The 72089-nt window shown below is 32.9% G+C and overlaps 5 protein-coding genes across 10 annotated transcripts; 3 read left to right on the top strand and 2 right to left on the bottom strand.

Moving 5' to 3' along the window:
- The first annotated feature begins 15272 nt into the window (after window positions 1-15272).
- On the top strand, window positions 15273-20485 carry LOC106765449. 4 transcript variants are annotated; one of them, XM_014650076.2, is made up of 9 exons: window positions 15273-15678; window positions 15947-16423; window positions 16548-16706; window positions 17324-17679; window positions 18343-18554; window positions 18641-18897; window positions 18991-19169; window positions 19492-19582; window positions 20075-20485. In XM_014650076.2, the coding sequence occupies exons 2-8, from the start codon at window positions 16201-16203 to the stop codon at window positions 19561-19563; spliced, it is 1458 nt and encodes a 485-aa protein (XP_014505562.1). In that variant the 5' UTR covers window positions 15273-15678; window positions 15947-16200; the 3' UTR covers window positions 19564-19582; window positions 20075-20485. The 4 variants fall into 4 exon arrangements, with proteins under 4 accessions (XP_014505562.1, XP_022638864.1, XP_022638863.1 ...); XM_022783143.1 differs by having other exon boundaries at window positions 19795-20485; XM_022783142.1 differs by having other exon boundaries at window positions 19492-19607; window positions 19795-20485.
- Window positions 20486-33086: 12601 nt separating this feature from the next.
- LOC106766088 lies at window positions 33087-37794 on the top strand. The gene is made up of 7 exons (XM_014650846.1): window positions 33087-33300; window positions 34945-35093; window positions 35244-35417; window positions 35495-35935; window positions 36081-36326; window positions 36408-37325; window positions 37573-37794. Exons 1-7 carry the CDS (start codon window positions 33087-33089, stop codon window positions 37792-37794), a joined length of 2364 nt encoding a protein of 787 aa, XP_014506332.1.
- A 44-nt stretch (window positions 37795-37838) lies between these two features.
- LOC106766087 (uncharacterized mitochondrial protein AtMg00810-like) lies at window positions 37839-38894 on the top strand. Its single transcript, XM_014650845.1, has one exon. The coding sequence runs from the start codon at window positions 37839-37841 to the stop codon at window positions 38892-38894; it is 1056 nt and encodes a 351-aa protein (XP_014506331.1).
- Window positions 38895-42845: 3951 nt separating this feature from the next.
- LOC106768653 (hevamine-A-like) lies at window positions 42846-43807 on the bottom strand. The gene has a single exon (XM_014653906.2). The coding sequence runs from the start codon at window positions 43771-43773 to the stop codon at window positions 42868-42870; it is 906 nt and encodes a 301-aa protein (XP_014509392.1). The 5' UTR covers window positions 43774-43807; the 3' UTR covers window positions 42846-42867.
- A 1201-nt stretch (window positions 43808-45008) lies between these two features.
- On the bottom strand, window positions 45009-52020 carry LOC106768652 (cullin-3A). Of its 3 annotated transcripts, XM_022783140.1 has the most exons (4): window positions 51462-51587; window positions 50848-50902; window positions 50507-50753; window positions 45009-47375 (listed from the first exon to the last, which is right to left on the bottom strand). In XM_022783140.1, exon 4 carries the CDS (start codon window positions 47360-47362, stop codon window positions 45338-45340), a length of 2025 nt encoding a protein of 674 aa, XP_022638861.1. In that variant the 5' UTR covers window positions 47363-47375; window positions 50507-50753; window positions 50848-50902; window positions 51462-51587; the 3' UTR covers window positions 45009-45337. The 3 variants fall into 3 exon arrangements, with proteins under 3 accessions (XP_022638861.1, XP_022638862.1, XP_014509391.1); XM_022783141.1 differs by lacking the exon at window positions 50848-50902; XM_014653905.2 differs by lacking the exons at window positions 50507-50753; window positions 50848-50902 and having other exon boundaries at window positions 51462-52020.
- Between the last annotated feature and the right edge of the window lie 20069 nt (window positions 52021-72089).

Genomic DNA, 72089 nt, shown 5'->3' with positions numbered 1-72089 from the left:
ATTATAAACATCAAAATTTATATGGGAAATGATTAGGTAGTTAAATATTTCTTGTTAAAAACATATGTATAATCCTAATTATTTTTCTTAAGGATATAAGTCATTTATATACCCATAAAAGAAATATATATGTTGAAAGGGAGAGAATACTAATTAAGTTTTTTATGATGTTCGAGCTCAACTAACCATACTAATAGAGTTTCTTATGATGTTTGAACTTAGCTAAACAACTTGACAATTCAGAAACTAGACAAGTCAGAAACCCGACAGGTCAACAACTTGACAAGTTCGCAACCTGGCAAGTTTACAACCCGACAAGTCCACAACCCAGAAGGTTGGCAGCCTAAAAGGTTAGTAGGCTAACCTTAGCCTGACACTTGGAAGACCTAAATTAGTAAAGTAAGGTTGTAAGTCAAACCTGAAATCTTAGAATCAAATTAATCAAAGTACAATTAATTAAGAGCATCTTTGGTGTAAAAAAATATGTTTTAAAATGCATAATGGACATCTAAATTGTTTTAATTGATTAACAATGTATTGAGCTTCATGTTATCCACTTTCAATTTTGAAGAACCTGAAAAAGGAAAATAAATTCATTTGTCATAGCCAATCATTTGAATGAATATAAATATGTAATTTGAATTGTTCATTTAATTACCTTGTATGTCACTCCATAGTCAATCTTGAACACACATCAATGCCTCTAAAGTGTCTGGGTGTAATTTACTTCGATGTGGAGTAAGAAATCGACCACCATACTAAAAGAAGACTCAGAAGCAACTGTTGAGATAGGAATGGATAGAAAATCTCTTGCAATCATTTGTAAGACTAGATATTTTAATCCATTAGTCTTCCATCAAATTAAAATGTCAAATCCTTCATCTGAATCTGGTAGTGTCGGTTCCTCCAAGTAATAATCAAGTTCTAACTTATAATTTGTTGGTTCATTATTCTTTGCAATCTGATGTTTTGCAAAATCTCTCCTCCAAGCATCTTTTCTTCCATCAACAATTTGGCCTACATTTATGTTCATATTTTGACATGAAAAAACTGACTTCTTACCTTTCAAGTAATAATCAAGTTCTAACTTATAACTTCTAACTTATAACCATTCTTCACCAACCTCACATTAAACAAAATGCAAGTGCATGGTCCCTTTAGTTTGATCTATTGTCATAAGTTACAGGTCAAACAGAAGAACTAATGAAAAGTACTACCAGAAAAGTAACCAATATATTATGTGAGGAATAGATAAAGAGTTTTGAAATTATTGTAGGAATTTATAATTTCTAATATGCATGACATGACTGATTGATTGGTCCTTTTTCCTTTCCTATAATCTTAGACCATGACCACATCCAAAGTAATAAAGAAAACACAGAAGTCAAATGTAGTTAGCTCTCAATTAGTCTCAATCTAGCTCTTCTTCAGTCTCAAATCAACTAACGACCAACCAACCCCTCCCCTTATTTACCAATCTCTATGTATATATGCATGTCATATTCACACACATATCTCAATATCATCTACAAGATAAACATATCAAACTTTATTTGAAGAAGAATAGCTTCACCTAAAAGGTGTACGTAGATATACAAACACAAATGTTTGAATGTTTGACCAACACATAAACACACACACGAGTACAAACTTTTAACATAGTGAATCCAAGTGACAACAATCATGCATATATATATATATATATATATATATATATATATATATATATATATATATATATATATATATATATATATGATTCTGATGGATATGTCATACATTACAGTGACAACTATTCTACTCTATTCTTCGACATTTTTGGCCTCACACATAACTCGGAAACAGGGAAGAAGAGCCACTATGTTGATTGCAGGGAAGAAAATCATGCCTCCACGTTTTTAGTTTCGCAACTCTGACATATCCATCACTATAACAGGCACCACTAAAGAAAAAGAAAAATGTTTTCACACATATTTCCCTCAACTCTCCCCTTCCTTTTCATCACTCCCTCACACAAATGAAAATGAGAAATCTTCTGAGGAGTTTCATGCGAATCATGGCCTTCGCCCTTCAAGCATTCTTGGAGTAAGGATCATGTTTTTATAAAAAGGTTTGGCATTAACTTTTATGCAACAGTAGGGGTTTGCTTAATAGGAGAAAACAGGTGTGGAGTTTTTGCATATGGAAATATTGACATACAAAACAAATTCAGTTGTTATCTATCTGAAACACCAAATCCACATACCTAAATATGAACTTCGAGAGGTATAGGCCTCACACTTGGCTTGAAATTGAACAATCCAATTTCCTCAACGCCTCAGCTGGATCTAGTTCCTATTCGCACAAGATAACCAACAGCAAGTAACAACGTATAAGAAATGCAAAATCAGAGAAGAGAAGAGAAAATGGTTAATTTTGTTTTTGGATTCTAGCTTTTAGAGAAGAGGTTTTGGAGAACTTGACGGTAGTAGAGGATTTGCAAAATTAGCAGTTAGGATTTCAGAGGTTAGGGTTTGAAGAACTTTGACGGCAGAGAGAAAGTATACGAAAGTAAAAAAAAACTAACGGGGATAAAATTGTAATTTCATCTCTCAAACGTGTAGCGGGTACCTACGGGTACAGATAAGGTGATACCTGAACCGACCCATTAATAAGCGGGCATTAAAAAACCTGCTATCCGCTACCCACGAGTACTAAATACCCGTAGTGGATTTTACCAGCGGGTACTCGCGGGTACGGATTTTTCTGCCATCCCTAATTAACATACTTACACAATCAATTAAAACATAACAAAATTTCTAAAATTTAAATATGAATTATATTAACCGATTAGGATATTTTCATAATTGATTAATAATATCAAAAATATGTTTTCACTATGCCAAAAAAGGTTTTTTATGCCGATTAAAAAAAGCTTTTTATACCAATTTTCGAGCAGGTATAGGATATTTTACACCGGTTCTAGAACAAGTATAAAACACTTAACTTTTTATACCAGTTCTGTCTATAACAGGTATAGAAGTCTGCTATTTATGCTTGCTTTTATGTAACAAGTATAAAAAGTCCCAAATAAAAGAATATCACTTTTATACCTGTTGTGTTATAACCAGTGTAAAAAACAAGACTTTTTACACCTGGGCTTTAATCAGTATAAAAAGTGACTTTTTTTTTAGAATATTTGATTTGTATGTGGTACTATCCATATCCTGCATAAAATTCAATCCCAGAATACAGTCTAAATAATTAATAACGAGCAAAATAATCAATATTGTTTCTATTAATACATCAAAATGTAATATTTATTTATCAAAGTTTTTAAATATATTTACCTAATAGAGTTACTTAATATAGTTACACATAAAATAGTTTCTAGACTCAAAATGTAATATTGAAACATTTAATCATTTACAAATGATTAAAAAAAATACAGCTCCTTACTCCCAAACATTCATAGAAAGTGCATATTCAGAGGAAACCCGCCTGCTGGTTTGCCAAAAGTAATCTCTACACTCTTACATAAGTGCATCCAGCGGGTAGGATTTTGCACTTGGAATAATTATCTCCTTAAGTTTCTGATTAGGAGCACATAGACTGATACAAAACACAAAACAAAATTCACGTAATAGAAATATACACACATATATATGTTAATACCTCACGTCTAGCTTAGCATGAAAGTAAAATTAATGGCAAGTCAAAATTGTATTCATATTAAAGGTAATTACCTCACAGCTAAGGTAGATTGAAGTTTGTGAGAAGCAAGTTTGTTTATTGTATTTGGAACGCCCACAGTGGAGATGGTTATCATTCTTTGCCCAATTTTTACATCCTAAAAGAAACACAGCAAAGCATATATACAATAAAAACTTATTATAATAATTTATCACTATACAATGAAAAATAGAAACAGAAACAAAGGACAAATTTTATGCAGACAATGTAATTACTTGAAGTTTTGAAAAAGAGAGAAATGTATGCATATAACTTTGCACTTGTATTGAAGATGAATTACATATGCATTCACATGTGGCATAAAGTAAGTCTGGAAAGTCTTCATAAAAAATACGTTTCATTTCATAATTTAAGGTATAAAGACTTATTTTTAACGATTCAGGTTCATGCAGTTCAAAATTTACAATATTCTAGTGAATATAAAGATGCATGTGATTAGCTTTAATACATATTAAATCTAGATATAAGATCATGATCAACTCAGAAATGATAAAATTTGTAGTATTTTGAACAAGTGATGCTGACAGTGGTTAAATTTATCTCTTGTCTAACTTGGGTAGGGCTGATAAGCCAGCAAAAGTTACATCATTGCCTAATATGGTCCTCCAGTCAGAGGATTCATTAAGTATGTCTGTTGGACTTCTTAATTAAAGTTTTGCAGAAAAAATAATATATGTTGTAAATGACTTTCATTGCCACCAATAATTCAGAGTGAAGTAAGGAATTTAACTAATTATTTGAATTGTTAAGCTTAACTCTATTATTTACTTTATAATAATTTAAATATATCGTGCCCAGTTTGTCTTAAAGTGACTTTCAAGGTAAATATTTGTTTAAGATTTTCATACAAAGAACGAGAACAATAGTAATGGGAATGAACTTTTGCAGAGAAGAGAAAATAGCGTGGAAAAAAAGAAATTGAATATGTAAAATATTTCATACCTATTATAATATTTAACCGCATCATAATCTATACTTGTTATATATAGGGTTAACGGGGTATAAAAAAAATTTTCTATACCTATTTGATTGTAATCAGTGTAAAATATTTGTATTTTAGTATAATATTGTCACTGCACACCACTTTTTATATTTATTTTTATTATAACTGGTGTAAAAAAGTTTTTCATATTTACAAAACGATTACCTTACTATTTCATATCCAAGAGTTGATTCTATGAAAAGGAAGTGTTTTTGAATTATTGAGGAGAGTAAGAGCTAGTTCTTTAAGGAAATTCATCAAGAAGCCATTAAGATGAGTTTAATTTTATGGATTCTTGCTTGACAAATAATTGATTAGTAATATCTAAACTTCAGGTGTACACTTTCCCTTTACTTTTTATATTCTTCCATTTTTTATATTCTTTTCATTGTGTAAGTGATTATTTTAATGTAACTGTGTGAAGTATTATATTCAGAGATTAATTCTTGATATCTTAGGATCTAGGATTATTAAGCTGTGCTTGTAATTCTATGAATCTTGTGATTATAGTGGAAAATCTTCCAGGTTACTCTGAAGAAAACTAGACTTATGTTCAAGTTGAATAGAACCAATATAAAATTTATGTGTTCTTTCTTTTATCTTTCATCAATCTTATGTTTCTTTAATAGTTTGAAAAAGTTTAAAAACCAAATATCTCTACATTTGTTTTAAAAAGTTCAATGTTTTAAAAAAACTAATTCACTCTTTCTTGATTAGAAAATATTAGTTACAACTATTTTAAACAATATACTGGCTACTTAACTTTGACAATATTGAAAATTATAAAACAGTCTCAAGTTGACCTATAAATATCTAAGTAAGACAATATTATGAAGTATCAAAATATTAATTACTTGGTAAGTATTTCCATACACCATATTATGGTCCCTGATTTTCATTTCATAATGTACCAAATTGTGATTTTCCAAACACTCATTAACATGGTCTTAACTTATAAAAAAACCTAGGATTCTTCCTCAATTCATATGCTCTTTCACATTTTCAAAGATCACATAATGCAATGTCCATTAAATACGTCATATTTGTCTTAACTAAATAATATATGTAATTGCTAACAATATGCACACCATTCAAACATATATTAAAAGGAATACTTAAAAAAAAAGGATAAAAATAATAATAGATAATGTTTAAAACAATACAAAATAAGAAGAAATAAAATAAGAATTAAAATAATGATTGAAAATAAATAAATAGATATGAATCAATATATCCCAATCAAATAAATTACTATAAATAAACATGAATTGGAAAGAAAAGACAATAAATTATTATTTAAATAATAAGAAAATTAAAGAATAAAAAGATCTACACATACTGAAAGTAGTAAATTAAATTATATAAATACATATATTAGCTAAGAGAATTAATGTGTAATTAAAAATAAATTAAATGATATAAATATAAATTAATAAAGACAACTAATACATTGCAAAAAGTAAATTAAATAATATAATATAATTAATACAAAAATAATACGTAGCTAGAAATAACATAAATAACATAAATATAAACTAATAAAGAAGACTGGTGGTGGTGCATAATTAAAAATAACTTAAATGATACAAATATAATTAAATTGGTTTAATACCTATTTTGGTCCCTTTTTTAGGAAGGTTCGTTCAAAGTGGTCCCTCCTTCTTTCAAAAGTTCACTTAAGTCCTACCTTTTGCAAAAACTGTTCAAAGTGGTCCTTTTTGCTAACGGCGTTAATTCTGCTAACGACAGAACTGCCAGCTGGCTATTATGTGTTAAAAAATATTATTAATTGTGACGTGGAAATGTAATAAATTTAGGATTAAAATTAAAATTGAAATTGGGGTAATTAGGCAAACTGATTTTGGGGATCTTCTTCTCTTAAGAACTCCATTGATTTGTTAGTGGTGGATCCAAATCCTTTTGCACGATTATAATGGGTAGAACAAACACAAGTGATCTTCCTATCGCTGGCTGAGATGGTTCAAGTAAGCATGGAACAAAGTCTGAGACATTTACAACAAAGGGCTCTCGTCTGCCGCTGGAAAACTCTGCTTCTTTCTCAATTTTCTTCACCTTTTTTTTTTCTCTGCATTTGGGGTTTGTGAGGTAAATTTCCAGAGTAGAAAACGGAAAAAAAAGAAGGAATAATACATAGTGAAGTATGATGCTAGTCCAGGCCATTGTGGAGGTATCGAGTGACTGGTAATTATCAATAAACTAAGTTGTCAGTGGTAAAGGTCAAGATTTTGTAGTTGGTTTGTAAAGAAACTGCTGTATAAAATGACATACAAGTGGTAAAAAGCTCCTTGTCCAAATTAATTGCTGAAGGGTTGTCCGATTTTGTCAACAGTGGTTGTCCGATTTGCGATTTGGGAATTTAGGGTTTCTCTTCTCTGCAGGTTTGAAACGTGATGGAGAAAATGCGATCTGTGCGAACTAGTTGTCAACAGTGGTTATCCGATTTGGGGCCGGCCATGGTTGCACAATCGGAGGCGCAGGGAGCTGTCGTGGAGGCCGATTTGGCTCGCGTGGAGGAATTTGGTGCGAGACATTTTACTGGCGCGACCACCTTCAGCAAGAAGAAGATCCTAGTTTGCCTAATTACCAGATTACCCAAATTTTAATTTTAATTTTAACCCTAATTTTATTACATTTCCACGTCACAATTAATAATATTTTTTAACACATAATAGCCAGCTGGCAGTTTTGCCGTTAGCAGAATTAACGCCGTAAAAAGGACCACTTTGAATAATTTTTGCAAAAGGTAGGACTTAAGTGAACTTTTGAAAAAAGGAGGGATCACTCTGAACAAACCCTCCCAAAAAGAAGGGACCAAAATAGGTATTAAACCTTTAATAAACATGATGAATATGTAACTTTATGATAAATTAGATGACATAAACATAAATTAATAAAGAGGATCAATATATAACTAGAAATAAATTAAATTATATAAATATAAACAAATAAAAAAAACATTATTTTATAATTAGAGATAAATTAAATTATATAAATATAAATTATAAAGATAAATAATAATTGAAAATAATTTAGAATGTAAATATATAAAAAAATGATAAATTAAATAATAAATATATAAATAAAAAGAAATATTCAATGTATTAGTATAATAAATTAAATAATACAAAAATAAAACTAAAGGACGTAAAATAATATGTAGTTAAAAATAAAACAGACAAAACTCTATAAATATTAATATAAAAAGGCATTAACCCCACGTTTTCCTTTCCTTTAGTGGTCAAATTCTCGAGAAGATGATATGATTGTAGTACTTAAAAAAAGATAAAGAGAGAAAGACAGAGATAGTGTAGAAAGAGATAGAAATTTTCGAAAATAAATGGATGGAATATGGATATTTATAGAATGTCTTCTAAAATTATATTATATTATTCTCTTTTTATTAGGTGAGTGTCCTACACTTCTCTCTTACCCTTTTTTTTAATAATATAATATTATTATTTTATTTTATTTAATAATAAATTTTTTACTTTTAATTAATTGTTTTCAATTTTTAATTTATTTTTTGAATTGATTTATTTTATGATGTTCAAACATTTTTGGATAAAATACAAAAATTCAAATGAATTTGAACATAATATTTTCTAAAAGTTATATGAAAAGTAAAGATAAAATAACTAATATAATTATTTAAAAATACAAATATTACTAAATTTGTAATCGTTATCGCATAGTTGATTTATGTTTACTTGAATTTTTTTAATATAAATTACATTTTTAATAGGAATAAAGAAAGAAATACATGTAATGTCAATATATCTTATCCTTATCAATGTTTAAGCTCTTATTCACTTGAGTGGATTTGAAAGATAAATTGAATGGATTTGAGAGAATTTGAAGATGATTTTCTTTATTGTTTATTTGAGTGAATTTGGAGATAAACGAGAATGAATTTGGAAGTAAAGTGTGTGAGAATTAGTGTAGAATTTAATTTATGTAACAGATTAAAAAAATTTACTTCCAAATCCACTCTCACTTATCTCCAAATCTATTCAAATAAACAACAAAAAAATTTATCTTCAAATCTTCTCAAATCCTCTCAATTACTTTCCCCCAAATCCACTCAAGTAAACAAGACCTCAAGGAAAATTTTCTTTTGTCATGTTATTTTAAATATAGAAACATATACCTTTCCTTGTTATGTAATAAGAACATCTAGTGTCTAAGAACGAGCTTGACTCTTTACCTCTTTTATTAAAGCATATTTCATCTTTTACAGGTGCTATGAGACATATTTGCATGTTTTGCATCTCACTCAAAGTTTGAGTCTTACCATGTTGTTGGGAAACCTTATGTTCCTTTATCTTTTTCATTTTAACATCTGCTTGAATTTCTAAACATTAGAGATATTTTTTATCAGTTAAGCTTTCTAACTCAACCTCAGAGCTATCATTTTCCTCCTATAGAGCTTGCAGAGCTCTACTTTCCTTACATCTAAGTTGGGTTTGCTTTGAGGCAAATCTTATAAATGTACCTCATGTTATCTAGATTCCTTGGAGTTTATAAACTTCTTCATATCCCATGCTTCCTGGATGGATATCAGTGGTTTTGGGATCCCAAGCCTTTGGTATGCTGCTAAACAACTTTAGGTCAATATAAGCTTATCTTAAAGCTTTTAGTTCATTAAAAAGGACCTGCTTTCTTCCAAATGTGTCATTTGTAGTCTAACCATCCTTCAAGATAAAAGACTTATGCACTAACGAGTGAGGTGTGTTAGCAAAATGATGAAGATGAAGTTTTGATGATGTCCAAATCAAGTCAAGATATATCAAGATTCACGAAGATCCTTTGAAGACTTATTTTTTATTAAAAGCTTTTGTAATAATTGTAGTTTAAATGTTTAGGACTTAAATTTGTAGAAGGTTTTGATTCTTGTACCTTCATACTTTATATTTGCTGTTTAGAACAAAAAACGCACGGTTTTAATCGATTAAACCAAGTTATAATCGATTAAAACGTTACAAGTGCTGAAAACTCAACTGGCAAGGGAATAATCGATTAGTACCTTTTTTAATCGATTAGTCAATCGATTAATCCTTAGAATAATCGATTAAAACTAGTCGTTGGAGTTTTCTGGTTTTTGAAAACTAGCCGTTGTACTCATTTTAATCGATTAACATTAATATTAATCGATTAAAAGCGTTAAATGGTCAATTTCGTAGAATGAAAGAGTTTTTGCTTGAGTCTATAAATAGGCTCTCTTTATCCATCATCAATAACTCTTCCCTTGTGCTCAAGTACTCAAAACTCGTTGAGAATTATGTGCTCTTACTCAGCTAAGGAAACTCTTGTCTGTGGTGTTGGTGTATTGCTACTACGGTGACAGAGGAATAGTTGGTTCATCCTTGGTGCGTCTAAGGAGGTGTGTGGAAGAGGATCATCCTTCGTGAAGTATTCGGAGGAGGTGTCTCATCCTTTGTGAAGATTCAAAGGAGGTGCAGGTTCATCTCTTATGGTATCAAGAGAGGTGGTTTCTGAACTTTTACAAATTATTTCTTTGTGAATGTAGTTTGTAATTGTTTTGTGCTTAGTAAACTGTTTATCTTGATTTGAGATAAGTGACTAGATGTAGGATTGGTAAGATCCGAACCAGTATAAAAATCATCTGTGCAAATTTCTCTCAACCTTACTCTTGTTATTTATCTTTATTATTTGCGTAGTAAGATAAATTAAGTAGAAATTAAAAGGCACACGTTTATATTAAAACCCTTCTTGGTTTGTTATTCCACACTAACCATTCCGCTGCAGCCACTCTGACAAGATGGATGCAAGCATATATATATATATATATATATATATATATATATATATATATATATATATATATATATATATATATATATATATATATATATATAATGGCTAGTTTCATAAAAAATTATTATAATGACTAGTTTTTGTAATGAATACTTTAATAACAACTACTTAATTAGAAAAATAAAGTTACAATTGGTAAAGGACTAAATAAGTAAAGTTATAGACCAATTGAAATAGAATTTAAAAAACATCTAGTTTATTCACAAATAATATATTTGCAAGCAAATTATGGTCTATCATTTATTTTTCCATTGTTTCAAATTTATCCTTTGTGAGGACTTCATATGGTTTTATTGAAGTTGTTTTCTCTTTTGCTTAAGTTAATTTTTCATTATAGAACTTTTGTTTTTCACTTTTTTGGCCATATTACTCAACTTTTTTTTTGTTGGAAGATTTCTTTTGAAGCTTTTGCTTTGTTCTTTTTTTATTGGCCATATTATTGTTCTTTTTTTATTGTATTTGGTCCAACTCAACAAGACAATATGTTATTGGATCGTAATTTTCACAATTAATAAATGTAGTTATTTTAGAGTGTTACCAATGAGGAGTATTGGTATCTTAAAATTACTGTGAAGTTTTGACGATGATAAAAGCTGAAGAATTGAAGACTTTAAGTGCATATTTATTAAACGCATTTTGTAAAAACAATGTATAGGATAAATTGTAATGATGTAAAAACTCTTAGAAGTTTTCGTATTTAGTGAGTCATTGCGCAAATAATCGATTATCAAGTGTAATAATCGATTATCACGAGCTTGTTTGGAAATGAGTTGCTCGCACAAATAATCGATTATTGCACAAATAATCGATTATTCCTCAGGATAACCGATTATCACTTTTTTGAAAATCTCATAATGGACACAAATAATCAATTATCACTTATGATAATCGATTATATTTGGCAGTTGGGAGATGTCTTTTTAGTTTATGACCCTAGGCTAATAAATAGATTTTTCCATAGCTCTTAGAAAATAACTTTTCATTTTCAGAGTATTAGAGTTGTGTGCCTAAGGGAAGCTCTCTGTGAGTGAAAAGGGAATCTATGTCATTTGAGAATACAGTTTGTCCGAGGAAGTTCTCAAGTGATAATGTTTGCTCTTGTCAAGTTTTGTGAATAGGAGAAGCTTGCGCTTTGTGTGTTAAAGGTCAGGAGCGGTTCTCTTCAAGTTGGCAAAGCTGTTTTCTTCCGGTTCGTTTGTCGAAGGAAGATTCTTTCGTTCGTTTGTCGAACGAAAGATGTTCTTATTTCTCAATCTTTACTTCATATTATTGTAACTGTGAAACAATATTTTAGTGAAAAGGTTAATCACTTTTTACAGTGATTAACAACTACACGTAGAATCTTTTGATTTGAACCAGTATAAAAATCATCTGTGTGATTTTTCTCTTCCTTACACTCTTTTTAAACTTTTAACACACCATCTATTTGATAAAATTTTTACAAGAAATTTAAAACTGTTAAAGGAACCATTTTTTAAATTGAATGAACAAGCTCTCCGCTTTCAACAATTTGTATCGTACTCTGTGCTTTTATTTTCGCTGCACAAAATCGATACCGATTGTTTCAACATAGAGGGCATTAAGTATATCTAAGATTTGATTCATTTATCGGATTTGGAGAATTCCCTCTCTAAAGTCACATTTCTTTTTTTTAAAGTTCTATTCGTTTAAGATGATAATTTGGAATAGAGGGAATGAATGAATTTAAAGAGATTTGTGAGTGAATTTATCATTGTTTTTTTAAAGAGATTTGGAGGTGAGTAAAAGTGTATTTGGAAGTAAAATTTCTAAAAATTAAGGTAGGATTTGAGCGATGTGAGAGATAAAAATAATGGTTTAATTGGTAGAAATTAAAGATTACAAAATACCCTTAATTGTAAAAGTAATATAGAATGATAATTGTTAATATTATATAATTGTAAATATTATTATAAGGAGAGAAAAAAATAAAAATTAATTTTTAACATGAATTTTTTTTTTTATTTTATTATTATTATAATTATAATAAATAATTAGAGTTGTCAAAATAGGTTACAATCCGCGGGCCAACCCGACCCACCACGGGTTCGGATCGGATTGGATTGAAAAAAAAATGCATTTTTTTATGCGGCCCAATTTTTAACTCGGCTCATTTAAACATGACTTATCTGGATTGAACCCATGGTATGCCGGGTTGGCCCACCAACCCACCTAATTTTATTTTTATTAATTTATTATCTTATAAAATCTTAAAAAATACCATCCGACTCATTATACATTGACTGTATTGTACTTTTTTTTTATTATTTTTAATTGTCTTGAGTTTAACATCATTTTGAGAGTGACATTTATTTAGATTTGAATTACAAAAAATTAGTATTTTTTTATTTTAAAAAAATTGTAATTAAATGAGCTAGTGAGCCAACCTATATAACCCACCAACCTGTGACTTCTTACTACTAGATAATGCCCATAAATTTCATGATAGGTGCCTAAAGATTCATAGTGAACTTCGATAGGAACTTCTCTTGACGAAAGAATGTGTAGATCTAGTCGCCACCGGAGCCACAAAAGGACTATCGAAGGTTATTCTTTTTTGTTGATAAGCTCCAATTGTATCATAGGAATTACAAAAAAAAGGTTCTTTTTTTTTCGTATACTTATAGTTTTTCTATGGAATTATTTGATTTTTCCAATTTCTGCAATTACGTGCTCTAGTGGATCAGGTTCAAATTTTTCCGACTCACTAATAAATGAGTCGGATTGGATTGACTCACTAAGTGATCAACCTGTGGTGAGTCGGAATGTTTTGACAACACTAATAATAATGATAATAATAATAATAATAATAATTATATAATTATTATTAGTTGTTATTATTGTTGGTTGCATTAGTGGAACTGAATCCAAGCATTAGTGGAACTAAATCCATGAGCAGTAGAACGGAATACAACATCATGTACATTTCCTCTATGGAGTGGAACCAAATACTCCACAGTTGGACTGAATGCACTGCGTGAAGAACCGAATACATGTGCTCTTCAATCTCCTTCAAGTTCTCTTCTTCATCTTCAACATCTTCAACCTCTCTGCTCTTAATCTACAACTCCATTCTTGGCTTCATCTTCAACCAACTTGCAGAAAGAAGAAAATCCTCCATAGCTTGCATTTTAGACGTGGTATTTTATAAAAGGTTGAGGGCAAAGCTGAGATTTTACAGCAAATCGCTCCAAATCAGAGCCAATTCGTTGATTATCAAAAAAGTGAAAATCTTGCAAATTACCGCGAATCCATTCAACTATATGCTCAAACAAATATGAAACATCTCGCTAATTCATCATACCTTTTCTTCTTCAGCAATAAAATCATCTCACCCAAACACTGTGTAACTGGCTTATTAATTTTATTTTATTCCTAAGTCACATTCCTAACTCTTTAAGTTAATTATTTTCATGTTTACCTTATGCTATTATGTTCATTTGCAATTTTATTTTATCTATATGATCATTGTTTTATTTCATCCATTCTTTCTATTATTCTTGTGATTTTCTATTTATATATGTCAATTATGTCTTATAACTTCGTTTTGTTTAATGCTTTTTTAAACGCTTACCACTAAGACAAAAATTATAATTGATAGTATCAATATATATCTTTTTACCTAAGAATGTATCATCTTAATTGTCATTATTCAATGTGAATTAAACCATTTAGCCTTCACTATAATGTCGCCTACAACAAACCCTAATCGTTTTGGTTTGCAAAGCCATTGACTTATCTTACTACTAGCCCACCAACTGCCATATAATTTTATTACTTTTTATTTTATTTTTGAATATATATATATATATATATATATATATATATATATATATATATATATTGTAAATCTTTAATTGTTAATTAACATAATTATTACAGTCAATAATGATAACTTAATATGTAAGTATTAATAATTTATTAAATTGTAACACTTTACTTATTTTTTTCAAGCAACATGATAAAAAGTTTAATCTTTTAAATTATTATTTTTATTCAAAATTCAACTCCGATTCATAGGATAAACAAGACACTAAGATAAATTAAAACTACTACCAAATTAATAATATAGTGAGAAACTGATCATTCATATCCGACTTTGGCATCTTAAAAGTTAATTGTTAAATTCTTTAATGATGAAATTTAATGTTAAATTGATATTTTCTTAGAACATTTTTCATCTGGATGAAAAAAATCCACTTAGTTAGCGTTATATGACTGGAATAACATTTTTAAGAGAAAAAAAAATAATAAAACAAAATTCTAAAATATAAAAAGTTAAAACCTTATTGCTTATATTTAGGGAGCTTTCACATATTTGAAAGTTTCGACAATTTTAATAAATAAAAAATTGTAATGAGATGTTGGTGTCAATAATGAATTTTGTTTGTAAAATTTAATTCAAAGTACATTAATTTTCACATGTAAAATATACCTACCTTAGGCATCTCAAATGTAGTAATACTAGTATCAATCAATTCATTTAATTTGTTTAGCAAGTGTGAAACGACAATATGATGTGGAATCACGGGGTTCCAACGTAGTCTGAAAGTGAATTAGGGCAGAGATACCTACTCAATATATCTCAAATATGAATAAAAAAAAATCTCAATTATGAATAAAAAAACATCTCAATTAATAATTCAACATAAAAGCTATGTTGGATTAGTACACACGCGCAAGCGCAAATATACATTAACGCAATTTGGACAAAACAAGAACTGAGAACACAACCGGAAAAAACTTCATCGTATTACAGGCACATACCATAGTCCATATACATAGATAGAAAGAATTACCCACACATCCACGAAAAACGGTGCGTTACACTGTCGGTGTCAGAAGCTCTGAAACACACACAAAGTGCAAATAAACGATAAATGGAAACTTTGCAATAGCCAAAGTGCGGATCGTGATGTTTGATTCGTAAAGCGACACCCCATCACAACCCCACTTGCTTTTATGCTCCGGCGGTGCATCACCCTTAATAGATCCTCAGCGTCACCCAATCATTACGACTTGTTTCTCCCGGAAAGATCTCATCTTGGGAAGATTTTCTATGCTCTGCATTGTTAGTTTGGTTAATCCCTGTAAGTTGTGGCGTTCCATTTCTTCCTCAGAGCTTAAGTTTCGTTTTTTTTTTTTATTTACCATCTTTGTGTTTATCTCTCATTGGGAGAGAGTGGATGTATATTTATTTGTTTAATTTTCGGGTACAATTCTTTGCTCTTTGTGATATTTTAAAATTTCAATGGATAAATGGGAATTTTTGGGTGGTGATAGATCACTTTTGTTCTTTGATTTGATTTTGCAATAAGGTAGTGACATTTTAAGTGAATGCTTTCCCTCTCATTGCAGCTGGTTGGAGGGGCTAGAAGACTGGCTGAGAAAGTTTGAGCTTGACCTTGTCATGTTTTGTTTATATTATCACTCATTTCAATAGTGATTTTATAAACTGCAGCTTCTTGATTTCCCTTTGTCAATTATGTCATATTTGATGCCTGTATTAACATCTATATCTGTAACTATTTAAGCCTACGAGAATATATATTGGAAATGATATATTCTGCAGATGAATTGGTCTGTGTCTGAATTCTGGGACGTGCTTTGGAATGGCTCTGTATAGAACCAGTGGTGAATTGTTGACCGAGAGAAGGGGCATTATCGATGCAGTTTTCAATTCTTTTGAAAAAAGCGATCATGGCTCTAGAGGTTTACGTCGAGGTCGAAGATTTGGTCGGATTACCAAACACAAGCTTTCACGCTGGATTTTCCTTTTAACTGCACTCATTTCAATACTTCTAACAGTTTATGGTTTGAAAATGTTTTTTCAAGGTGAGGACAGAGACATGTGTCTTTTCTATTGATATTCAAATAGTTTGCAACTGTCTCTCCTTTGTCAGAGAAATTTTACATGCTGATTTTTCACTTTTTGTATTTCTTGACAATTTCATTACAGCTAAAATGGAATCCAAGTTCTCAACAATACCCCTTATCCTGCAAGAAGAACGTAACCAACAAGGAAATATTATGGTATCGGATGAGGCAAAGACACCTAAAGAAAATATTGTAGTATCTGATCATCTTGGAACGGTGCCTAAAGGGAAGCGCCGAAAGCGTAAGACTCATTACCCTGCTCCTCATTTATCTTAAAGTTACGTTTTATGAATTTAAAGTCAAATTTCAGTTCTAGCTCTTTGCTCCATTCCCTCCCATGTTTCTAAATGAAGATTTGTTGAGAAATCCTTCTTAGAAAAATCAGTAGTGAAACGATAGTTCAGAAACAACAGATAGCGGATGAATTTGCATATTTACAAGTAAACATCAAGACCAAATACGGATAGTGAAACATTTCTAGGCTAGCGGCATATATTATTTTGCTATCACCATCAAGCAAAATAGTTTCTTTGTGCCATGCGAATCATATTCATTTGACTGGCCGAACTTGATTACAAATCCGGTTGATGTTGTTGCTGTGACATTATGATAATTAGCATTTTCCAAATGATGTGTTATTGTACGTATGTTATTATGATAGTTATATTTAAATCTCAAATGCCAATGGTGTTGCTGAGTTAAAATGACAAAGGAAAATGCCTTTGGGATTTTTCACGGCAAGGTTACATCACTTGCTAATATTTGAATTTGGTCAAGTAAGTCATATGTTCCTCATTTTGCTGACTCTACTAGTAACTAAATTTTTGCCTCCAAATTCCTTGATTATCAATCCTTCAGATTTTCCTTGTGAAGTTGGATTTCTGGAATCGGTAGAAAGCCTTGTTGAACCCCAAAATTATGTGAGCTCCACATGGTTTTCTCTAGAGTATGTTGACCACGAAGAAAGAACTTCCAAAAATCATTTATTTGAACCTCGATTTGGAGGACATCAGACTCTAGAGGAAAGAGAAAAATCATTTTATGCAAAAAATCAGACACTTCATTGTGGTTTTGTCAAAGGGCCACCAGGACATCCAAGCACTGGATTTGATATAAACGAAAAAGATAAGGCATACATGTACAAATGTAAGGTTGCAGTTTCTTCATGCATTTTTGGAAGCTCTGATTTTCTCCGAAGGCCTACTAGTAGACTGGTAATTCTGCAAATTCTTTTAGAATACGTTTTTTGGTGTTGTGTAAATTATCCATGATAAAAATAAAACAGTATTTAGTCAAGATTTTCTTTGATCAAATGCTGAAATGTAGCCAAAAAAATCAAATTGTTAGTCTAATAAAGTGATGAAAGTTTTAATTATTGGAGCCACAAAAGTAATATGTATGTCAAAGATATTGAGTCACAATCAGATAATTTATGTTGCATGTGTGCTGTGTATCGGCCTCCCCCTGTCCTAGGTTTTGTAGAGTAGTAATAAGCAGTGCAACAAAACAACGTAATAAAGAATTGACAGACTTGGATCTCTCTCAAATGAGAAAGTTCGTTCCCCTAATTTTCCATTTGAGTCAAATCTATTGTATTAGATCGGTTTGGTTTTCTTAAAACATCTCCTTAGTTCATGGTGATAATGGAGTGTTATTAGTACAGTCTTTCCTTCAAATTAACATTTCTACAATATTTTCACTTTTTATTTCATTTGCTAGACTTTTTGCTATGAAGTAGTAGAACCCTGAAACTTAATTATCTACCTAAATTATGTGATTATAATATTTCATTTATAGATTAATCATTAATGCATACTGTCTTTGATTTATAAAGCATATGGTGAGAATGTTATATATGATTCTTTGCTGCAATGCAGATCAGTCAATATTCAAAGGACAATGTTTGTTTTGTTATGTTCTTGGATGATCAAACACTCTCCAAACTTTCATCAGAAGGAAACAGTCCTGATGAGACAGGTCACATTGGCTTGTGGAAAATTGTTGTTGTAAAAAACTTACCATATGAAGACATGAGGAGAACTGGCAAGGTGCCAAAATTTTTATCACATCGCCTCTTCCCAAATTCTAGGTAGTTCTAACAGTCCATTCAAGTATCCAACTGTTCTGGCTTCCTATTCCTCATTTTCATGTTATTTAAAAACCGTTGCTTGATAGGTATTCAATTTGGCTTGACAGCAAGATGCGACTCAACTCTGACCCTATGCTGATTATTGAATATTTTTTGTGGCGAAAGAAGGCAGAATATGCCATCTCAAATCACTATGATCGCCATAATGTTTGGGAGGAGGTACTCCAAAATAAGCGCTTAAATAAATACAACCATACAGCAATTGATGAACAGTTTAATTATTACCTTTCTGATGGCCTCCCCAAGGTTGACCCATCAAAGTCAAATGATCCTATTCCAAGTTGTGAGGCTCTTTTTATCTTTGTTTATTGTGAAATATCTGTTTCCTCTCCTTGTGCGTAATAAGATTCCAATTATTGAGTCTTTCACCATGCAGATGTTCCCGAGGGTTCCTTCATAATCAGGGCACATACACCTATGTCAAATTTATTTTCATGTCTTTGGTTCAATGAAGTTGATCGATTTACATCTCGTGATCAACTAAGCTTCGCTTATACTTATTTAAAACTCAGGAGAATGAATCCAGAGAGACCATTTCAGCTATATATGTTCAAGGTGAATTTTTACAGGACATTTACTCACACTTACTCTGTGCATTGCCATATAAAGTGAGGGTTATTTCTATGACAATTTATAAAAAGTGTTTTCTGCATAAAACTTTCTGATTCTCTTAATTTTGACCCTTTACAAGTCGTAGGTTTTTGCAGCCTCGCATACCTAATGGTCATGTTCTATCCTGTTAATTCAGGAACACATTCTTCTTCTCCTTCCTCTCACTAGGAAAAATAAAAGGAGTGGAATTTTTATTTTTTAAATAACTAAGTTTTTGCTCTATGGTGTTGCTCGAAAGGCATTCATGTAGTAACTATCTGTGCAGGATTGTGAGCGCAGAGCATTAGTGAAGCTATTCCGGCACAGGTCACTTCCATCTCTACTAGAGACCGCTTGATCAGTTCCAGATCTTAAAGGTGCCTTTTGTTGCCGCATGATCATGTACTGTTCATTTTGATTATTTTGAGTGCCATCCTAAGAATATGATTCTATTATTCATCATATGGTATGACTAACTGTCTTATTTGATGAATAGTTCACTCTACTAAATAAGACTTGCAGAATTATCTAATCAATTTTGTAATGAGAGAATTCAAGGCATATGAACTTGTATGATTGTATCTGTTAGCTGAACTTTGGAACTTGAAGCATCGGCTGGAAGAGGGCAAACCAGTAGTGAACAAGTTCAAATTTTTTTGAGGGGAAAAAAAATCATCTGATGCTTGATACAATACATTTGAGAAATGGTTGAAAATTATGACCCTTTTTTCTTTTTCCACCCTCTCATGACCAGAGTGAAACTCAGAATCTTTCAATAAGTAGTGTTTATTTTGCACCTTCCTACTCTGTACACTCTTGATCTTCTTTCTTAAGGAAGCTTCCTCACAAGACATGTGTAATATGTGAAGGGATGCACACTACTCTAAGGGCAGAGGTCATTATATTTGATGACATCCCTTCCAGCTTGACTAGCCTGACAAGACATGTGATGTGTATTAAGCTGGAGCAAAGAGAGAGGCAAACTCATTACTTGCTGCACAGTGTATTCTTATTCTTCTTGGAGCCACGGCTGAAGAGTGATTGCAGGTGCATTTTATGGCCAAGGATTTTACTCCATTATGGGGTTCAGTGGAAGTTGTTTATGTGGGAAAGGCAAGTTGATCAAGGTTTTTGTTAGTTCAGCTTCCTCCTGTTTAGTGTCTAGTGTGGGGGATGAGGGTGATTTTGCTAACATGTAAGAATACTTTCTTTTTTCTATTTGTGTAAACATGCAACAGCTTCTCCTTCCTCTCCCAGTCATAAATACAGGTTATTGGGTACTAGTTGCTGGTCATAAAAACTGTAAATTTCCTTTCATTTTAGTAACATTTTTGGTGACAGATATCTTCTTTCTGTAATGTGTCTTCAAATCAAAATAAAAAAATAAAATAAAAGTTTAACTGTTTTTATGCTTGAATTGCATGTGATTGCTTAGAAAGCGACTTGAAGCTCTGATCTTGTTTTTTTATTTTATATTTAATATTTGCTTGAGTGGATGAGATATTGATTTCAAACTTTGTAGCTATTAGCAATATAACAGTTTAAATAAAATACAAAATAAACCATAAGTTTGATGCTTATAAAATTTCGAATATATTAATACGTCTCGGAAGATATTTCATATTATTTTTGTTGTTCAAAAGTTTAAAATATTGCTTAGGTCTTCGCGAGTAATATGGATAGAGAAGAGTAATGTTAATGATGATTTTAACACGTGAATTATGCAACTAATCGATTTTTAGTTATATATAATTCTGATCATGTTAAGAATATCACTCATGTAAGCGTTTCATAAAATATACTTAAAAGTTTTATAAGAAACTACAAAATATATTTAACTTTGAGACAAAAAAATAGTATAAATATTTTAGGGACGTATTTAATATTTTAAGATATTTAAACATAATTAACTGGAAAATATGCGTATTAATTATACTTAAATACAAATTTCAATAATATACATAAAATTATTTATAATAAGAATTTTATATGTTGAATAAAAAAATAAAACCGACTAATATTCTAAATCTTTTATTTAAAATAAATCAAATTTTTATGTATTAGTTTTTTCATGTTGAACCGATTTTTTAGTGGTTTGACACCAGTTCAATGGTGTTTTTGGACAACAATCAAATTGCATGAGCTTCTGGTCGGACAATATAATATAATATAATATAATATTATATTATATTATATTATATTATATTATATTATATTATATATATATATATATATATTATTTAAATTATATTATTTAAATTACTTATATTTTTCCTTTCTAAAATTTTAATCAATGTTTTGACATTTTTATTTTGATCATAGAAAGAGTAAAGTGATAATAATTTGTAGTGATGAACAAATGGAACTGAACTATACTGTACTACTAAAAACTATATTGAACTAAAAATTAATTTGTTTAAACTGAACTAAACTGTAAAATAGTTCAGACAAAAATTGAACTGAACTGTTTTTTGTTTTATCAAACTGAACTGAACTATACTAAATTGTAATAAACTTCAATATAAATTGAACTGAATTACTAACTGAATTGTAAAGTACACTAATTTTAAAATTTTATGAGATTTAACATAGTTTAAAAAGCAATGATAAAAAAACAATAAATTAGAAGCAAACAATCGTTTTAACATAGTTAGTTCTTAAAAAAATATTCGTGAAATTTTACAATCTATTAATCACAATAATTCTTTTTTTTTTTTAAATGTGAGTGAATTTAAGTTATAACGTTAATATGTACTCAAAGATAAAATATAATAAATTACTTAGCATAAAATTATTTAATTCACACTTTAGTACAACCACATCAAATAATTTTAGACAATAAAATCACGGTTTAGATAAAATTCCCACAATAACAACTTTATTTTTTAACTCACGGGTTAATACTAAATTTTCTTGCATAACTATAATTATTGTTTTAAGGGTTAAATATGTTTTTCGTCCCTTAAGTATCATACGATTTTGGTTTTAGTCCTTACTTAAAACTTTGATAGTTTTTAGTCGTCAGTTTTGAAACTCTTACCATTAGTCCTTAAAATTGGACGACGTTAACTTTTGTTCGATATGGCAAACGGCGACGCCACGTCTTATGCCAACTGTCGTGCCATGTTGATTATTTCATTTTCCAAGTTAAACATCAATCACCCTCTGCGACGACAATCACCTTTGATCTTTAGAAGGCTTCAGGAGGCCTTGGGAGAAGAAACATGAAACAACTTGCTAGAGAGAGCAATCGAGAAGAAGGATTAGGAGAAGATTTCTGGAGCTCCTCGTCTCCGATGTCAATACATTCATCTTGTTGTAGTAATCACCGGTGACACCAAGGAATAACCCAAGGACTCCAAGAGGTAACTTTGCTCACTCGTCTATGTTATGAAAGCTTGCTATATTGTATTGCATTTTTGAGCTTGATTTGCTCCGTTGAATATGATATTGTGGTGAACATTGTGTTTTTCTCCGACATCGTCCAATACATAAACACACAATTGCCTCCATCACACTAACCACCATTCCATCATTGTTGTACGACCTGCAACCAAAGCGAAGCCAAAATTTGAACAAGCACCTGAAGCGCAGAAAGATTCAAAAACAGAAACCCAATGGTTCGAAAACACAATCACGCCCTTTAGTAGTAACACCACCTTCTTCTTTTTCATAGCATTGTTATTTTTCACTCAAACATGTAAATAGATCAGAAACCCTCACACCCCAGATCACCCTAGATCACAAATCCCCCAAATTGATTACAGCTCTGTTCATTCTCAATCATGAAATCCTCTGCATCAAATGAAATCAATAGCTAAATGAAGATTCAATACATGTGTTTCATGTGCTTAAATCATAAAAGAGTACAAGAGAGATTATCTTCGCCCATTTTCCCCCATCAATCGTTTTTTATTATCCTGATTCCTCCATCCCGCTATGAGCACAAAATTGCAAAACCTAGCTTTTGTTTCTATACGCGTCGTCAGCTTTTGTGAGGAGAAGCCTCGGGTTGCGGTGGAGAGATTTAAGGCGGCGTCGGCTGCAGCTGACAGGCGGTGACCGTGGCCATGACTGGTGGTGTCCTGGTTTGCGACGTGCAACGATCGACATTGTTGTAGCGGCGAGGATGCAACGTGAAGGAGCGCGATGCTTTCTCTCTCGTGCGAAGAATATGGGAGAGGAGAGAACCTGGCGTCGTGGCCGACGACGACTACGACGGTGATGTCGACACCTTCCTGGTCACGGTGCTGTTGGAGGGCGTGGAGGGCGAGGGAGCAGAGATGGGAGGCTTCTGGGTGGATCGCCGTAGATGATGAAGTTAGGTTCAACTTGAAAAATGAAATAATCAACGTGGCACGACAACTGGCATAAGACGTGGCGTCGTCGTTTGCCACATCTAACAAAAGTTAACACCGTCTAATTTTAAGGACTAATAGTAAGAGTTTCAAAACTATGAGAACTAAAAACCATGAAAGTTTTAAATAGGAACTAAAACTCAAATCGTGTAATACTTAAGGGATGAAAAACATATTTAACCCTTATTTTAATTATCATCTTGGACATTTTTCAGAACAACTATTAGTCAAGGAAAATAATTTAGTTTAGAATTACCCATTACAAACTTGATAATTACAATTAATAGTTTTGTTAAACGTTGATATAAAATCTTAATTTCCTCGTAAATATCCAGAAAGGTACACGGACGTTTCCCGTTAGAAAGAAAAAAAAAAGATATATATATATATATATATATATATATATATATTAATTCTAAAGTCCGCATATATCTAATCTAAGTTTCTCTTCTTCTTTTTTTTTCGTTTTCTGTTCATAAAAATTAGTTAGAGAACAATGAAGGAATTACGCCATGTCATTTGTTGAAAACCTTGTAAAGCAACTAATTAAATAGATAAGTAATTTATGGTGTATTAATTTGGAATAAACATCACAAATAAATATGTTATCAGATATCAGCTCATTAAGAAGAAGGGGCTTAAACACAAAGCTCTAATTGTAAACACAATACAGTTAATTATAGTTAACTGAACCAGAAATTTTTTAAGTTCAGTTTTTAAAAACTGAATTATAAAACAATATATTTAAGTTTAGTTTTTAAAAACTAAATTATAAAATAATATAGTTAAATTATAGTAAAAATAAATAAGTTTTTTTTAGTATAATATAGTATAATTAACTATAGTATAATATAGATCAGTTATTTTTATCTGGCTCTAATAATTTGGATGCACATGTTAAAATGTTAATTATAAATTTGTATTTTACTTAGGGTGTGTTTTAACCCTAAAAACTTGTCAAATGAGTTTAACATACGCCAAAATTGATTTAATTTATTTCTAAAGAAGATTTATATTAAAATGTATCATAATTTTATTTAAAATTTAATTTGAGTTTTTTTTTATGTAAAATTATTTATTAAATTGTTATAATTATTTTAATTTAATATTTTTTAATAGATAATAAGATCAATTTATTTAATTTTGTTGTGATATGGTTGATTTCAAATAAATTTTTATTATTTTTATATTTGAAAATCCTTTCTACTAAGCATTAGTAAAAATTTGAGATTTTAACATGCATTATATGCTTCGGTTTTAGTAAAACCAAAGCATACCAAAACATGGTGGCATTTCTGCAGTTATTGCAAACTTATATGTCTCGGTTCAAAGGGAACCAAAGCATAAGGGGGATATTGCCTCGAGTGTCAAGGGAACCGAGACATATAACCCTGCAGAAATCTCTCCAAGTTAGACTTTTCATCTGACAAACCTTTTGAAAATGGGCTATTGCCTCGGTTGTAGGGGGAACCGAGACATATAACCCTCCCCAGATCCCCTCTCTCTTCTGCAAGTCAAACTTTTTATCTGACAAACTTTTAAAAAATGGGCTATTGCCTCGGTTAGTCAGGGAACAGAGGTAGTAGGCCCTGCCACACCTGCAACCTCAACACTTGAACGTTCTATATATGTTTTGTCAATTAATACTGTCTTAATTCGTCAGAGAACTGTTAAGTCCCTGACAAGTGTACCAGATCGTTATCAAGTAATATAAACGGGTAAGTTCGAGTATCGTTTTCCCAAATGACTCTTAGGCCTTAACTTTCATGTAACCTAATTGCGTAAGACTTGAGAAGAGAATAAATTTGGTGGTTATATGCAAAGAACAAAAATAAACATGCAATGCAGTTGATTCAATTGGTTTTGAGAAAATATGAATGAATGATGTTGTTGGGGTTTACAATTTCATCTTATCCACTCTCATATATCTATTCTTCTTATTTACTTCACTTATTTATCTAATTGCCATGCACACTTTCTTATTTACCCTTAACCCAATCCCTTGGTGAAAAGAGCCTATTATTAATTACCGGCTTGCTATCCCTAGCCTCCCCTAGTAACCAATAATGCAATGCGTTTGGAAGCAAATACAATTGACCGTCCTACCCTTATCCCTAGGCGATATTGGCATAATCAAGGAATTTCCCACCAGTTCATGACATTACCGTATGTCCCCATATCGATAAAGACAAACATCTTTTACTGAATGAGTTAAACAATAAAAGCATTGAGCACAGATGAGAACCCAACAATTGATAAATAAGTATATGACAATCATATGAAATAAATAAGAATTTGAATATATGAGAGATTCAAAAGATTACCAACAGCAAAGGGTTTAGTTCGCCATAATCACGGTGAAACTAGATGATAATAATGAAAGAATGGAAGAAATAACCCTAAACTTGGTTGAATGGAGCCTAAGCATCCAAGGAACCTCCTCCAAGGTGTGGAATAGCTCTAGACGTTTCTCTCTGCCAAAAGAATCCTCTTCTAATTCGCACTGGGGCTATATATAAGCCCAAAAAGATAACAGATAGATTACAGAAAGATTTACAGAATCTAGCTAATAAAACAGACAACCGCCAAGGCGCCAAAATTCACCGCTCAATGGTTTGCCTCTTGCCGCTTTAACCGCTCAGTGGTCAATTTTGCCGCTGAGCGGTTTCCCTCTAATCGCTCTGAGCGCTCAGCGGACCATTATGGCGCTCAGCGGCTTGCTTGACCCTTCTTTTCATCATTTTTCTCCTTCTTTCATGGGTCTAAGTCCACCTTACTTCACTTCCATCTTTAATTCATCTAAAAACCCTGCAAAACAATTCAAAACAAGCATAATATCGCTAAAACCAACTTTTGACTCTCAAAAGACACAACTAAGTGTTTTACTTGATTTAAAGCTCATTCTAAGCCATAAAGGGTGTGTTTTACTATCAAATTTAAGTTTGAAAATAATGGTTTTTAGACCGTTATCACAACCCTAAACTTAGAACTTTGCTTGTCCTCAAGCAAACAAGACAAAACTTGGCTTTCCGCTTTTTCATCAAATAATTCATACTTTTCAAAACTCCTTTTTCCTCATGACAAGTTGTTATACAATTCAAATTTTAGTGGAATCAGAGATGCATACATGCTTTCAATCCAGCTTAATTCACATATTCAATCTATTTCCAACAGATGTTTCATTCATGAATAATTAATCAACTAAACATAGATGTAAACATGGATTTAACAATTCTTACCAAGCAAGTGTTTCACTCAATCACTCAAGTGTTTAAGGAGGTCACTCTACTCTCTACTGTTCACATGTCACATAAAACAATATTGTCATTCATCTCAAACAATCAAAATCTTCACATGCATATGTCATCACAAGGACTTTTTCCAAGGCTTGTATTGTGGCTGGGCTATCAAGAAAATTGGTTTTTCTGGAATACAAAATCATTGAGTTAAGAGAGTTTAAATCATTATTTAAGAGTTCAAGCACACTCTCTTTTTAACCAATCTCACTCATTCCCAACTTTTTCCCTTTTTCCTTTTACATTTTTCATTGAGTTCACTTTACATGCTTTTCTCTTTTCTTCTTTTTTTTTCCTTTCTCATGCATTTTTCTTTTTCATCTTTTGAACTCAATGCTTTTGCTTTTGCCTTTTACTTTCGCCATATAACCCCAAACTTGAATCTTTTTATCACATACAATTATTCTCAACCCTAACTCAAGGTAAATCACTTCAAATAAGGGTCTTCATACTATTTATGGTCAAGGTTCAAAAAGGTATATCATTTAAAATCCTTTGGGTGAAAATTTGGCTAAGTAAGAGCTTTCCAAACATGGCCTCGATCATATGACATACACATGCAATTCAATCAATTATCAAGATTAAGTCAATACCATTCATGATTCTCTGTAAACAGTGCACACAATAATAAAACTCTGAAGCTCAATACCTCACATAATCAGGCGTTCTCACTTCTCACATGAATCCTGCTTAGCATCAAAATCACAATCATGAATCACTTACTCATCTGTTCACACAGCTAGTGAACCATCAACCTAGATATCAACATTCACACATTCTCAATCATCATCCACAGTCAATCATCAATAGTAAGTAACTCATCATGCAATAAAATTGAACCATCATTAGAATCAGTGGACAAGCCAAGCATAGACTCAAACATAAATGTAACCTATACTACTAATTCAAAGTACAAAGAACCTGGGTTGCCTCCGAAAAGCGCTTGTTTAACGTCACGAGCCTGACCCAAACCTGTTTAGCACTCTCCAGTAAGTGCTTATCCTTCCAACACCCTTCAGTAGATGTACTTACCTTGTATCCTTCAGTAGATACTTAAAAATTTAGCATCCCTAAGTAGATACCACCCAAAAAGTGTTCAAAGATTCAATAAAGTATACGTACAAAATCAAATACCCTAAAACTACAAATGTTTATACAAAGTGGGATTTAGATATAATCAATTCATTCCATCCCGGTTGGGATCTTCATCAACCCAACTCATCACTTGCTTTCTATCCACTCTCTTTATGGCTCTTGTGAAGGGTTTCCTGATTTCCAACTTGCCATCTTCTCGACTCTTAATAACAAGCCACTTCTTGTTCTTGAATCTCACTTGTGCTTCTATTGGAAGTGGTGTATATTCAATGTGGATAGTGCCTCCTTTGTCAACCTCCTCATCTTTAGGTACTTGCAAAACATTACAACTATTAGAATTAGTACCTATTTTGTTGTCCTCTGATGCAGCTTCTCTTCTTGACTTCTTATGTCTGTCCCTCTCCTTTATTTTCACTTTCCTTCCTTTGGAGAAATTATACATTAACACATATTCTTGATCTTTCAAAGTTATTATTCCATCATGGATACGCATTGCCATTCCAGAAGTCCTCATAAAAGGTGTTCCTAAAATTAATGGAATCCTTCCTTCATTCTCCATATCCACGACTACAAAATCAATCAAGAATTCCAACTTCTCAATATGAACAATTGCATCCTCCACCTTACCAGCTGTTTTCTTAACAGAACCATCTGCAATTGTTATAGTAGTGTTGACTGGTTTTAGCACTAACCTTTTAATTTTGTTCAAGTAACTTAAGGACATTAAATTTATGCTAGACCTAGAGTCGATCATTGCTCTTCCTATATCCACATCATTTATCACGCAAGGAAGAGTTAACAATCCTGGATCCTTCATTTTGGGTGGATGATGTTCCTTTCTTGGCTGCACAAGTACTTCTTGTTCTTCTTCTTCCGCATCTAGGTTTATCACTTCTCCAAGGTAATAATTAATTTTCTTTGAATAAACAGGAATTTGAGGATGACTTTCTTCTCTCGGAACCATAGTCACATGCTAAATATTTCTCTCATCTGCCCATTGTGACTATCTCTTCTTTTCTCAACTTCTTCCAATCCCTCTTCTTCTTTCTCTTCTTCACCAAGCTCGTCTTTCTCACTTACCTCTTCTTCATCACTACTAATCTGATACGCGGGGCCCAAGCCCACTTTCTTTAGTTAGTATATTTTTGATGTATTTTGTATTGTGTTAGGCATGTAGGACCTTTAGTCCTATAAATAGTCATGCCTACCTTATTGTATTTCACTTTTGAGCTTAATGAGAATAAACTTTTCTAATTCAGAAAATTATTCTCTCTTGAAAGTCATTGGCTAGAGAGTCCAAAGACCTCTAGCCTCCTTCCAAAGNACACTTCATTATTTTCCAATTTCCAAATTAACCATTGTGCTCTCTCTCACTCCTCCACGTGAANTCCTTTCCACCAACCTGTATCTGACTCGTGGCTTCCATCTACGTTGCCAGCAGCCACGCGTCTCGTCAGATCTGCATCCTCAGAAACCACATCTTCACATCTCACGGTTTCATTTCTATTGCNTCATTCACATATCATCTTCGTATCTCTCTTAAAGCTGCAGAACCTAGGGTTCCTTTTCGAGAGCTTCCTCTGTCAATCTTTCCTCACCAGGTAATCACTATTTTCCTCCGATCATCTCGAACCNCCGGTTGTTTCTCCGGCTTACATCTCTTTGACCGATCAAAACCCCGAATCCTTCCTTCCATCGATTCAATCGGTGAAACCTCTCGTTTCACCGTTCAAATAGTTTTCCTCCGATTATTTCGACCTTCCACCGATTAAATCCTCTTTTTACACGAACCCTAGCCTTTTCCACCGGTTAAACCATCATAAACCTTAGGTTTTCTCCGATTCCGACCTTCCGCTGCGTCCATTGTCCGTTCAACCGTCGATCCGTGTCAGTTTCTTCAGCTCGTCGCTGATCTACCTCAGAGCCGAGCGTATCATAATCTCAATTACTTCTTCCTCTGCTTTTCTTTTCTCCCTTACTACAACAACACGACATTCCTCCTTAGGATTAACATCAGTATTAACCCTAGATTGATTCTTCTCTGTGCTTTCAATCCTCTTTGACAATTGACCAAGTTGCATCTCTAATAATCTAAAAGTAGGTTGATCACTTGAATGTTGAGAATGATAATCTTTCACAAATTTGTCAAATCTATTAGAAAAGTCTCTAACATTCTCTGTCAATTGATTTATTTGCTGCCACAAAGGAGAAGGTTGCTACTGCCTGAAGCCTCCTTGTTGCCCTGATGGGTTGTTCTGTTGTTGGCCAATACTTGGATGATTCTTCACACCCTGGCTAGGATTGCCTTGGTTGAAATTCCTTTTCCTATATTGGTATTGGTTCCCCATATAGTTAGCTTCCTGCTGCATCTCCTCAGGTATAGCACATTGACCATTAATATGGTCTCCACCACAAAGATCACATAGTTGCTGTTCTTGAGAGACATTACGAAGCTCCTTTGGAAGTTGTGAAAGGATCTTTGACAATGTATCTAGCTTCTGGGTCAAAAGATGATTTTGAGCTAGCATTGCATCATTTGCAGGTAAGTGCAAGACTCCTCTCTATTGTGTCGGTACGCCCCTTTCACTATACGCTTCTTGACATTAGCTGTCATTCTTTCTATCAAGTCATAGGCTTCATCCTCAGTCTTCTGTTTGATATCACCTCCAGCTGAGGCGTCCAACATCATCTTAGACTGCATATTCAGTCCACCAAGGTAGGCAAGAACAATGGTTGTCTTGTCAAATCTATGAACTGGTGTTTTTCTCAGTAATCCTTTGAATCGCTCCCATGCTTGACTTAGAGTTTCTTCCATGCCTTGCTTGAATGATGAGATCTCCAGTTTTCCCTGAGTAACTTTAGACTGTGGAAAATATTTGTTGACAAATGTTCTAGCCACAACTTCCCATGTTGTAAATGTTCCTTCAGGAAAGGAATTGAGCCACGTCTTAGCATTGCCTTCCAATGAGAACGGGAACAAATTAAGCCTTACTCTTTCATTTGATACACCTGTCATCTTCACTGTGTTGCATATTTCACTAAATGCTGTCAAATGGTCATAGGGATTCTCATTTGACAGGCCATGAAACTGTTTGCTCTGCACCAGGTGTATAAGTGTTGGATTCATCACCATGTTGGTCGTTTGATCTGTAGGCATAACTATGCTGCTAAAATGGAAAGAGCCAACCATATCTGATTGGTCTGCACGAGTGCGTCTTGGAGGAGTTCTTTTAGCCATCTCCTCTGTTCTTCTATCTGGTGAAAGTGATAGTAATCTATCAGGTGAAGGAAACAAATCCCTAGATGGGCGTCTGACTCTCCTTCTCCCTCTTGCTTCGCTTAAGCCTTCAAGAAGAGGTTGCGTATTTTTCTTGCTTCTAGTATGTCTAGTCTCCTGTTGCATGCACAAGAAACACAAACCCTAGTAGCAGTTTTTTATATTTTAAAAAAAATAAAAATAAAAAAATAAAAAGATAAAAAGATAAAAAGATATATACAATCAAATCAAAATTAATCAGTTTACACTACTAGATAAGTTAAACCACGAGTCCCCGACAACGGCGCAAAAAACTTGTTAAGTCCCTGGCAAGTGTACCAGATCGTTATCAAGTAATATAAACGGGTAAGTCCGAGTATCGTTTTCCCAAAGGACTCTTAGGCCTTAACTTTCATGTAACCTAATTGCGTAAGACTTGAGAAGAGAATAAATTTGGTGGTTATATGCAAAGAACAAAAATAAACATGCAATGCAGTTGATTCAATTGGTTTTGAGAAANTATGAATGAATGNTGTTGTTGGGGTTTACAATTTCATCTTATCCACTCTCATATATNTATTCTTCTTATTTACTTCACTTATTTATCTAATTGCCATGCACACTTTCTTATTTACCCTTAACCCAATCCCTTGGTGAAAAGAGCCTATTATTAATTACCGACTTGCTATCCCTAGCCTCCCCTAGTAACCAATAATGCAATGCGTTCGGAAGCAAATACAATTGACCGTCCTACCCCTATCCCTAGGCGATATTGGCATAATCAAAGAATTTCCCACCAGTTCATTACATTACCGTATGTCCCCATATCGATAAACACAAACATCTTTTACTGAATGAGTTAAACAATAAAAGCATTGAGCACAGATGAGAACCCAACAATTGATAAATAAGTATATGATAATCATATGAAATAAATAAGAATTTGAATATATGAGAGATTCAAAAGATTACATTGTTCCCCAACAACAAAGGGTTTAGTTCACCATAATCATGGTAAAACTAGATGATAATAATGAAAGAATGGAAGAAATAACCCTAAACTTGGTTGAATGGAGCCTAAGCATCCAAGGAACCTCCTCCAAGGTGTGGAATAGCTCTGGACGTTTCTCTCTACCAAAAGAAACCTCTTCTAATTCGCATTGGGGCTATATATAAGCCCCAAAAGATAACAGATAGATTACAAAAAGATTTATAGAATCTAGCTAAAAAAACAGACAACCACCTAGGCGCCGAAATTCACCGCTTAGCGGTTTGCCTCTTGCCGCTTTAACCGCTCAGCGGTCAATTTTGCCGCTGAGCGGTTTCCCTCTAATCACTCTGAGTGCTCAACGGACCATTCTAGCGCTCAGTGGCTTGCTTGACCCTTCTTTTCATCATTTTTCTCCTTCTTTCATGGGTCTAAGTCCACCTTACTTCACTTNCATNTTTANTTCATCNAAAAACCCTGCAAAACAATGCAAAACAAGCATAATATCGCTAAAACCAACTTTTGACTCTCACAAGACACAACTAAGTGTTTTACTTGATTTAAAGCTCATTCTAAGCCATAAAGGGTGTGTTTTACTATCAAATTTAAGTATTAAAGTAACGGTTTTTAGATCGTTATCAAGAACCGAGGTAAAATAGGCTACCAAATTCATTTAATCTGAGTTGATACTGCATCGGTTGTGTGAGAACTGATGCTGTATGGTGTTTATGCCTCGGGTTGGAGGCTAACTGAGGCGTATAATGCGTTATTGCTTTGGGTAAGTAGATGAACCGAGGTAATATGGTTTTCTGATCTTATAAAACATAGAACACTTTTCTTTCTTCTTCCTCTTCACGTAAACTCTGCTTCCTCTCTATGAACACCACAATGCTTCTTCTTCTCCATCGACGCGTCGCGTCACGCCGTGTCTCTACCTCCCTCTCTCACACCTCGTCGTGCTGCGCCTCTTCTGTCAACATCTTCGTTGTCGCGCCGCACCTCCGCCTCCCTCGCAACGCCTCTGCCTCCCTCGCAGTGCCTCTGCCTTCATCGTCGTGCCTCCTCTCTCACATGGCAGCCACGATTCTCCTCTCTTCACGTGGTAAGTTCTCTTTGCTTGCACATTTTTTTTTTTTGTTTTTCATTTTCAGATTGATGGAAATAACAATGATAGTATTTATTGATGATAATCCATGCAAGGGGAGATAGAGGGTTCAACCCTATGAATTAAGGATATTAAAATTAAGTGAATAGAATTTCGAAGATAAGGATATAGAAATTAGGGATATAGAAATTAGAGAAATAGAAATTAGGGATATAGAAATTAGAGAAATGGAAATTAGAGATATAGAAATTAGAGATATAGAATTAGGGGAATATATTCTCGGTTTATATTTTTTTAATTAAAGTATGAAAATTAGAGAATAATATTTTGAATTGTTTGTATTACATTGGTTGATATGGTGATAAAATAAACTTTAAAGAGGTTAGGAATCATGAGATTAATTAATGTGTTGTTTGTTTTTGTCTAGATATTATATTTTTGTGGTGAGGGATATTTTTTATTGTTGACCGGTTTTCACACTCCCATATTTTTATTCTTAATTTTTTACTTTTAATATAAACATGTAATTATTTATTTGCTTGAATATATTGTTTGGTTGAATATTTTGTTTGTTTCAATATATTGTATGTTGTATATGTAATTATTTATTTGGTTGAATATATGTTAAAACAACTTGTACTAAAATTATTAAAATTACTTAATAAATTATATATGCATTTGAAAACGAATTTATTCTTTTTATATAACTAAAAATGTTAATTGGTTTATGATTTTCCAATCCTATAATTTTTTAAGTTATTTTATTCTGAAAATAAATTCTAACTGAATAATATTTTGAAACCCTATTTTTCTTTTTAAATTTTTTTTTATTTCACTTGCTAACAAATTTATCAACTCATATTTTAAGTAATGGTTGTGAATTTCATCAACTTCAACTTGATGGATACGTTCTTGCATAATTGGTTCAAAATTCTGCAATCATTTTAATTAGACTTAAAAAAATTTCATTAGCTTTTTCATAGATTTTTTCATTGTTTTCACGAAAGGCTAACTTATTCTTATGAAGAGTTTTAACAACTGCAATAGTTTTTAACGTTTTCCTCCAATATTCTCTATCTTTATTTATTTGTTCTTTGAATATATTTATTTATTGTTTTTTTTTTTCAATCTTATTTCCAAATCAAATTATGCATTCATGATTGTAATATGTTCATTCGATTTTTTATACTATTCACTTTTGAAATAAACAAAAACAGAGTATTTTCAGTTACAGTGCATAGTTTTGTGTATAAATAAAGCTGTAATCATACATTTCGAGTTAATGAAAAATTTTAGAAAGTGCTATACAATACCTGAGTGCCTCTGTGAGTGTTTTACCGATTGATCTTTGTGTTGTTGTACTCCATCATAGTGTGGTGGTGGTTATCTGTGTGGGAGGAAGCAAACCCTAGCAGAGCTCCTCAGATTTCAACTTCTCTCTCTAAGTCTCGAACCTTCTCTCATTTTGAAAAGCTTCTCTCTCTATCACTTGCCTTTTTCTTTAAACATCAAAAAAGTTATTTGGTGGTGTTTTACGCTTCTGCCCTTGCTTTTCCTAATATGGTATCAGAGCTTAGGACGTTTTCCTAGTGTGTACGTGAAGTGGGTGCTGGATTGGTATTTGGAGGTGTGTGTATCCAGAAGTGAAGAAAGAAGGGTTCTTTGGCTGGTTGAAGATCAAAGAATCAGCAAGATTGGTGCAAGAAAGAATGGCTGGAATTGGAGGAATACAGGGACCATTACCTTTGTTTGATGGCAAGCAATTTGATGATTGGCGCATCAAGATGCAGGTCGTGTTTGGTTTCTAGGATGTCCTGGAGATTATTGAAGGAGTGCCTGAATTGAGTGAAAAGGCAACCCAAGAACAGAAGAAAGAACACAAGATGCTAGTAAAACTGGATAGCAAAGCCAGATTCTTGATATATCAATGTGTCAGTTAGAAGATTTTCAACAAAATCTCAAATGCTGGTACTGCAAAGGAGATTTTGGGTATTCTTATGAAGACTTATGGTGATGGAGACAGAAATGCAAAGGTGAAACTACAAGCACTAAGGAGGCAGTTTGAAACTCTGATCATGGAGAAGAGTGAAACCATCGTTGAGTACTTTGATAAGGTACAAGAGTTAGTGAACAAAATGAGGGCTTATGGTGATCAGATGACAGATGAGTATATTGTAGATAAAATTTTAAGGACCCTAACCCCAAATTTGACTATGTGGTGGCTGCCATTGAAGAAACTCGAAGGAAGGAGGATATTGATATTGAGGAGCTGCTGCATTCATTAGAAGCCCATGAGTTACGCCTCAATGAACGCAAACAATGTCAGGAGCAGGCCTTGCAAGCCAGATCACAGTGGAAAGGGAAAAAAGGCTTCAAGAAAGGAGGTAAAGGAGGCAAGAAAGGGAAAGACTCTCAGGACCAACAAGGAGAAGAGTCCAGTGAGTCTGGAAAAGAGAAGAAATCAAAGAATACTGATGGTGAATGGAAGTTTGATAAGAGAAAGGTGAAATGTTACAACTGCCAGAAACTGGGACATTATGCCAAGGAGTGCTGGAAAGGTGAAAGAGCTACACATGACTGGGAGAAAAGATTGGTTTATGAGAATGCAGGGAGTAGAGCATGGGAAGATCAGGTTTGCTGACAATAGTAGTTTGGAGGCAGAGGGGTCTGACAGAGTAGTGTTGAGAGGAGAAGATGGCAAAGAAGTGGTCATTGAAGAGGTACTGTATGTACCTGGATTGAAGACTAATCTGCTTAGTCTTGGACAACTTTTGCAGAAGAAATATATGATGAAGATGGAGAACAATTGCCTCAGCATCTTCAATCAGAATGGGAAGGTTGTTGTGCAGGCACAACTGTCACAGAACAAAACATTCAAAGTGGTGATGGAGGCAGTAAATTGTCACTGTTTTACAGCAACAGAAAGTGAAGAGGAATGGCTGTGGCATCTCAGATTTGGGCACCTGAATTTCCAAGATATATCAATGCTAAGTCAGAAGAAAATTGTGATTGGCTTACCAAAGGTAAACATTCCAGGAACTGTTTGCAAAGAATGTGTTCAATGCAAGCAGACCCGAGGCATTTTTTAGAGGTATTTACCACAGAAATCTGTAGAGAAACTTGGAGTGGTGTATTCAGATGTGTGTGGCCCTATGCAAGTAGAAACACCTGGTGGCAACAGGTATTTTTTAATATTCATAGATGACTGGACCAGGAAATGTTGGGTCTATCTTTTGAAGAGGAAAGGGGAGGTGCTGCAACAATTTCAGAAGTTCAAAAAGTTGGTTGAAAGACAGAGTGAAAAGAAGCTGAAAATCTTGAGAACAGATGGAGGAGGAGAGTATATCTCCATTGATTTCAAAGAGTATTGTGAAAAAGAGGGAATTACTCATGAAGTCACTCCTCCTTACACGCCTCAACACAATGGGGCAACAGAGAGGAAAAATAGAACAATCCTAAACATGGTTAAGTGCATGTTGAAGAGCAAGGGACTGCCTAGTTTCTCATGGGGTGAGGCTGTGATGACAACTACTTATGTGTTGAATTTGTCTCCCACAAAGAGACTGAATGGAGTCACACCAGAGGAGGCTTGGACAGGAGTGAAGCCAGATGTTAAACATCTGAAGATATTTGGTTCCCTATATTACAAACATGTTCCAGAACAGTTGAGAAAGAAGCTTGATGACAGGGGAATTCCATTAATTTTGATAGGGTATCATGTTACAAGTGGGTACAAGCTATATGACCCTATAATATGTGCAACTTCATTTAGTAGAGAAGTGAAAGTTGATGAAGCTAGAGAATGGCAGTGGGAGTTAAAAAAGAAAGAAGGACCAACTATTGAGTTGGAAAGTGAACCTGCAGTAGAATCAGAGGCATGCAGGAGGGAGGAGAGTGTTAGGAGGTCCTCTAGAGTCACTCAATTGCCAACACATCTGAGAGACTATGACCTAGCCTATGCTTCAACTATCTCATCAGAGGAAAATTTTGTCCATTTTGCATTGATTGTAGAAGCTGAACCAGTTGAATTTGAATAGACAATGAAGGATGAGAGGTGGTACAAGGCCATGCTGGAAGAACTGGGTTCAATTGAGAAGAACCAGACTTAGGAGTTAACAGAGTTGCCAGACCAATAGCACTGAAGTGGATTTATAAGTCCAAAATAAATCCACAAGGTGTAGTGGTTAGGTACAAGGCCAGGTTGGTGGCCAAAGGGTTTTTACAGCAGTTTGGAATTGATTATGGAGAAGTGTTTGCACCTGTGGCCAGAATGGAGACAGTGAGATTAGTAGTTTCAGTGGCAATGCAGAACAACTGGACCCTACATCAATTAGATGTAAAGTCTGCCTTTCTGAATGGAGACTTGAAGAAGAAGTTTATGTTGTCCAGCCTCAAGGATTTGAAGTCAAGAAGCATCTTGACAAGGTGTACAGGTTAAAAAAGGCTCTATATGGCTCAAGCAAGCTCCATGGGCCTGGAATCAAAGAATAGATGGTTTTATGATAACATTGCGTTTGAGAAGTGCGTTTCTGAACATGGAGTTTATGTGCAGTGTTACAAGCAAAATGGGAGAGAAAAAAATGTTGATAGTATGCTTGTGTGTGGATGATCCGCTTGTTACTGGAAGCAGTGTGGAGAAAATCACTAATTTTAAAGACCAGATGCTGCAGGAATTTGAAATGAGTGATTTGGGGCAACTGAGCTATTTTCTTGGAATTGAGTTCACCAAAATTGATGAAGGGATGTTGATGCATCAGTCCAGGTACGCATTGGACATGTTAACTAAGTTTAACATGCTTCATTGTAACTCTGCTAATACCCCAACAGAGGTGGGTGTGAAGCTTGAGAAGGATCCTGAAGAAGAAGTTGTTGATCCTACTGAATACAGGAGAATGGTTGGAAGCCTAAGGTACTTGTGCAATACTAGGCCAGACATTTGTTACAGTGTGGGCTTGATTAGCAGATTCATGCATAATCCTAGAGTTTCTCACTTGAATGCTGTGAAAAGGATTCTGAGGTACCTAAAAGGTACTTACAAGTATGGAATTTTGTTGACTAAAGGTGAACCAGGAGGAGAGGTGCGAGTTACTACTTACTCAAACTTAGATTGGTGTAGAGACAAGGGTGATAGGAAGAGTACAACTGGGAACGTGTTTTTCTTGGAAGGAGCACCAAATTCATGGAGCTGTACAGAGGAACCAGTTGTGGCTCTTTCATCTTGTGAGGCAGAGTACATTGCAGCATGTGAAGCTACTTGTCAAGCAGCTTGGCTTGATTCGTTGATGAGGGAATTGAAGATTGAAGTTAAAGGGAAGGTTAGACTGCTTGTTGATAACAAGTCAGCCATTGACCTGACTAAGCATCCTACATCGCATGGTAGGAGCAAACATATCGAGACGCGTTTTCACTTCATCAGGGAGCAAGTCAGCAAAGGAAAGCTCGAAGTGTTATACTGCAGATCCGAAGACCAGATTGTAGATATACTCACTAAGGCGTTGAAAGGAGAACACTTTCTAACACTTAGAAAGCAGATCGGAGTGAGAAAGACAGAGATCGGAGTAGATCAACAGAAAGAGGTCGCGAAAACCTAGGGTTTTCATCTCAGAGTGGAGATCGGCTTAGAGAAAGGGGTTTTCACGATTTTAATCCGTGAAAAACATTTTTCAAATTAAAGAAAGTGTTTTTACCGATTATTAATTGGTGGAAGTGGCGTAAATTTGTCGGAGATGGAGTTTTTACCGATTCAATCAATGAAAAAGAGGGGTTTTTCATCAAATCATGTTCTTTTTACCGTTTTTGTTTAGGAGGAGTGTTGAAATAAACAAAACAGAGTATTTTCAGTTACAATACATAGTTTTGTGTATAAATAAAGTTGTAATCATACATTTTGAGTTAATGAAAAATTTTAGAAAGTGTTATACAGTACTTGAGTGCCTCTGTGAGTGTTTTACCGATTGATCTATGTGTTGTTGTGCTCCGTCGTAGTGTGGTGGTGGTCATCTATGTGAGAGGAAGCAAACCCTAATAGAACTCCTCAGATTTCGACTTCTCTCTTTAAGTCTCGAACCTTCTCTCGTTTTGAAAAGCTTCTCTCTCTATCACATGCCTTTTTCTTTAAACATCAGAAAAGTTACTTGGTGGTGTTTTACACTTCTGCCCTTGCTTTTCCTATTACTAACATTTCTCTAATCTTTACTATCTTAGTCAGTCAGTTTACTTGTATAAGAAAATTTGAAAAAAAAAAAAAAAACTCTACCCAAATCTCTCTAGAATAAATTAGTTATCTTTCTTTTCTCTCAGTAAGACAAAATTTGAATATAATCTGGTGAAGAAAAATGTCTAAAATATTTATTCTTTAAAAAATCTATATAAGTAGTTTTAATAGGACCATTTTCTTTTACTAATAAGTCGCTTAAATTTGTATCAATGTTCTTCTCGTGACTTGATCATATATGTTTTTATTAAGAGTAGAATCATCATTATTCATTTTTATCATACTTGGATCATATATACTTTCATCAAGAGTAAAACCATAATACTCAATTTCATTTTGTCAGACATATATAAATCCTTATTCCACTTTTCATTATCTATTATAAACATCAAAAGTTACTTTTAAAAGTGATTAGATAGTTATTTTACATAAAAATATTGGCACAATCATAATTATTTATTTCTCAAAAATATCAGCGATTTATTGCTCCACAAAAAAAATATATAATCACTACCTAGCCTTGATGATACTGAATAATATCGAAAGGATCAAGTTTGATATATGAATATTCTAGTTTAAGGTGCTATTCTTAACTGTCCAGTAAAAATTTTCTTAATTCCTACCATGGTCTCTACCTTTCATCCTGTAGTATACTAAATTATAACTTCCTAAGCATAAATACTTTTACATTGTTTGATCTTAACTTAATGAAATCAAATCTTAGACTCTTTATCAAGTGACATATTTTTAGACATTTCTTAGGATTACCAAACATGATGACTATTAATACATATGACTTTTCATTGATCAAGAATTTATTCACCATTTATACAGATACAAAGGGTATAAAATAAAAATAAAATGTACAAGTAACTTTCTTCTATCCAAATTCACATAATAAAAGAATATTTACTTTACTTTTTATTTTTTCTATTATATATATTTTTCAAGATATAAAATAATGATGTTTTAAAATAATACAAAATAAAATAAAATAGATAAGACTCATGAACTTTATATAAAAAAGTATATATGGATTAGAAAGTTATAAGCAAATATAATAACAAAAAATTAAATTAATATAAAAGACTAGTGCATAATCAAATCAAACATAAATTAAGCAAAATAAATAAATAAAATCAATGTGTAATGCAAGATAAATAAAATAAAATAAATAAACATATACCTTAAATAAACTGAATTATATAAATCAATAGAACCAATGCATAAGTAACTTAAATAAAATAAATAAATATGATTAGTGCGTAACTCGAGATAAATTAAATAAAATAAAGAAGAAAACTATTATGTATAAGGATATAAATTAAATAATATAAATATAAATAAATAAATAGAATAATAATTGAAAATAAGTTAAATGAAAAGAAATAAAATAATATATAATTTAAAATAATTAAAAGATTAATAAAAACACATGAATTTATTAAAATTAACATAAATTATTATTTTTTTATCATTTATTTTTATTTTACTTATTCATAATATTTCTTAAAAGCTACTTGATTTTTTTTTCATTGTTCAGACTTTATCTAAATAATATATGAAACATTTTAAATTTAATTAGAGAAGGTAAAACGTAAGAGGTAGATCTAACTTGATCAAAGTTGGACCTAACTTAACTAGGAGTTGACCCTAACTTATCTTGGTCAGGGTTTAGCCTAGCCCAACTCAACCAAAGGTGACCTAAATTGACTTGGCTTGTGGTAAGCTTGACTTGATTCTGCCTTAGGTGGATCTTGTATGACTCAATTTGAGGTGAGCCTAGCTATACTTGGTTAGAGGTAGGATCAACCCGACTTGATTAAAAGTGGGCTCGACCCCACTCATTTCAAGGTGTGCCTAAACCAATTCGACTTGAGATGGGTTCGACCTAATTCGACCTAAGGTAGACCAGAATTAACCCAACCAAAGTTTTTGAGTCAACTTGGCCAAAGGTGAGCCCAACTTTACACAATTTGATGTAGGATTGTTACGACTTGGTCAAACATGGGTTTGACTTGATATAACTCAACTTGATTAGACTCAGATTAGACTTACCTTAGTCCAAGTGGGTATAACTTAACTCTGCTTAAGGTGTCTGACTCAATAAGTCAAAGATGAGTCTGACTCAATTAAGCTTGAAGTGGGTTCGAATTGACTCAACTAAAGATAGGTTTAACTCAACATAACCCAAGGTGAGCCCAATTGTACTTCGCCTAATGTGGACCCAACTTAATTGGGCCCAACATGTGTTCAACTTGATTTTAGTTGGCTTGACTTGATTGGGATTGAGTGGGTCGTACTCAACCTAGTTTAAGGTGCGTTTGTTTTTCCTTGGCTCAAAGTGCACCAACTCGACTCAACCCTACATGGGTCCAACTCAACTCAACCTTTTGCAGACATATGCAATATGGACTTGATTCAACTTAGTATGACATGGACTATCATGTACTATAAGCTTGATCATGAACTGTAGCCTAGTATGTACTATAAACTACAATTTTTAGTTGTAGTCTTAAGATCTCCCTCTTTTACTACGCTTGAATATACTACGATTCATTAATTGTAATTTAAGATTGAAAATAATTGTAGTCATATCTCTCTATTGCACTAGTGACTTTATCAACCTTAGTTTGATTTTGGATGCAGGCTGACCTGGACTCAAACTGACATGAACTCAACCTGAATGACCTACTTGACTTAGGCTTAACCCAACTTTGTCTATCATGACCAAAGATCAACTTACATAGACAAACCTATGAGACCTTCTTTATGATTTTGGTCTTATGAGCTTTTTCTTATGTGGGCTTTTCGGTCATGTGGGTTTTCTTGGCCCCAAGATATGGACAAAGCCTAAGTCCTTTGCATTTGACTAAATTGATAAGTCTAATTGACTCGATTATGATTAACTTGAACTCGATTATGATTAATGTGAACTCGATTCAATTTAGTATGATGTGGACTCTATCAACTTTGGTTTTAGTTGGACGCAAGTTGACTTAGACCCAATCGAAATGACCTATTTGACTTGTGCTTGACTCAACTTTATCTAAACCGACTCATAGGATTTTTGTTGTTATTTTGATCTTATGGGCTTTTTTTTATGTGGATTTTTTTAACCCTATTGATATTTTTGCCTTGACCCATATGCGTAAGGACCAAACACTATGCGCTTGATCAAATGGACATGTCTATTTATTAATACCTAAAAGATACTTTCTTCTGGTTCACAACATTTAACTTTATTCATTTGAATCAACCAAACATGTTTCATATCATGGCATAAATATTTAAAAACACACAAATACATAGATAACGTTACATAGTTCTAAAGATGAGGAGTTTAGATATCACACATGGCTTCTGATGGATGAGCTAAATCCACTCTGAGCATCATAATACCTAGACCACAACATAACACCTCCATATTTAGCAGAACCCTTAATGGCTGGAAGCACATTAGAAACAAGATCAGCAGAAGGAATGAAGCCACTCCCCGCAGCCTGTGGGGAAGCTGGCAACCCCAAGAATATCTTGTTGGCAGGGATACCTGAAATCCACTGCTTCCATGAATCTTCAAGGTTAGTGATTGCCCCAGAAGTGTATTGGCAAAGAGGGTTGTTGTAGAATTGGACCCACACATAGTCAAAAAGCCCTGTAGTGAGAGCATTTCCTATCCAAGCATCAGGAAAAGGGCACTGAGGAGCTGCAGTGATGTAGACTTGCTTGCCTTGCTTGGCCATGGCATATCCTTTAAGGAACCTGGCGAGATCACCCCAATGTTGGTTTGATCCACCTTCAATGTCAAAGTCAATGCCATCAAGAACAGCTGGGCCAAGAGGCCGAGATGAGGACTGTCCCCCCAAGAAGTTGTTCCAAAGGTAATTGGCTATTTGGCTTGCATCTTCAGTGGATGCAATTGAATAGCTTCCAGCACCTCCTCCTAAAGACAGCAACACCTTGATGCCTTTGGCTTGACAAGTTTTTATGTCTGAACTTAACCCTGTGCACCCATCACTGTACGGATCACAGTGACCAGCAAGATTAATCATAGGAGTTTGTCCATTGCCAAAGGTTGGCAAAAAGGCTAGGATCAAATAATCATAGTTCCCTGTCGCACAAGCCTCGCTCAGCGTCCCCTCGTTGCCATTCTGGCCCCAGTAGATTGCTATTTCTCCACCATAACATCCATTTGCTACTGCTAACAACACTAAGCACAACAGTGACACTGACATTGCTGATGATTTCAATGCCATTGTGTGTTGAATTGCATGAAAAGATCTCTGAACCAATTTATGTTGGTACTTTGCCAAACCAAGCTGATGCTTAATGGCTTTTATAAATGTAACTCGAAAAGTCTCGTCCTTTCCTTAAGAATATTGCGTGGCGGTCACTTCGCCTCGCACTAAATGCTTAAAATGCAGTCATTGAAGCTGATTTCATTTAAGCAGCCACCAACTTTATAATTCTAATTGACATCTCTTATGTCTGTTTTCAGTTGGAATATTGGTTTTTTGTTCCACTTCTTTAAATTGTTCTGTGAAATAATCATTAAGCAGTTACTGTCCTCAGCTGTAGCCTTCGTATGTCTGATTTGCCTCGTACTATGCTTCGGTATAATTTCTCACGTTAAAACAACAACAATGGTTACAGTTGCTGTATACTGAAAAATAGCTAAGAGAATTTTCATTTCATCGACTTTGATGGTTAAGAGCTAAAAGTCTTGTAATTGTCAAGAATCTGTCCTTGTGGAACTTGCTACTTTCACGTTGCTTTAATAATTATTACAAATTACAATAATAGAATTGCTGCTACTGCCACATTTCTTCAGCTTTATGAACTGAAATTTGGGAGGATCACTCAAGAGGAGATAGGAGGACCAAAGAGAAAGGAAGACTTAGCATTTTTCCCCTCACTGTTCATTGTATTAGGAAGCAGGCAAAAAAACTTAGTGTTGTCTGCGATATTCTGCTAGTTAATAAGAAATTATAACTTCACTATCCATACCAAAGGGCTCAAGAGCTAAACTATTTCTTCACCCTTCAACCCTATATCCTATTAAACTATTTACGCTTTCTCTTTAAAAATATTAGCAAACTCTTGACTTTTTTACTGAAATTCAATAAAATTTATAACTTCACAGGTCTTAAAAGTAAACCTCAATCATTATTTTATAATTTTTTATAAATTTTAACCAATAATATTAAGACGTATTGTTAACATAATACACATCTCCCTTTTTGTTTATTTATTAATCTTGTTCTTGGGTTAGTACCAGACAAACAATTAATCAAGCAAGAAATGAGAAAAACTGGTTTTTTGAGCAGTATCTTTCTCTAGCAGTAACCTGACGCAGCCGCAAGGTTAGCGGGGGATTCTTCTAGACGGCAACAATTACCTTACGGCATTGAAGAAAAACTTGGCGTAACAATTACTTTTATTATTTGGAAGACAGCATTGGATAAGGAAAAATGAAAGAACAACCTTGGTATTTAGAAAACTGAAATTGATCAGTCCATAACGTACTAAATAAATGTCACCTCAATTTACTCCATTTTAAAACAAGAATTTTGCGATGCCAACAAACAATGTTATCAGGATAAAGTACACAAGACTTCCGTAAATTGAGCTCTTACAAACATGGGTGGCAAAGACCCTAATTTGCTTGAGAATACAGTCATACAGATACTAAAAGATGAAACATCACAAAGAATTAGAAAACAAATTAATGTACAATGAAATCAATGGAGAGCTATTTAAAGGTGATTTGTCACCAGGTTCATAAGATACATTGTGATCGCTGAAACAAGTTCTCCAATTCTAGGCAAGATATCGGTACAATCTTCTGTCACTATCATCCCTCTCCAAAAAGTCCCTCTCAATGAGAGACTCAATCCGTTTCTTCACCTCTGTTGGATTTGCCAGGAAACGTGATTGCAACTGCTTCGTGACCTCGGCTATAAGATTGTTATGATCCAGTTGCTTCCTCGATTTCATGATCCTCACTATTGCTGCTTCAATCTGGGGCTTCCGGTCTTCCTCCACTCTCTGTCGGGTTTCCTGTTTCTCCGGTTCCGATTCCTTTTGTGCAACTACAGTTCCTATTTTTACCTTGTACAGTTTGCTGCTGAACTTATCATTAACAAAGAAAGCATCATCCTCAACAATTTCTTTACCCATTGGTTCCTTTCTAAGAACATTTCTTCCCTTAACTAAAGCCAATGATTGCAGGCATCTCTTAAGATCTGAAGCAGGAATCTCAGTTGCTTGCTCAATCTCCTTGTAGCTAAGTCTATCAGCATTATTGAACAGCATGAGAACACACATTTGATATGTAGAAACATTTAACTCATGTTTCTGGCCCTTCCCAAAGGTTGCTTTTAAGTCTGCTGTGCCCATATTAGTTTGCCAAGACAATCTCCTGCCAGTATGCGTACCAAGGTAATATGACCGAAACTTCTCACACAGAGCAGACATTTCTGCTGGCAGGTTGCACGTGACACTAGACTGAGTTGGCCAAGACCCTGTTGTAAGAACCTGAACAGTTAGAGTAGGGCCATCACTTAGCTCAGGGTGGCAGCCATAAAAGCCCTGCATCGTGTCCTGGGAGGTTTTCATGTCTGTAAACATTCCCTCTAACTTAGATGTAAACTGGTAACCACACTCTGTCTTGAGCTTAACTATGAGACTTCTCTCTGCGTCATCAGAGACTGTTTTTCCAGACAAAAGCCGTTTAGCCAAATGCTGTTTGTAATACTTCTCAAATACATCTTTTTCTTGGAGGTATCGGAACAGCATCATCACCTTGTCAAGAGTAACTTCTACATCATCCTCACTAACCCCTTTTAGACCTTTCCGGAGTTTATCATCTACAAATAGTGAAATAAACTCTGGAGAGCGAGCATTCAAGTTGATGAAATATTCAAAAGAGGAATTCAAAGCATTCTGGAAAGACTTGTCATTGTTAAATGCCAAGTTTATGATCTTGTCATATTTATCTTTCTCATCTAAGAGCCTTTGCACATACTCAACTGGATCCTTCAATCTTTCAGGATCAGTAACAAGCTGTTTACCAGACTCTCGCATGTGTGAAGTCATCACCTCTCTTACTTTTGAAAGACCATCAGTAACACGACGGAACAAGTTATACATTCTACTTAAATCTTCGTATTTATCATCACAAAGCATGTGCACTAAGCCAGAATTCTCCATATGGATTAATCTTAGCATGTGATTTTCAATCATCTCCTTCTCCACCACATTAGTAATCTTCTTTTCTGTTCTGGAATCCAAGTAGTGGCTCACTCTTTCCATTTCCTCATTCAGACGCCTCTCAGCTTTTTTCAGATAATCACCACAATCACAACATTCAATGAATTTTTGGGATTCCACCCGGTAAAACTCGGCTGAAACTTGAAGAAAATGAGTCTCAAACTCTTGCCCATAAACAGAAGGGCCTAAATCCATTAACATTTTTGTTATATTTCTCATAATTCCTCTATCAATAACTTCAGCAGTGCGTTCACTATGTACTAATTCCAGAAGTGTATTCAATAGCCGAGTCCTTATCTGACTGGAATAAATGACATTTTCTTTCCACAGGTTCAGCCCAAGTTCATGAACGGGAGTCTTCTGGGTGCTTGGAATGTAAGTCCTATCCATGTACATCAGAATGTCTCTAATCATTTGTAATGCTTTATTATGATCATTCCATTTCCTGTTCAGCTCTTCCAGAAAAGATCCTCCTTGAGCAGCTTCAACAGATTGAGCAATATCTTTGAGATGTCCAGTCATTGTTGCAACCAGCCCTGAATAGAGCTTGTCACCAAATTTGTGAAGCACCATGTTGTACGCATTTCTGAATCCACACAAATAGAAGGAGAAAAATTAGAAACATATATTTTCCCTTGAGTAAAGAAAAATAAGCATAAGATCATTTAATGTGTACATGCAGGTAATCCTAATGCATGAGACTTCCCCCTAGTGGGGTCTAGGGAGTACAAATGTACACAGCCTTACCTCCATAAGCAAAGAGGCTATTATCATGATTTGAACCAATAACCTCTAGGTCACAAGGCAACAACCTTATCGTTAGGTCAAGGTTTGCCCTCTTAATGTGTTTGTCTATAAGAAAATTTCACATACCAAATTCATGTTTATGCCAAAAATAATTTATCAATTTGGTATTATCAAAGCTGAGTAATCATGGAGAGATAGTAAAGGAAGTTTGGCTATAAACTTCAACAAGATATTATAAATTCGTGAATATCAATATAGATCTCCACAACAGTTTCCTTGTGTGATAGACCCAACTAGTGTTTTGAGAGGAAAAACAATAAATGAATGAAGAAATTTAGGGCCAAATACACCCAAATGTTGTTCAGTACCCTTGATCAATGAAATCAGAAATACAAGCAAAGTGAATTCAAGAGAACCCTATTCTGTCTGAAAAGATTCTGACCGACTCCTTCCCTTTCTAACGAATTTCTAACTATCATTTTTAGGACTTAGTTTCATTAGCTCCCCAAACCTAGCCTTACACTTCCTCCCTTACATACACTGTTTTGACTGTTAAATGCCCATTAGTACTCTCTCCCCCCTAAAACTCTCACCTTATCCTCTAGGGGGAAAAGATGGAAATGTTGTCCAGATAATGTGACACAAGTGTCTTGGACATCCCAACTCAATCGTACTTCATGACATGCTAAAGTATGATTTTCTTGAAAATAAACACACCTGCTGATCATGGCATGAAGCCCTTTCCACTATAGTTCATCCCACAAACAAATAGTCATCTCCACCAATAGGTAATAAGTCCCACTTCACTCAATTATCCAATCACCAGACTAAATACTTCACTCTACATATCTCTTGGCTGTGCTTTTCATTGATACAATCTCATCAAAAGTTAGTTGGTAGGCTTATCTATGTCACTATCACTCTCTCTCTTGTTTACACACTAATAGTAAGTTTATGCAAACCCCACAACAGTTCCATTTTTAAGCAGTGTAGCAAACCACACATTAAATATCTCATTGGCACCTCAAAGTGTGGTTCAATTCAACTCCAAGCACATAGTGATACTAATTGGTATGGCTGTTCATGTTTAGGATACAAACAAAATTCCACATAAGATAAACAAGAGATGGACATGGATTTATATACACATAAGATACCTCCCTTGATAAGAGGCCTTTTGAAGTGGTACCAAAAGTAAATTCGTGAGAATTTGATCCAAAGCAGACAATATCTTACTAGTGTGGAGATCTATGTGTGTGTTGAACCTCTCTACAGTCCAGTTCCAAGGAAACCTATCACTGATTGGTGCATGTTCCAAGGAAATGCTCCTATTTCATGCAAATTGTTTGAATGGGTCTTAAATAGGTTTTATTGAAAATGTGTTGTGTTGTACATATCTTTGTATCTAGGACTCTAGATATGACTTTTCATTTTTACTCTTCCCAATACTAATTGTATCATAAAACTATCAATATAAATATGAGAACACGAGAGTTGATTCAAGCTCTCTAGAACATGCTTCATCTTTTTATTTATCTCAAGTTGGTATCAAAGTGGATCAATCTTGCTCAGCTAGTCTTAGTCCTGCCCGACAAAGTCTACACTGTCCTTCACTGTTGTCACAATTTTCTCCAACAACCACCAAATTTGAAGTGTCTCTCCAAGTAATGGCAAACGTGCCAGTTCGGGAGGCTGAATTCACTCCACATGGAGCTACACGCAAGTTTTTCGTTTGACATTGTTAGACACATGATATCCATGTGCCGCCTTTCCTTTAAGGGAACAACATCGCACCTCCTCCACATTACTTGTGCTTTGACCTTTGGTTGCCCATTACTAGTTTGGTTGAAGGTCAAATATGTGATTCACTATTTATTAAAATGGCTACCAAACTTATCATCTCTTGCTCTGGAACTCCTACCATTACTTTTCAAAAATTGAATGGGAGAAATTATCTCTCTTGGTTTGCCTCAGCTAAACTTTGGTTCCTTTGTCGAGGTTTTCATGATGAACTTGAAAGAGATGGGAGTAATGTACCATTCGATCAAGCTAAATAGTGGAAGAAATTTGATGATCGGCTTTTACTTTGCTGTGGCAATTTGTCGAACCAAAATTATTGGATGCTCTTACATTGTTCTAAATGTGCAACTTGTTTTGGAAAAAGGCAGAAAATATTTTTGCTTTTTTTTAATGAAATAAAAAATCAATTTGGTCAAGTAATTTAAAGTTTAAGAATTGACAAATAAAAGAGTATTCTTCCTCTAATTTCTTTACAGTTTTAAGTTCACATGGCATTTTACACTAGTTGTCCTCACACATCAACAAAATGATATAATAGAAAGGAAAAATAGAGACTTGGTTGAAACTACCCATACCTTATTGTTTTGTGCTAATATATATGGTTTCCATCATTGGGGCAATGTTGTCTTCTTCTCTCAACAATGAGGTTCCTTATTCTATTCTATTTCCAAATAATCCTCTCTTTCATATTTCCCCAGTATGTTTGGTTGTGTATGTTTTATTCATGATATGCCTCGAGAGTCGGATAAACTCTCTACCAATGCTATTAAATGTGTCTTCTTAAGTTATTATCGGTTCATAAAGAGTATCATTGTTACTCTCCTATAACCGAGAAGTCGTAAATGTCTATCAATGTTACCTATTTTGAAAAGACTCCTTTCTCCCCTCCATTTGTCCAAGATGTTCATTTTGTCCAACAAGTCCTCCCTATATATGATTAGTTGAGTCATTTGTTTCTCCTGCTCCTAACAGCCCAAATCCTATTCAGAACCCATGTAAATCATCATCACCTTCTCTTATTATCTACAAAATGCCGAACCCAAATGACAAATCCAATGCTTTAATGGATAGTCCTATGGACCCAAATAAAACATTAATGGCATAATAAGGTGAATCTTTCTCTGATCTAGAAAGATATAGAAGACTAATTGGGAAACTTATTTATCTTACCATTACTAGACTAGACTTCATGCAAGATCATTATACTGATCATTCGACTGCTACCATCAGTATCCCAAGATACCTCAAAAAAAAGCTTCTGAATAAAGGAACTACTCAAGTCTTTGGGTACTGTGATGCTGATAGAACAGGATCCCCAGTGAACAGATGCTCGGAAAAGCAAGAAACAAAATGCAATTGTCCAATCAAATGTCGTTCTTCAGGCAGGCAGAGCCCATAATCCCACTATATCCAGCGCCTGAAATTAATCATAAGATCTGTTGCTAAGTATCCAATTTCTGCATTTAGCCAGAGAATGCCATCGGTATGGGCTAGCCTCTAAATATACCCACCTTCTTCCAATTGTGCAAATCTCTTACACTTGTTTATCTGTTTCTTCATATGCTCCTGGGCCATAGCCAAAAATTATTGAGCAACTAATCCAAAAATTCAGTGCTTAAACCAATGATGGAAAAGTGGGTCATATATAGCTGCTGATCCCCAACGCCAAGGATTCATAATTATGTAATGGCTTCATGACACAAAATAAAAGGACGAACTACACGAACAATTAATTGCAACACCAGTCACATATAGCTGCTGATCCTCAACACCAAAAGATTGTGCAGCAAATTGACTTTCTTGGCGATTTAATTAAGTTACCTCAAATTATATAGTTCATCATCGACTCAATAACCATGAAAAACCCAAGAAAAGCCAAAAAATGCTAGCAAACCCAAAAAACATGATAGGATTTGTTTTCGTACTCACCCACTGGAACAATCCAAACACCTAAAATCCTACAAGTTGTTCCCCTATATTATATTCCGAACCTTATTCAGATCAAGATAAGACAAGTACATAATCGATAACGCACAGCCAAACAGATGCTTATCACGCATAAACAAGATTTGTTTTGGGGAACCGAATATTAGAAGTAATCATAAGAAAAATGATAAAGGGGAACCTGTAAAGCTCTTCAAAACTGAGTCCACTAGCGTTGTGGTTGTAAATCTCGTGAATCGCATGCTCCAGAATCTTCCATGTCTTGTCGGCGTATTTGGGATCCATCACCACGCGATGCTTAAACGCCTCTATCTGGAAATTTCTCTTCTTCTGGTTACTCATTTTCAGCTTCTAATCCCAATCTCAATACCCACAACCAAAAATCAAAGCTTTCTTCGAACCCAAATTCCAAAACCGCCCCAGATTAGAGAAAAACGCAAGATTGATGTGATTGCCGTAAAGATTGAGATGAAAGATTAAAACATATTTCGTTTTATATAAGAAGTTTGGCGCGCTGGTAAATCATTGTGGAAATTAGAGAATTGGGTTATCATGAAATTTGATTTGGAACACTTGGAGCCGATGAATGGGTTGCGATTAATTTAGAGTAATTTCTGTTTTTTCTTGTTTGCTTTCTCAAAGGAAGAGAGGATGACGATGATACGGCTGCTTTCTGTTTTTCTTCAAGTTTGGTTTCAAGGCTACGAATCGTTTCGTTTCGAAGTTTCACGTTTCGTAGTTGAATTATTTCAGCGCCTCTTTATTATAATAATAATTGCAATGTTGATGAACAGTGCACACTATTTTATGTTTTAATTATTAGCGTATTTAGAAAAGGATTTGAGACATTTAACTCTTAACAAATGCATTTCACTTTATAAAATAAGGTCCTTCTTCTAAAAATAAATTACTAGTTGAAATAAAATATGCATGAGAATAAATGAAAAGTATGAATAAATGGTTGTTTAGTAATTTAAATTATTCTTTAACCAGGAAAAACACGTGTGTGTTTATTTTTTAGGCAATAAAAAATAATAAAATTATTGTTATTGTTATTATTAATATTATAAAAATAAATATAAATAATTTTTAAAATTTTAATAAGATAAATTTTATTTATTTTTCAGATAAATTTTTAATTATAAATTGTTAAATTTAAAACGATGGTAAAAAAGAACAGTTAAAATAAAAAGAAAACTAATTAAATAGTAAAATTAGTAAAAATATTATTTTAATTTTAGAAAATATTTATTTAAAAGATAGAATTGAAAATAAATATGTATATAAAAAGGAAAAATCTTCTTAATATATAGATATAGATTAAGAATTTAAAAATATTTTTAGATGTATTATCGGTTTAAATCCCGGGTGAATGCATTCCTTCCAATTGTTCTTTCCATTGGGAAAGCCTATGTAGCAAGCAACTCAATGGCAACTTTAGGTAACCTTCCCAAATGCATAACATACTTATGGTTTCAGAAATTTTCGTTAATATTATATTTCTATTTTTTTTTATGTACATTATTTATCTATATTTTTTCTATCATTAATCCAATCCTTTTGAAAAATAATAAATGCGTATTAAAAAGAAAATAAATAAAAAAGAATAAATTGTTTGCAAGTTTTATGACAAAGTAACCAAATCATTATACATTAAAGAAAGCTTCTATAATTAGATTGGTTCGGTCGAAATAATTTCACTGTTGTCAAATTTATAGAATCACAACTTACTTTATAATCAAAATGCTAGAGATTGGGTCCATAAACAAAAAAAAATTTCTATGTAATCACTTGATCATTTATAGTGTTTCTTTCTAGTCAGCTTTGGTCTCTTTTTATACATAAAAAAACAGCAAAATCAAAATGTATTAGAAAGTGAGTTTAAGTAACTCAATCCTACAAAATCAGTTTGTAAGATAAGGTTTGCACTTCATTTATTTATATATTATAAATTAGTTTTATACGTGGAACTTCCAACAAAATGAACCACCATTTAATTGCTGAAAAGTTATTTATGATATTTGCATAGTGTAATTACATAGAGCTTAATGCTTATAAATTGTTGTTGCATTGTAAATAAAGTTCTTATAACTAGTTTATATTTTTAAACATATTTTAATTTATAAGAATGACAAATTAAATATTACTTCTAAATGAGCTAGGAGGTAACTTTCAAATATGTTTTAAGGATGTCTTTTTCTCGTCTTGCAACTTTTTCTAAACTACCAAAGGATCATATATAATCTAATTCATTTAATTATTTTGTAGAAACAAAATAAGCTGTTTAATTCATGCATTAAATGTTTGTGTTTTTATGCTTTTTTTTTAACATGAAATAGCTTGCACCTCTCATTAGAGGAAAGAATAACAATCATTTTATGATTTAAGAGTGTAACTAAATACTTTAATATGTAGCAATAACTTATGGTTTTTCTATGTTCTTGAAATAACATGGATATGGACGGTTTTCCTCATGTATAGATGTCACTTTCATGAAAAAAGGGGTATTTTTTTTTATAAAATAAAAAGGAAGGGAAATATTACATCATTAAGAAGCAAGACAAAGAAATGTAAGGTTAAGATTAATCTAAAGACAAGTGTAATTAGAGAAAAAAATTGGATCAATGAAAGAAAGATGGTTTTTTGAGATAGGAAAGAAACTTTTAACTGCTATAGTCCAGGTTGGTTCTATGTTTGATCAAGATCTTTTGGTGCTTGCAATAGGTAATAAGTCGGATACTCTAAAGCATAGATTGTAGACTTTGTTTAAACTATCCAAGATCGAAATTAATTTAATACATACGAAGAAATAGCTATTTGTCAATTTGACTCATGGTTTATGGGTCACTTCTAATCTATTTTTGAAAAAATTCTTTTTTAAGAAACCTTTCAAGTGAGGGACAAAAATACACCCAAATTTCTAAAGTTTTTTTTTTTTTCAAGTGGATTAGGATTAAGGTAAGTTTAGTTCTGTTACAAAATTTTAATTAATTTTTAAAAACAATATCATTTATATGTGATATAAAATTATATATTTTATTAAATAGTTTGATATATTATAATTTTATAATATAATAATAGTTTATAAACAAGTTTAAATTTTTATTTAAATTTAATTTATTAGTGAAATATAGTATTATTATTTAATTTCAAAGAAAATTAAGAGACAAACAATAATTCCGAGAGACCTAATTTCATAAACCGTTAATATAAATCTAATGAAATATGTAGATGTTTTTTTTATAGACAAAGTTAATCATTAGTATTTGTTAGTAAAAAAGTTAAATTATAATATTTTTTATTTGTTTTTTCAAACTCATTAATCGAATTATATATCTATAAATTGATAGTAGAAGAAAATGAATCTATAATTTCTCTCATCTTCCCTTTTAACTTAACTGTATCATTTTTCAAACTGTATTCTCTTTAAAAATTAAAAATAATAAAAAGTAGTGTCCAGCACACAAGATACCATCACAAATTATTACAAAAGAAGAAAGAATGAAATATTGTATTTCTTATTGAATGATAAGGAGAGAGTACAATTGATATATATAATTGTTCAGAGCACTATAAAAAAGGAATATAAGTATAAAAATATATAAACATAAATGCACAAATATGAACAGAGAATAAAATAATTCCAATATATTTCGAAAGAGATTCCAATGGAGAAATGCAATACTAAATAAACCTAATGTATTTAGTTTAACTTTATAAGATTAACTCCAACTAAAAGTTTTAAATATTAAATTTATGAATTTTATTTTTATAAAGTATTCAACATTATTACTTAACATTTAGATTCAAAAGGAAAATTATATACATTATAAGTCTTATAACATTATCATTAGTGAACATTTGAGCTTTCTACGTTATTAATTCATAACTAGTTTAAATGTTAAAATTATAAAAGTAAAGATTAAAATATATAATAGTTTTAAATACTGAAATGATATTTATAATTTTAGATAATAAATAATTAATATTTATAATAGGCTTTGCATAGGTTGTTATTAAATACACCACGGTAAGCAGTTTCTTGTAAAAGAACAAACTAAAAGTCCAGTGTCATGCTTCTATGTACAAGATCAACTCATCAATGTCATATAATAGGTTGTAATTTTATAATACGATGATAATTTAATATGTTATAATTTAATTTATGTGATAGTTTAATATGTTATAATTTCTTGTATCTAAAATAAGTATTTTTTTCTAAAAAAAAATTCATGGGTTAGCTCTGATCCATAGGATTTTTGTGGATATTTTGGTCCTGTAAGCTTTTTTTATAGGGATTTTTTGGTCTTGTGGGTTCTTCTGGTCCCAACCCACATGGGTTAGGGCCAAACCATATAAAAGGAGCCAAATTAACGGGTCTAGCTATTGATAATGTTTTGATGGGCAACGATAATCCTTACAAAATTGTGGGTATTGGTTCTATCAAAATTCACATGAAAATAATGTAGTGAAAATATTGTCTCATATTCATCATATACCAAAACTGAAGGAGAACTTGATTTCATTGGCTACACTAAATACACTAGATGCTCGAGAGTTCACTTGCAGTGTAAAACGTGGTATGATGCGAGTAGAAGAAAAGAGAAGTTATATGGTAATGTTGAAGAACAAGATAGATATAATTTTTCACTATGCTAGACAACACATAAGTGGGGAGGGATGAAAGTCTTGTGTAAGTGTAGTTTAATTGTAACGTGTTGCTATATAGTTTTGTGAGCATTGCATTTAAAAACGAGTAGCATAATTATGAAAGTAATGTATAATACAATGGACATGTTGAACTATGATTGATAGAGGATTATCGTTGGAGTCAATACAAAAAGAATTTGAGAACGAATTTAAGGTCAAATTTTCTTCAAAAAGGAGGATATGATAGAAAATTATTTCCTAATTCTATACAAGAAAAACTTGAGGAAGAGTCATTACAATTTAAAACACTTATGACAAAGTAAAAAAGCAAACACTTGGAAGAACAAATCTCCATAAGACTCATCATGCTCCATGAAGATTGAAATTTAAAGGACACGAAGATCATGACTTGGAATACAATTATAGAATAATTTTATGCAATTAAAATTTTTGTAATTTTCTTTTAGTTTTAATAGTTTGTAATTGTCGTTGGACAAGTGAATTTGTTGGGCTATTAGTCCTGGTCTATTTTTTTTTTAATTTTCAAGTTATTTTTGGACTAATGTATTTAGGTTTTCTTTGAGGGTTTCTTAGGTAGCTTAAACATTTGTGTCTATATATAGAAACACTAAATAAATTTGTAGACACCTTGGATGGTCATTATATGAAAGTTGGTTTTTCATTGAGAAAGGATTATCTTAGTTCTTGGATTAGAACTTTGATTTTTATCAAAGATGAATTTCTTTGTGGAGATTTTTCCTTAACGTATCAATCTATTACATTGTGGCGTCTCTAATTCTCATTCTTATCAGAGAGAACAATCTTTGTGACAAATCTTTATTGACTTATCAATCTGCTAGATTTTGACATCTTCATCTCTATCTTTGAAGAATGTAATAGAAGAGTTTTATGTGAACTAAGGGCCTAGTTGATAAGTGTTATAATATAGACCAGATGATACCTTTAAGTGTAGAGTAGACGATATGTGTTTACGCATATAAGATAATATGTGGTTATACATATTAGATGATAGCCAATTTATATAGTAGATGATACAAGTCTGAGAGGGAAAGTTAGACAATAGACGCGTTAGAGAGATAGAGTAGGCTAGTCAGAACATACAGACATATGTGAATGACAGAGAATGATAAAAATTGACATAGAATGTGATGACTTGGCTATTATTTTATTATTTCTCAAACTTAGCTATAAAAGGACAAAAGCCCCGAGGGATTTTCTAGTAGTTTGATTCAATTACTAATTGGAGTCTTAGTAAATATGAAATATTATCTTATAATTTTTTGTAAATATAAAGAGGGATGATTTATCGAGTGAGGTATGATTAACGTTGAATATGAAATTGAAAGATCTACTATCTACTAGAGGAAGATGTGTAACATATTGAATATGAAATTGAAAGATTTACTATCTATTATAGGAAAGTGTGTAATATGCTAAAGAATGAATGTGAATAGATAGTTGTCTACAAATGTGAATAAGAAATGTTGTTGCTGGTGAACAATGTGTTGTAAGGCTTAGTAGAACTTGGGAAGTAAGGCTAAAATCTACTAATGGGTTGAGTAGAATCTAAACTATGATATCAAAATCTATAATATTATTACTCAAATTGTAACTATATTTGTCTGTGATGATGAAAAGTGGTTTCAAGGAGAAACCATTGTGTGTGTACATTGGAAAGTGTATTTAACGATGATTTGATGAGATTTATCCTTATTCTACTTGTTATTGGACTCACATAGAGGAAAAAGGTCCTTCTGGTTGTGGTTAGTGGGGTAAAAAGGAATAATGTACGACTATACCACAAAGAAGTTACCCTGTCAATGACGAGAACCTTGTTATAGAGGTTGGGTAAATTCAATGTTGAGACCATAATTTACTATGAGGTCATATGATAGTAGGTGCATATAACCATATAACCATTTTTAGTTGTTTGGTAGTGAGTGAAATGTGCACCGTAGGTGTGTATGATGTATGATATGTGTGTGTGTTGTTATTAAATATTATTGCTTATGTTTATTTATGTTAGCTTACCCTACATTTTTTGTGTGTGTTTTATGTTGTTTTGCCTTGCATGTTCTTTATAAATGCATTTTCTATGTTATTTTATATTCATATTTATAGTTTTATTGTATCCTTAATGCATTTTTATATTCTTTATTTTCTATATTTATATTTTTTTTCTTGTTAATAGTAATAAATTGAGCTTGTTTTGTACAAATGTGTTATTTTGTATGATTAGTTAAAGGGATTCCACTATAATGATAGAGTATACAAGCAAGAATACAGAGATATCCCGTCTCAATGCACTCTCCTTACCACTCAGTATCACTTATAGCAACAAGATGTGAACACCCTCACAATCTTACCAAAACAGAGAGCAATCCCAACTCCCTAAACACCTTGAGAGCAATCCCAACTCTCAATGAGAACAATCACAATTCTCTCCCTGGCACAACCGCATAGAAACTCAATCCACTAATTGAAAATGATTAACCTGGTCTTCACAGCAAGCACTCCAGTAGCGCATATATGATCAACAACCTTTAAGCATAATTCTTGATAGAATCTTGATGTATAAACCTAAATTTGATCCTTGATTCTTCAAGATGGTTCTTGGACGCTCTTGTAATTAAAACTCAATCAAAATGTTAGTTATGAAATTAAATGTTCAAAGATTAGTTTGAAACAACGCGCAAGACAATTATTTATAGGATTTTTGAAATCCTGATGCAATTTAATCGATTACAAAATTTATATAATTTGTTATGTTTTTCCCCTGGTTTAACAAATTTTTTGAAGTCTTCCAGATTTGACTTTTAACAGATTATGTAGTGCATGCAATCGATTAGACAATTCTCAACAGCTAACAATATGACCGTTATAACTGTATTAACTTGAAAGAAATTGAATTTATCATTTGAAAATGACTTAACCGATTATACAACTTATGTAATCGGTTATGTCTTACACTTAAGCAAATTTTCAATTTCAATCTTCATTCAAATCAAATTTTCACTCTTTTTAAAACATGTCTTGACTAACTTTCTCATTTAATCGGTTATACACATTGTATAACAGATTATGTTAGAATAGTTTGCCTCCAATAAAGCGTACAAGAGTTTTGAAACAATTTGATAGATTAAACAATTCTTTTAACATATTATGTTATACCAGAAATACATTTTCAATCTGTTTAAATATGTAAACCTTTTTCCAATCAGCAATACATGTATCAAGCACACACATCAATAATATCAAACATTTGTTATGTCATTTTGGTGAAGATAACTATAAAACAGATCCTTAATGTCCATCATACAATGTTCATCATCATGTACATCATCATGTACATCATCGAAAACAATATATTCAAAGGAGTCAAGGCTCCCCCTATCAACATTCTCAAATCTCATAATTACATTTTGTGATAATTGTCAGAGCGGTGTAGTGGAATGATTAGCATGAACAACAAACCAAGAGGGGTTGAATTGGTTTCTTATCACAAATTTGTGCCTTTAATAATTTTCTCTTTATTTTAAATTCCTTGGCAAATAATTAAAACAATCATAGAGAGTAAGGAAGAGAGAAATTGCATAAAGAATTTTATACTGAATCAAATCACAAGAATCTCACGTGCAGTTGCTAACCCCAAAAGGAGATTACTTTCCACTAGCACAAAACCAATAAACTGTTACAATCACAAAAAAAAAAAAAAAACAAGTTTAAGGGTTTAGAAACACCTTGCTTGTTACCACAATAGATGAAACTCACTTCCTCTGAAGGCCACAAGGGATGAATACCTTTGAATGTTTCACAAAGGATAAATACTTCCTTTGAATCTTCACAAATGATGACAAACTTCACTTAGCAACAACAACAATTCAATCACACTCCCAATGAAAGTTCTCGCTCTATGCCAACACCAAGTTCTCAAAGCCATAGTACAATGGTTACACAAACCCTAGAACACACTTTTCACAACTTAAAAATAATCAAATAAGTTTTCATGTATTTCATGTATTAGAATGAGAGTCTCAAACCAATATATAAAGATCTCACTCAAGGACGCCTCCAAAAATTCGTTGTCAGTTACTTCTCGTGTGATAATCGATTATCCACTTATGGTAGTCGATTATGCATTTAATGAATGTACAATGGCCAAAAACATGCCTAAAAACTCCAATGGCTAGTCGTGATAATCGATTATGGTAAGTCATCATCGGTTATGGATAATCAATTATCCTAAACTGGTAATCAATTATTCTAAAGATAAAATGAATGTTTAGCAAACTTTAAAACCCTCTCTATGATAATTGATTATCTTAAGTGCTAATCGATTATTGCAGAGTTTTTGTGACTTCAAAACGAATTTTAAAGCATACAATACAAGAAATCAACCACAAATACAACCCTATACATAAATTTACTTATTACAAAAACTTTAACATAAAACACAAGTCTTCAAAAAGATCTTTTTGCAACTTAAGCACTTGAGATTTGATTTGGACATCATCAAAACTTCAAACTTCAAAATTTTGCTAACAATCTCCCCCTTTTTTATGATGATCAAAATTCCTTTGATTTAAAGCTTTTTGTAACTTGTAACTCATACATAACTTAAAAAAAAGGGATTAATTGATAAATGATAAATATATTAAAGCTTTTAAACATATTTTTTCCCTTTTTGATCATTATTAAAAACAACTATGTATGATTAAGTTATTTCTCCCCCTTAATATAATACTCCCCCTAAATAGAAGCCAGAAATAAATAGGGCAAAAGGAGTAATAATGCAAATTTTTATTAAACACAAAGCACACAACACAAGAGGTAAAGATGCAACAATGCATGAAAGATAATACAAAGAAATCTAGAACTCATCACTACTATTATCATCTAAATAGTTAACTAGATCTTCTATGACTTGAACCCTATTATCTAGATTCCTAGAGTACAAACTTCTTCATGCTCAGAGGCCTGAACAACAAACATATCAGACAACTTCCTAAAGACACTTTCTAGAGAATAAGAGGAGCCGACAGGAGCAGGAGAAAAAGGTCCCGCTATATGTAGGATATCATCCATCTGCTGGTCTTCATCTTCTTCAGTTGGGTTCCCTACATCATCGCAGTGGACATAATTATTTCCTTGTAAGGTGAAACGCATCTGGCAGAGGGAAGAGACCCCAATCTGATTACCATTATGGGTACTCTGAAAAGCTTCTCCTGAGACATCTACCCCTTTATACTCATAAATTCTTGATACCAATAAAGCATAAGGAATATGGTAGTGAGGAAAAATCTTGGCCTTCATCATTTCAGGTGAAGTTAGGCCAATGAATAAGGATGTCATTGATTATCCCATAGATAATCATGAGATCAACTTCTGAGCACTCTGCATGGTTTGAAGCCTGGGGACTGATAACGGTCTAAAAACCATTATTTTCATACTTAAAATTGATATCAAATACACCCTTTATGACTTAGAATTAGCTTGAAATCATGCAATTAGCTTAAGTTAGAGTATAAGAGAGTCAAATTAGGTTTTATTGGTTTTATGCTTGGTTTTCCTTTGATGTGGCAAGATTTATTAGGAATTGAATGAAGGAAGTCAAGTAAGGGAGGAATTGGATGCAAGAGAAGGTGGAAAAGTGAAGAAAATAAGAGTCGCAGCCACTGCTGGGCGGTGAAACCACCGTCGGGCGGTGTACTATGTAGGCAATTCTCTGCCAGATACTTAAGCGGCACCACTAAGGGGTGGAATTGAGTATAGCACTCACCGTCGGGCGGTGAAACCCACCACCGGGCGGTGGACTCTTCAGTGGATTCTACGGAAGACGCTCAAGCGGCAACACTGGGGGGTGAGATCAAGTAACGCGCCCACCGTCGGGTGGTGAAGCCACCGTCGGGCGGTGAAGCCACCGTCGGGCGGTGTACTAGTGGGCCTAGGCTAAATTTTTGATATTTTTCTGAGTTATAAATGTATTTGCACGAATCAGAGAAGCTATCTTTTGGCAGAAAGGAGGTAGAAACACATTCTTCTCACCTCAGAGACAGATTTTGAATGCGAAAGCTCCAATTTATCAATTCTAGGGTTATTTTTTCCATACTTTTCATTCAATTCATCTAGATTCACCATGACTATGGTGAACTAAACCCTTCTATTGTTGGGGAGCGATGTAATCCTATTTGAAACTCTTTTATATTGAAATTCTTACTTTATTCATATGCTTTGTTCATCAATTATTTGAGTTTTTCCTCCATTATATTTGCATGCTTTGTTTAAGACATTATTCAATAGCATAATCTTTGATTCTTTCTATATGGACATGTATAATTAGGTCTAGACATGAGGGAATTCTCTTGATAGCAATATTACCTAGACATAGGAATAGGAGGATCAATTGCCTTAAGCTTCTGCGCGAATTATGTAATGCATGAATAATTGTTAGGGAGAATAGACATAGTAAATTAGTAATTAGGAGTAGACTCTATTTATCAAGATATTGATAGTAGGGGATTTTAGAAAGTGGCGTGAACATTGATAACAAAGTCGAATTTAGTAAGAATAGTAGGTATTTGAGAGTGGATTACGATGAAACCGTAAACCCTAACAACATCATTCATCCATATTGTTCAACTATCAATTGATCAATTATCATATGCATGTTTATTTTCTGTTTTGCATTTAAAACTCAAATTGTCGTTTATTCGTCTTATGATTTCAAAACATCACATGAACGTTTAGGCCTAAGAGTCCTTTGGAAAACGATACTCGGACTTACCATTTTATTATTACTTGATACTGGTACACTTGTCAGAGTGTTAACAGGGACATAACAACCAAACAATTAAGGAGTGGACCAGTCTTTCATCCTTCTTAAGACTACTCACAAGCAACTACTTATTATTGATGAGCACCTCAAGATCCTTAAGAAAAGAGCGGAAGACCATAGTTTTGTTAAAGCCTTCAAGGCCTGAGAGATTTTGCTAACAATAATGAATTATTTTATATGATTTAGAATTTAAATTAGATTTCAATTAAGATATTAATTTGATAATTAATTGTAACGTCTTAAAAATTATAGTTTTAAAACTATTAGGAAATCATCACATCTTCAATAAACAAGAATATTTAACTAAATAATGTTACCAATGAGAAGCATTGATGCTTTGAAGAGATTTTGATGATGATGCACTTGAAGCCTTAAAGAGTTATTTACATACATTGTTAAATCATTTTTGTAGAAAACATTGTATTAGGCTTTTGCTTTCACTTGTACATCATAATAAGACTTGTAAATTGCTTTTTAGTATAGCTATGTTGCGGCAATAATTGATTATCATGAAAGATAATTGATTATCATGTGTAAAACGAGAAAACACTTCAAATCAGCAATAATCGATTAACTCTCAAGATAATCGATTATCACCGAAAGTTATAATTGTTCAGGGTTCGACAATAATCGATTGTCCTGAGAGATAATAGATTATCACATTTTCCAAAACCCATTACATTCTAAAATAATCGATTATCACTTTTAATAATCGATTATCATTGGCAGTTGGGAGATGTCTTTTTAGTTTTTGACCTAGCTTGAACCTTGGGCTATAAATAATATTCTCCACAATTCTTAGAGAGTAACTTCTCATTTGAGAGTATTAGAGATGTGTGCCTAAAAGAAACTCTCTGGGTGTGAGAAGGTAGCTTGTGTTACTTGGAGCTTGTAGGAGGAAGTGCTTTTTCTTGGTGTGTCTAAGTGGTGGAGTATACCTACAAAGTAGAGTCAAGTTGTTCATCCTTTTATACGTCAAAAAGGAGGTATCTTTCATCTCTTATTTGTTAAGAGAGGTGGTTTCTAATCTCAATCCTGATTTCTCTATTGTAAATTGTTACTTGTTTTAGTGGAAAGGTTAATCCCTCTTTTGAAGAGATTAATGACTGGACGTAGAATCTTTTGATTCAAACCAGTATAAAAATCATGTGTGTGATTCTCTCTATTTATGCATATATTGTTTATAAACTATTCGACAAAATTTCTAAAAGAAAGTTAAATTTTTTAAAAGAACCAATTCACCCTTCCTCTCTTTGTTATTGTCCATTTTTCACGTTCTTTAACACATTTCGATGTGCGATACCAATTCCTACAATTGGTATCAGAGCTTGCTTTGATAGTTTTTCAAATTTTTTCGAAAATGGTAGGACATAACCAAATGTATGTAGATGATGCTTCAATTGACATACCTCCTTTGTTTACGGCGAAAAATTGTGCTTTGGAAAGTAAGACTGCACATTTTTGTGGAGTTTGTTTACAAGGGTATTTGGGAAGCTATTTTGAATGGACCATTGTTCCCACCATTACTGTAAATGATATGCAGGTAGAAAAACCATATTTGTAATGGAATGCTAAAGAAAACAGACAAGCTCAATTTGATATAAATGCTCGTAATATAATATCCTCTACTTTGGTACTAGATGAATTTTACAGGATTTTAGTGTGCAAAACAGCTCAGGAAATGTGGGAAGTTCTTCAAGTAACTCATGAAAGAACTGACGATATGAAGCATGCTAGGAAGAACACCCTGATACAGGAGTATGAGATGTTCAAGATGTTACAAGGTGAAATCATCGTTGATATGCAAAAACGCTTCACACATATTGTCAACCATCTTTTTGGTGTTGGTAAGAAATTTGACACTGATGATTTAAATGTTAAAATTATGAAATCTTTGAACAGGATGTGGCAGCCAAAGGTTACTGTGATAATTGAGTCTCTGGACTTGACATCCTTGTTTATGGTTGTGCTTTTTGGAAAGTTAAGAGAGCATGAGCTTGAGTTGAATAGACTAAGTGCTAAGGAAGACCAAGGAAAGAAGAAAACATTGGCCTTCAAAACTGAAATTTCAAAAGGCAAGAGTTCAAAAAAGGATGAGGAATCTGGAGATGAAGACTCAAATGACAAAAATATGAGTCACGTGATTAGGAAATTCAACAAGTTCATGAAATCTAAAGGTAAGGAACAATTTAAAAATGACTGGAAGAAGAAACAAGGATCTTCTTCAAATTACAGGTGTTATGGTTGTGGAGTAAAAGGGCACGTTAATGCGGATTGTCCAAACATAAAAAAGGGTGAAGAAAAGAAGATTTTCAAGAAGAAGAGAGCTTACATTGCTTTGGAGGATAATGCTTCAAGCACCTCTAGTTCAAGTGATTTCGATGAAGAAGGCAACTTGTGCTTGATGGCAGATATTGATGACACTGCAAGCCAAGTAAGTTGTTCTAGTTCTGAAACTTGTGAAATTGTCTTGCAAAAAACTTTTCTTGATTTGCTTGATGAATCTGAAAAGTTAGATGTTGCTCATAAGAAATTGAAAAAGGAGTTTACAAAGTGGCAGTTAAAATTTAAAAAATCTTTAGAAGAAGAAGGATTGAATAATAAAATTTTAGATCTAGAAAAGAAAAATGTTTCCGATGTTGAATGTTAGAGTCACATGCTTGATATTGATATTCTTGAAAATCTGCTTGAAGTGGCAACTAGAAATAAAAATGTTGAAATTCCTATATCAGTTAAAAAGGTTTATAAAAATAAGAACAAAATTAGAAGAACATGTGGGGTATAGGTTGAAAAAGGAACAACTTATTATTGGAACCCAAATGTTGTCACATGTTTTTATTGCATGAAAAATGGGCACACCTCTAACAAATGTAGAATCAAACATTTTGGTGTTCCAAATGAAAAATATATTTCGGTTCTTGTTATAAAGTAATTTGCCTATAACCTTAAAGGATCTAAATAAGATTTTGGGACCAAAACTCTATTGTTTTGTTTTGTAGGTTAAATTTTTAAAAGGAAAAGAAGACTTTATGGTATCCTGGTAAATTTTAAGAGCTTTGAAATGATTTATAAATCTTAGATATATCTTAAGTGCCCAAATATAGTCAAAATAGTGTTTGTCGTAAATTAAAGCGCAATAAAAGATTACCAAGGGTGATAATCGATTATCAAGGTCTTAAAATATTCATTTTGACTCCAACGTACAAATTTGGCTCGACAATGATCGATTATCAAGAGTGATAATCGATTACCTTAAGTTATAACGTAAAAAGAAAAGAATTTTTTTTTTAAATCTTTTTTAGATTTGAAAGGGGAGAAATTTTAATAATTTTAAGGGACCTAAATTCTTTTTGAATTAACTAATTTAGGGGGAGCATATAGATTAGATGATTTTTTTATTAACATCTGATGTGATAAATCTTGTGATAATTGGTACCTATTTGAGAGAGATATATGATTTTGTTGATATCTTCTTATTTAGCTCAATTTTGGATTAATAACTTTTTTCCCCTTAGTTGTCAATTAAGAGCAAGACCTTCAATAACATGACATATCACAAGCATTGAACAAATTTTTTATCATCATCAAAAAGGGAGAGATTATTACCAATGAGAAGCATTAATGCTTTGAAGAGATTTTGATGATGATGCACTTGCAGCCTTAAAGAGTTATTTACATACATTGTTGAAACATTTTTATAGAAAACATTGTATTAGGCTTTTGCTTTCACTTGTACATCATAAGAAGACTTGTAAATTTCTTTTTAGTATAGCTATGTTGCGACAATAATTGATTACCATGAAGGATAATCGATTATCGTGTGTAAAATGAGAAAACACTTCAAATCGACAACAATCGATTATTTCTCAGGATAATTGATTATCACCAAAAGTTATAATTGTCTAGGGTTCGACAATAATTGATTATCCTAAGAGATAATCGATTATCACATTTTCCAAAACCCATAGCCGCCTAAAATAATCGATCATCACTTTTGATAATGGATTATCACTGGCAGTTGGGAGGTGTCTTTTCAGTTTTTGACCCAACTCAAACCTTGGGCTATAAAAAGTGTTTTCCACAATCCTTAGAGAGTAACTTTTCATTTGAGTGTATTAGAGTTGTGTGCCTAAAGGAAACTCTCTGTGTGTGAGAAAGGAGCTTGTGTTACTTGGTGCTTGTAGGAGGAAGTGCTTTTTCTTGGTGTGTCTAAGTGGTGGAGTATATCTACAAAGTAGAGTCAAGTTGTTCATCCTTTTGTGCGTCAAAAGGAGGTGTCTTTCATCTTTTATCTGTTAAGAGAGGTGGTTTCTAATCTCAATCCTTATTTCTCTATTGTAAACTGTTACTTATTTTAGTGGAAAGGTTAATCCCTCTTTTGGAGAGATAACGACTGAACGTAGAATCTTTTTATTCAAACCTGTATAAAAATCCTATGTGTGATTCTCTATATTTCTATATCTATTGTTTATAAACTGTTCGACGAAAGTTCTAAAAGAAAGTTAATTTTTTTAAAAGAACTAATTCACCCATCCTCTCTTGGTTATTGTCCGTTTTCACGTTCTTTAAAACATTTCGCTGCGCGATACTTGTATCATCCATTTTTAATAGTAAAATACTACTAAAATGAACATTACATATATGACAAATTAACTACTATAAGAAATAAACCTACGAAAGACAATATCTACACTTGTAGATTCGTCTGACTTCTTTACTAAATCCCCTTGATCACTTATCGTTGAAGTAACTGAATAAAATGTCCCCCTAAACTCACATCAATCAGGTGATCATGGCAAAAGAGAAAACATACAAAGACAGACAAACACAAAAGCAAGGGTGAGCTAGATATACAAAGATCATACAACCCATACCAATTTAACCAATACATAAGCATGTAACAACCAAGTATTTCAAGCATGCAAGGACCATAACACAATACAGACTAAGACCGAATGCATTATTCTGATACCAATGACCAACCACGTGATTTGACCATCCAGACTAGTATGAAATGTCAAGTTCCAGGGGTTTGTGCACCCGGTTGGTGTAGTAACTAGAAAATCATCAATTGCCACCCGAGGTTAGTCCATTATAACTCACCCAAGAACCTATGGGCTAGGACCTCCTGCTATTCTCACCACATGACTCATCATTCTCTACTTGAGCATGGGTGATCATTAGAATGTCAGGATAAACCATATAAGGACACTCCAACCATTCATACGGTCAATCACAACAAGCCACAGGGCACCACCATGTAACCTCCCTTGAGGATCATGGAATTACGTCCATTAACCATACAGGGCACCACCACGTAACCTCCCATGAGGATCATGGAATTACATCCAATAGTTTTACTTCAAAAGACCACAAACAACTCAACAGGTCATCCAAATCACATGAAATCATTACATATACATTACTAGACAATAACAGTCCTAGAAGAACCATTAAACAAAACAAAACCCTATAAACTCATACTTAGACAAAGAAAACAACTTTGAAATCATCACCAACAGTTTCAGAAAGGTCCAAAACCCCGAAAACAACCTAAAGAACATCCAAAAATGATACTTGAACCCCGAAAACCACCCAAAATTGTCCTAGATGATTTTCCGACGACAATAATCGATTATCATATGTGATAATCAATTATGACTTTCTGATTGGAATAATCGATTATCAAGTGAGATAATCGATTATTCTTATCAGTTTTTGACAGCAACCTAATTTTTCTGGTTTCGGTGCATCTTAGACATATCCAATTGATCAGTTTAAAATTTGTAACACTAATGTTGATATAAACATGTTTATAGATGAAAGTAAAGTATTGCATTGGTCATTTGGATAGGAATTAGATGTACTAAACCAACTCAAATTCTACTCCAAAACATCAAACTCAATAACTAGAGGACCCCAAACCAATTCTAACACTTTGCACCTATTTTGACCAATTTGGTGACTCAAACAAGTCACAACCCACTTGTTAAGACTGCCCCAACAACCCAATTATACCAAGAACCCCTAACTCTCAAATTCACTACCTCACTTCCTCTAAAATGACCTAAAACACTACCAAATCACCAAGTTTTCTACCTAGCTCAAGTTATAACAGATTTCACACTCCAAATCACTCCCAACCTGATCAACTACAACAGATTCAACTCATTCACACGACCTATAACATCACAGCACAGTTCACAGATTTGCACATTTCAACTCATACAACATGATATGCTCAAGCACGTAAAAAGAAAACTCCAAACAACATACCAAGTCAGAATTTAACATACATACACCTCAAGCAAACAAATTTAAAGAAGTACTTCTAGCTCTCCTTACCTTAGGGTTTCACAACACAGAGGAATCTAAACCCCGACCGTTTACTCGCACCACGTGGATTTTCTAAAGCTCCTACAATCACCAAATGGGTGAGGAAGAACAAATTTTTAGGGTTGGAATTGGGTAAGGAATGGAAGAAGAACTACACATTATACATGCAAATCAACAGAATTCCACAGACCAGACTTTAGAACGTGAAAAGAGTTGTGAGAACCACTTACCAGCTAGAATCAAAAATGCAATCGGTGACAAATGTAGCTCTCTACACCAGGAACGCCTAAGCACCACCTGATCGTTGATCAAGCAACTCAGTGAGGAAAAATGGTAAAGAGAAGGTAGAGAAAGCTGAAGAACAAGATTTCTAGAGAGATAGGCTTATTAGGCTTATGAACCAGGGTGTTCTAAAATGTGTTTTAATATTAAAAGCTTGGTGCCATTAGTGTAATAAGCATATCTACTCTTTTTTACTTTTATTTTTCAGGTTCTCACAATACCAATTCCTACAAAGTAAGACATAAAATATGATTACAATTATCCAAAATATAACCATAAATCAAATTTTTTTTATACAAGATATCTTATGCTACTAGTAATATCTACAAAAGAGCTCAGGTTCTTCAAAAACGTCGAAAACAAACCAAATTACTTTATCTAAGCATCAACACCCTCATCATCCAGCACATACTCCATTGAAATATCTTCCTCTACTCACACCAAATAGGTGATCATTTCCAAGGAGAAAGATTCACACAAAGCAAACAAACACAAGCAATAGTGTATCAAAATGGAGTTGTATTGATTCAATTTTCATCATAAATCCTCACTTTTTGATGTATCTAAATCATTTACAATAAGCTTATGTGCTAAACAAATATTGGAAGACCATAAAAGCAAGAGGAATTGCAAGAGGATAAGCTTGGCAAAGGCTTTTGGCGCTGAGCGGCACATCCTCGCCATTAAGCAGCGTTCTTCTTGCAAAACTAGCACTTGAGCGCCACCTCTATGCCGTTGAGCGCCAAACCCCTCGGCTTTCTCCCGCTTGGGCGTTACTGGGCCATTGTTGAACGCCATACTAGAATATCATAAACTTTGATTTCTGATTTGGTTGCATTCCCAAACTTATCCTAATGACCAAATTGGTATCCTTGAGACTAGAATTGATTTAAAACCATGTTTTTAACTAAAATTGAGTACCATTTTGCTTATTTGGTAAGGAATGAGATCCACTGGATCAAACCAACAACTCAAAAGCTCACAACTTAACTTCTACATGTTACAAACCAAATTTTAGTGATCTAAGTGGCTAAACAAGTCACAAATGACTCAAAATCAAATCTCAAGCATTTAGTTCTTCCCAAATCCACTCTTTTAAATTTTCACCTATCAAAACCCCCAAAGTAGACCAAAAAACAATCCAAATCTCAACTCTATTAACTATAACAACAGACTTCAACCAATTTGACCTCATAACCCCATCTCAATTGATTTAAAACAGTTAATAACCAACAAGCATTCACATCACAACTCATCCAACTCAAATAACACACATTTAATTCAATTCCAAGCACTCATACTATCATAATATCCTATTTCAACAAGTTATCTATTAAATACCACACCAATTCAACTTCATTTCAAATTAAAGCACATAAAAAAATTAACAACTTACTAAGACTTTATAAACACACAATTAGCTTCCCTTACCTGATTGGAAGCTTCAACAGTTGTAAGAGACCAACAACTACTCCCTTAGCTTAGATAACTCTATCTACACCTACAGATCACAAAATCATGATCAGGATATGTTGTTAGAACAACTAATCAACAGCTAACATACTATAAAGTTAAGGAGACACATGCGACATAAGATTGTTCACATGCACGAAAGAGAATATAACTAAAAAAAAAAGTATAAACTAACTTACTCTTTTAAGAAAACTAATCGGATAAAGATGAAGATTTTACTGTCATCATTACCTAGACACTTCCTGATCTTTATGTGGTTATAACTTAAAGAGAGATAATTATGTGGTTATAACTTAAAGAGAGAAGGTAATAGAGACTCGAAGAACAAATTTCATAGAAATAATTTGTGTTTTAAATAATGAGACCAATGATAAAATTTCTATTTACTTTTAATTATTTTAATATTAAAATAACATGATCTCATTAATTAAACACCATATCAATTCTTAAGACTAAATTTTCTAGTTATCACATTAATTACATATTAGATTTGATGATAAATTTAATTTAATTCATAATATATTTCAATTAAACTATTCAATTTAATTAATTTAATCACTTTATTCAATCGATTACTTGTTTCAATTTTTAGGTTTTAATATTTAAATACAATAAAGTTAGTAGACTTGTTGATTTATTTTACATATTTCGTTTTTCAAATACGTTATTATTTAGTTCAACTCATTTTCTAAAAAAAAAATTAGAAATTGTATCTCGTATCAATAGAAAACTAATATTGAACATATTTGATAAGTGTTTCAAATCAACTTAGTTTGTTATTTTGGATTTGTTATATTTGATTAGTGTTTATCTTAAGTTTTGTAATAACTGATTTTTTTTTTCTTGTTTGTGCTTGTACACAGGCTTTTATTTTTCTTATAGAAAATAATATGATTATTATTATATTTATATAAATAAGTTTAATATATATATATATATAATAATAATAATAATAATAATAATAATAATAATAATAATAATAATGTATAAGTATAGTATTGAAATGAAAGATTGAATAATGTAAAGTGTTTTTTACAAAGTTGAAGATGTACTTTGCAAAGAGACTTTGGTTTCATGGACTTCTTCAACCTTTATTTTATTAACTACTCGTCCATTTTCCTTTTGGTACTCGTCCTCTGTTAGATGCACTGGTGTTGCGTCTGCAGAAAATTTTTCGATGCTTAAGTAAGTTTTCAGTATTAATAAAAAGTC

This window comes from Vigna radiata, chromosome 7 (genome assembly GCF_000741045.1).
Source record: "Vigna radiata var. radiata cultivar VC1973A chromosome 7, Vradiata_ver6, whole genome shotgun sequence".
NCBI classification, from domain to species: Eukaryota; Viridiplantae; Streptophyta; class Magnoliopsida; order Fabales; family Fabaceae; genus Vigna; species Vigna radiata.
Note: the sequence above shows the minus strand (reverse complement) of the source record. Positions and strands in the feature narration are given on the sequence as shown.

Bases quoted from the DNA above. Each gene is read 5' to 3' on its own strand.
- LOC106768652 (XM_014653905.2), bottom strand. From the start codon at position 51,622: ATGAGTAACCAGAAGAAGAGAAATTTCCAGATAGAGGCGTTTAAGCAT. The intron at 47,376-51,461 runs GTTCCCCTTTAT...GTGTGGATTCAG, and splicing joins AGTTTTGAAGAGCTTTACAG to AAATGCGTACAACATGGTGC.
- LOC106766087 (XM_014650845.1), top strand. From the start codon at position 37,839: ATGGAGTTTATGTGCAGTGTTACAAGCAAAATGGGAGAGAAAAAAATG.
- LOC106765449 (XM_014650076.2), top strand. From the start codon at position 16,201: ATGGCTCTGTATAGAACCAGTGGTGAATTGTTGACCGAGAGAAGGGGC. The intron at 16,707-17,323 runs GTAAGACTCATT...TCAATCCTTCAG, and splicing joins TAAAGGGAAGCGCCGAAAGC to ATTTTCCTTGTGAAGTTGGA. The intron at 18,898-18,990 runs GTGAGGCTCTTT...TTCACCATGCAG, and splicing joins AAATGATCCTATTCCAAGTT to ATGTTCCCGAGGGTTCCTTC.
- LOC106766088 (XM_014650846.1), top strand. From the start codon at position 33,087: ATGCTTCTTCTTCTCCATCGACGCGTCGCGTCACGCCGTGTCTCTACC. The intron at 35,094-35,243 runs GTCGTGTTTGGT...TGTGTCAGTTAG, and splicing joins ATTGGCGCATCAAGATGCAG to AAGATTTTCAACAAAATCTC. The intron at 35,936-36,080 runs GTTTGCTGACAA...CAACTTTTGCAG, and splicing joins GTAGAGCATGGGAAGATCAG to AAGAAATATATGATGAAGAT.
- LOC106768653 (XM_014653906.2), bottom strand. From the start codon at position 43,773: ATGGCATTGAAATCATCAGCAATGTCAGTGTCACTGTTGTGCTTAGTG.